The following is a 72089-nucleotide window of genomic DNA, read 5'->3' as shown; positions in this document are numbered from 1 at the left end:
CAGGTTCAATGTAGGGCCGGGGTGTGAAACTTATTTAAACCCAAGGGCCACATTCTCTTCTGGGCAACTGTCCAGGGGCACATGCCTGTGGTGGGTGGAGCCAGAAGCAAAAGTGGGTGGAGCAACAAATGTTGCTGTCTCTCTCTCTTCTCCGCACAGGCAAGCAAAAGGCATCACCAGAGTTCAATGACAAATTCCACCTGGGCAAAGGCACTCAAGGAGGGTGCAGAAGGGAACGTGCTGTGGCCTGGAAAGACTCCTGAAGGGCCAGAAAAAAGGAGCTGTTTGGGCCCTGAGGGTCCGAAGCTCCCCACCCCTGACATGGGAAGAGTAGAGGGCGCAGCTGCCTTCAGCTGATGGCTGGATGTGAGAACGGAGGCAGCCTCCAACTTGATCTGATGGGCTTGAGCAATCCTGGCTGAACTGGTTGCCTCTCCCCCACCCCCAAATCGCTTATCAGCTAGAGAGAGTGCCTGTTCCAACAAGAAGACTCTCCTGTCACCAGTCTGTTCTTTGTGCATTGCTGTTCGATTTCCTAAGCTCTCCGCTGTTTACTTCCCAAAGATTCCAATCTAGCTCTTGGATCTTAGCTGGGCTACTGGTTCACCCCTTTTTGATCTCTGTGTTGCTCTCAATGACTGCCTGACTTCGGCCCTTTGCAAAGCAGCTGGCCTTGGTTTCTGTGCTACCAGTCTGGCCATGACATTCTTCCTGGCTTTCATCCTATCAAGCCTGCTCATGCTAGGTTTCTGCTACTCTCATTCTGCAAACAGGAGAAGTTTGGGCAGATTGTCCCACTGAAGCAATCCCACAAGTACTTCAGCATATGCTTCAGCACAATGTAAAGGTAAAGGGACCCCTGACCATTAGGTCCAGTTGTGGATGACTCTGGGGTTGCGGCACTCATCTCGCTTTATTGGCTGAGGGAGCCGGCGTACAGCTTCCGGGTCATGTGGCCAGCATGACTAAGCCATTTCTGGTGAACCAGAGCAGCGCATGGAAACGCCATTTACCTTCCCGCTGCAGTGGCACCTATTTATCTACTTGCACTTTGACGTGCTTTCAAACTGCTAGGCTGGCAGGAGCAGGGACCGAGCAACGGGAGCTCACCCTGTCACGGGGATTTGAACCGCCGACCTTCTGATCGGCAAGTCCTAGGCTCTGTGGTAGGCCCATTCAAACCACATTTTCTGTGTTAGTCCGATCGTGTGAACTGGAGCCCAGAGGGAAGAACTTCTGGTACTGTACCCGCCAGCCACTTCTCAAATCTCAAAATGGCCCCCGGAATGTCATGGTGGATAAAAAAACAGTCCAAGAAGAAAGGGAGGCAAGGAGAAGTTCTGGTTGCTGCTGAATGTCTCCAAGGTGGGAGTCCAGCATGCCCACCCTGCCTGCCTCTTTGTCCCCATATGACTCCAACACAGCAGGATTAAAGAGACCAAACCATGACCATAAGAGGCACATGAAATGTTTCAGTCCCAGGCCGTGACAGAACCGTGAAGTTCAGGCCAATTTACTGTGAAAACAAAAATATGCTCTAGTTTGAGCAGGCAACAGAGTTTGTCTTCTCTCTGTGGGATGCTCAAGTAATCTGATGTTACAGAACTTCGGGTCCCTTCCCCAGCCTAGAGGCTGGACTGCAGGGAGAGCTTCCTGGTTTCCTCATTTCTGTGGGAGACACTCCCTCTCAACCCACGAACTTTCCATCGGGCCATCTCCCAACCATCTATAGCTGCCAGAAGAGCTACATTATGCCTCAGATTGATTATCACCAGCTCTGTGAAGGGTTGAAGAAGAGCCGGACTGTGGGCTTATCCACACAAACCTTTCTTCCGCTTACTCCAGGCATAGGTCTGCACTCTAAAGCTCCACGTCCAAGCATTCCCACCCCTCCCGGAGCTTTCCCCATGAAAACCTGCTCTTTGGCGCTCAAATGGAACAAAAGGGTTTTCTCTGGATTGCCATTTGCTCCGATTCAACTTTAAAGAGCAGGTTTTTATGGGGGAAACTCCAGAGCCAAAAAAAAAAGGGGGGGAGTTACTTGGACACATAGCTTTAAAGAGCAGACCATGCCTGGAAAAAGCAGAGGAAACGTGTGGAGAAGCCCCGTGTCTCACAATTCCTTTCGCCTTCTAAAGCCAGCCTGTAGTGTACTAGCGTAACATCTCTACGCAAGCAGAAATGCAAGTATGCAAAGCAGGTTCAACACGAAAGTCTTCAAAGGGGTTGTTTGCGGGGTGAGGGGAGACAAATGCGAAAGTGTTTGATCCGTTTCAATACAGGCACACAGAATACCATGCATTGCAGTTCAGTGAATTGCTTAGCGTTAATATATCTGTGCTAGATTATGTGTGCAAGAGCATTACTCTCTTTGCACAGCCACTGCAGGTACATGTCTTGTTGCAAGCAGTTGTACTGGGCGCGCTTCTGTGCAATGCTATGGGTCACTGGGTACAACCTGCATCTTTTTGGGTCTGCTTGCCATGTGTGCACATCAATGGCGCTGGGTGTATGTGGTGACCGTAGACTTGTTGTATGTCAGCAACCAGTTTGTTGTTATGTCAGCAATTAAATTGGCCACCAGCCCAATCTGGAGCAGAGGAAAATGGTTAGGGACCTTCCTCTTACCATGGACTTACTTTGAATCAGGAGCTCTGGCAGTTTGCAGGGCCTCAGCCACCCTGCTCAGCGCGAAGCATCATGTCTTAAAAAAAAAAAAGAACTCACCAACTTCAGCAAAATCTGGGCTACTGTTTTAAAAACAAAACAGCAAGCTTCTAGACCTCTTCAATCCACAGGAAAACCCTGGAAAATGTGCAAGCACCCAGTGGTGTAGCGTGGGTTGTCAGCACCCGGGGCAAGGCAAGTAATTTGTGCCCCCTAACCCGTGGATTTGCGCCCCCTAACCTGTGGATTTGTGCCCCCTAACCCTAACCCCCAGATGTTGCGCCCGGTGCACCCGGGGCCCCCCTGCACCCCCCACGCTACGCCACTGCAAGCACCATTTCTTCTTTGACATACATGCCACATTTATTTTATCCCAGCCTTTCAACAAGTTGCTCAGAGAAGCATCCAAATTTTGTCTCACAACTCCCCTTTGGGGGGGAGAATGGGCTGACTGATAGAGAGCTGCTTAAGGTCACCCGCAAAGTTTCACAGCCGAGCAGGGATATGAATCTGATCTCCCTTGTCCATGCCCAACACTCACACACTGAAATGGGACGCCCATGCAAAGTTGTCTTAGAACTGTGTTGCACCTATAGAAATGCATTGCACCTATAGAAAATAGCCTGCATAGGATTCCAAGGTCAAAATTTGTCACTGAAGAGGAGGCCACAGAGTCCATCTCCATGTTACTATTGCTTTAGTATAGAGATTAGGCTCCTAAAGTATGTCTCCTGATCCTGGGAAGGAAGGGGAGGAGAGATGGAGTGATGTCTCGCCCAGGAAAAAAGGAGGAAAGAATGAATTCAATGTACGTTCCATAGACTCACAGGACTACAAGGGACCAGGAGTTGACCATAGAATCATAGAATCATAGAGTTGGAAGAGACCACAAGGGCCATCGAGTCCAACCCCCTGCCAAGCAGGAAACACCATCAGAGCACTCCTGACATATGGTTGTCAAGCCTCTGCTTAAAGACCTCCAAAGAAGGAGACTCCACCACACTCCTTGGCAGCAAATTCCACTGTCAAACAGCTCTTACTGTCAGGAAGTTCTTCCTAATGTTTAGGTGGAATCTTCTTTCTTGTAGTTTGGAACCATTGCTCCGTGTCTGCTTCTCTGGAGCAGCAGAAAACAACCTTTCTCCCTCCTCTATGTGACATCCTTTTATATATTTGAACATGGCTATCATATCACCCCTTAACCTCCTCTTCTCCAGGCTAAACATGCCCAGCTCCCTTAGCCGTTCCTCATAAGGCATCGTTTCCAGGCCTTTGACCATTTTGGTTGCCCTCCTCTGGACAGGTCAAGTCGAATTGGACACACAAACACAGGGAGAATTATCTACATTGCAGCCACCCACATGATGATGAACAGCAGAATTAAAACTAGTGTGCAAAGTTTTGATGTCCACTGACTAGTACATGAGGAGAAAGCTGGGGAGGACTTGAATGTTCTGGGGTCCTCTCTGCCCCACACAACAGCTATCATGGGTTCTCCTTGCCCCTCTCCCTCTGCTCCACCCCTTAGGCGTCGTTTCAACTGGAAGTGAAACCTGGGGTCCAAGCCACGCATTGCAAAGAACCAGCCCACAACTCCCTCATAATACTTAAAGATGTGTGACGTGATGTCGATTTACCCCCTTCCCCTACCCCACTTCTCTGGCTGCCATTTGGAGAGGGGGGCAGGGAACTGGCAAGTGAAAATGACATCATGTCATGTGCCTTTGAGCATTGCCAGAGTTTGGGGAGGGGAGGAAGAAAAACATGTTCACTGTAACATGTAGATTGAGCTTACAACAGGTTGCCAGACTGTAAACCGGAGAAGGAGCGTTCTTGCCCCAGTCTGGGTCTGCTCCTGCTCATTTTTCTGCCTGAAATAATGAGCATTTTGGGAGCGCTTGACCATTGAACAATATGCTCAGCCTTTGCATTGCAGTTGAGTGACCCTTAACTAATCCCCCGCTGCTCCTGAGTCCCTCTTTTCCCTTTTGCTTCTTCTTCTTCTCTGTTTGCCAACATTTGAGCTGGCGGCTCCTCAGGACAGGGACCTATCATGTTTGTTACGCTGTCCTGCAAAGTGCCAACATCAAGGAGAATGTATTCTGACAAAGAGTAAAGCATTTCAATCATGTCTCCTTGCAAGAAGGGGGAAGGAAAGCATTTTGATTTTCCAGAAGAAGAAAGAAGAAAAAGTTCTCATGATTGGACTGCAACCGAGAGTTTTTAAGAGCGGAAAGGGGGAGGGCTGGGCCTTCTGATTTTTCATGGTGAGCCAACAACAGAGAGCACACAACACTTTCAGTGGCTGTTACCAGCATCTCATTTTACTTCTCTTTTTTTAAAAAAATAATATTTATTAAAGTTTTGAAAGTTACAGAAAAAAAAGAAAAAGAATTAAACATAACAAAACCATGCAATACAATACAAAGACAAAAATACTACATATACATAAAAAAAAAAACAATTTAAAAAAACACATCCAATACTTTCAATGTTATTAACTTTCTTTTACTTGTTTCAGCGACCTCCTCACACCTCCCTTTTTTTGTGTTCCACTTCGATTAATTGTTTCAGCAAATCCTTTCCATCTTCCTCAATTTTCTGTCCTATCATTTAACTTGACAAATTCTAACATTATTTTTTCCTTTAATCCATTTACAATCTATTGTACTTAATTCTTTATAACATTTCTGCTAAGGGCATGTAACTTCATTCCAACATCTTTCTAACATTCCTTAATTTTACAATATTTCTGTAGATAATCTTTAAATTTCTTCCAGTCTTCTTCCACCATCTCTTCTCCCTGGTCTCGGATTCTGTCAGTCATTCCCACCAATTCCATGTAGTCCATCAACTTCAACTGCCACTCTTCCCGGGTGGGTAAATCTTGAGTCCAGCATCTCATTTTACTTCTCATGGTCCAGGAACAGGAGCATCTTCCTGGCCCAGTGGCACCAGGCAGGGAGTTCAACGTCGGGTCTCCAGGGAATGACCCAGAAGGATCTACCCTGATACAGTCAATGGATAATCTGCAGGTTTTTAACACACACATAAGCACGTTTTTAATATACAGTAGTACCTCGGGTTAAGAACCTAATTGGTTCTGGAGGTCGGTTCTTAACCTGAAACTGTTCTTAACCTGAGGTACCACGGTATATTAAAAACGTGCTTGTGTGTGTGTTAAAAACCTGCAGATTATCCATTTACTGTATCCGAGTAGCTGCCGCCGCACGATTCCTGTTCTCATCCTGAAGCAAAGTTCTTAACCCAAGATACTATTTCTGGGTTAGCGGAGTTTGTAACCTGAAGCGTCTGTAACCTGAAGCGTCTGTAACCCGAGGCATCACTGTACAGTAAATGGATAATCTGCAGGTTTTTAACACACACACAAGCATGTTTTAAATGTGGTACCTCGGGTTAAGAACCTAATTGCTTCTGGAGGTCGGTTCTTAACCTGAAACTGTTCTTAACCTGAGGTGCCACGGTATATTAAAAACGTGCTTGTGTGTGTGTGTGTTAAAAACCTGCAGATTATCCATTTACTGTAACTGGGTAGCTGCCGCCGCACGATTCCTGTTCTCATCCTGAAGCAAAGTTCTTAACCCGAGGTACTATTTCTGGGTTAGCGGAGTCTGTAACCTGAAGCGTCTGTAACCTGAAGCATCTGTAACCCGAGGTACCACTGTATATACGTACAGAACACCCTGCTTAAAACCAGTTAAATTGGCAACTCCGAAGAATGCTGCCTTCCATCTGCACAAGCCTCTCTTGGGAGTGTGGCGGGGCGGGGGGGGGGGGGGAGGGAGAGAGGCTTGTGCCTTTTTGCTGGCTCTTAATTCCAGAATCTCAAAGAAGTGGAGAAACCACAGAGAGAAGCCAGGGAGAGGCGGCGCTGCTTCACTCAGCTCCAGGCCCTGCCTTTGCAGAACTGGGCACTGTTCTTTGGCAAAAAAAAAGGGATGGGTTGGTGTGGGACATGGAGGCGAGAGGCTGGAGCAGCTGATGTTTTTACAGTGGAAGGCTGCCAGCAAAATCTTCAGGCACTGCACCCCTGATTTCCACCTCCCCTCCTCCTTCCCTCTCCTCCCCCCCTCCCACTCCAGCCAGCCAAGGGAAGTGTGGGGCCGGGTTGGGCTCAGCTGGCGTCACTGATGCCTAATCCATTCAAGATGGGGAGGCACAGCGCACAAGCAGTACATGCCGTTTGCTCAGAGAGTCACACCCAACAACGCACATACACACGCACAAAGCACATGCGTGGTACACCATTACACACAGGAAGCCCAGGCGTATAAACACAACCCCGCAAGACAAGCCCAACACACACAAATAGCTCTCTTTATGGTTTTTTTCCGGACGGAGGCTTCCTCAACCCAAAGGAGACAGCCACACTGACCATCAGTGTGGTGTGGTGCTTAGAGTGCCTGGGAGACCCGGGTTCAAATCCCTGTTCAGTCAATGAAGCTCTCCCTTCTGTTTCCTAGCCTAACCTACGTCACAGGGTCGTGGGGATAAAATGAGGGAGAGAACTATTTTCTTCGCTGCTGTGCACACCTTGGAAAACAGGATATAAACATTGTAAGTACCGTATTTTTCGCTCTATAAGATGCACCAGACCATAAGATACACCTAGTTTTTGGAAGAGGAAAACAAGAAAAAAAAATATTCTGAATCCCAGAAGCCGGGACAGCAAATGGGATCGCTGCGCAGCGATCCCGCTTGCTGTCCTGGCTTATGGGATAGCTGCGTGCATCCTCTCCTGGGCAAGGGGAGAGGCTGCGCACGGCTAAGGCTCCCCCAAGAGCCGCACTCCCTTTAAAGAGCGTGCAGAGAGTGTGTGAGGCTCTTGGGGGCTTTTCCCCAAGGAGGGAGGTGGGCAGCCCCTCTCCCTCCTCGGGGAAAAGCCCCCAAGAGCCGCACACACGCTCCACACGGCTCTTTAAAGGGAGTGCTGAGCAGAGCCTCCCACCTGCATTCGCTCCATAAGATGCACACACATTTCCCCTTACTTTTTAGGAGGGGGAAAGTGCATCTTATAGAGCGAAAAATATGGTAAGTGCACATATATACAAAGGCACCAGTCCCTAAGGTTGCCTGGCCCAGCTCCCATGCATTTCACAACAGCCCTGGCACTAAAGTTTCCTATGCTAAACCTTTCCAGAAAGGAAGCTAAGAGGTGAGAGGTATTTCAGCAGCTTACACCCTGCGTAAACCGAATGCTCTTGATGACACCGGAGATAAGTGGGGTGATCTTCCTGATCTCACAAACCCTCCTTGTAAAAGAGAGTGACTGTACACAGAAGAGGCAGAACCTGAACTCAGGCTATCCAGACCCAAGGTCACCTTTTGGTCTAAAGAACCCACTTACACTTCCTGGATGTGACCAAAAACTCTGGGCGCAACCTTTGCTCCTCTAGCACCCTTTCCCTCAGTTGCCAGAAAGCCTCCTACCTCTTCAGACAACTCTCTGAGCGTCCCCTCTGTTTGCAGCTGCCTCCAAGAATGCCTGTGGGATGAAACTTCTTTCACCTCTATTAAGTTCCACCTCAAAAAACTACCTTTGCCACATAACCTTTGGAGCAACCACTTAGTCCACATAAACACACTTTGGTGTAGGCAACTCAGACACATACTATTTAGCTGTTTAGCCACTGTGTTCATCATTCGCCCTTTAACATCTGTAATCTCCCTTGGGGGGGGCATTTTTGATTGTAAGCTCCTTGGGGCAAGGAACTGTCCTTTTGACTTTTGTGATGTGTGCCATGCCCTTTGGGAGCACAATATAATAGAAGATGAAGATGAAGATGAAGATGAAGAAGAAGAAGAAGAAGAAGAAGAAGAAGAAGAAGAATCTGTAACACAGGAGTGGAGAATCACAGACTTGGGGAGCCAGATGTGGCCCTCCAGACCTTCAAATCTGGTCTGTGGTACTTTCTCCAGACCACACCTCCTTCCCAGGCCACACCCCTTTTTCTAGGCTACACTCATCTGAATTGTGAGAATGCCTCTTACTTGCTTAACTGAAAAGAGAAGGGAGAAACATGCATATAGGAAGATCTGATTTCTAGAGCAACTAGGGTGGGGTGGTAAGATCACTCGCCTTGAACGCAAAACAGTAATCATTTATCCTACAACAAGGCATGCCTACCCAGGTATTTCAAAAATTGATGTCTGTTTTAATCTGTTTATTGTTATTTTAACTTTTCAAAAGTCTTAAATTATTGTTTTCAAGTCTTCTAATTGATAATTTTATTGTTTTACCTTCTTTGAGGGTTTTATATATATAAAAAAAACAAAAACAACCGAGTGGTGTGTACATTTTACGAAATAAAAATTATAAAAATATCCCAGGCAACTATATAAAATAATGTTGAATTGCATTTTCTTGCCAAGAGGCTCACTGAGGGCAGAAAGCTAGCAGAAAGTTTCCCTATTTTCCAGGGACAGCCCCAGATTTACAGAAGCCGTCCCGGTTTCAGACTTGATCCTAGAATGTTCTGCATTTCCTTAAAGGTAAAGGGATCCCAGACCATTAGGTCCAGTCGTGGCCGACTCTGGGGTTGTGGCGCTCATCTCACTTTATTGGCCGAGGGATCCAGCGTACAGCTTCTGGGTCATGTGACCAGCATGACTAAGCCGCTTCTGGCGAGCCAGAGCAGTGCATGGAAACGGCGTTTACCTTCCCGCCGGAGTGGTACCTATTTATCTACTTGCACTTTTGACATGCTTTTGAACTGTTAGGTTGGCAGGAGCAGGGACTGAGCAACGGGAGCTCACCCCGTCGCAGGGATTCAAACCGCCAACCTTCTGATCGGCAAGTCCTAGGCTCTGTGGTTTAACCCACAGAGCCACCCGCGTCCCTCTGCATTTCCTTAGGACGTCTCTAGAAATGTCGGAGGTTATGCAAAGGTTCACAATCCTTCTCAACTTGCAGGTTTTAAGAGGAGCAGGGAGTGCTGAAACATAACCTGCCAAACACATACATGTGACTAGTTATGGCACTAAAGAAAACACAAACAACTTGGGCCTGGCTTCATATATCTCAGTTCAGCCATGATCTCACTGAGGAGCCACTGGTAAGCGTCGGACCCATCTGCCAACCTCCACACTCCCCATCTCCACAAGAGGGGATGATGATAGCGACCTGCTCCACAGGGGTGCCCACAACCACCAACATGCTGAAGGCGGGCAAAGTGTTTTGCACAGTGAGACCTGTTTAAATATGCCGATTTTACACACAGTTGTTCTCCTCCGCGTATGCACACAGGCCTTTGTGCCAGATTTGCGGCACACGCCTTCCGGCATGCTGTGTAACCAAACACTCTTTCCCCGAACGCACACAGAGCCCCCCGTTCCATGCGCTTACACACCCTGCTCCGCTTGGTAGAATAATAAACCCTAACTTGAGCCAAGGCTGAGTGACAGAATCTGTTTCTCGAGTCAGATCAAAGATGCAAATGGAACGTTATCTCTGAGAACATACAGAGTGCATTTCCCTCACCTACAAGCAACCACACAGCCCATGCAATTGGGGTTTGGCTTGCCTGAGCACACTGATATCTTCGAAATTATTGATCACCACCACCACCACACACACAAAAAGAAACCATTGTGGTTGAGGGATCACTTGTTGCAGGCAAACCGTAGCTTCAAGAAGGCCTGCTTTTGTTCTAAAGTATGTGTCATTGGAGAATTATTTCATTTCACTTCTCCTTCTAGGCCAGGGCTGGGGAACCTGTTGCTTTACGAGATACTACTGGCCTCCAACTCCCATTATCCCCAGCCAGCTGAAATATACTTGGAGTCGAGAGTGGATTTCATGCTTTTTATTCAGCTCATAGTGGTGAGGAAGAATGGAAGTTCCCCCAGAATGTCTGCTTTATATACATTATTTACACAATGGGCCCCACGTGATTGGCTAATTCCGGGATTCACCTGTAGGCCAATCAGGTTGCGGATTCACTTCCACCTGGAGCTGGATTGGGTGGCTCCTGTGGACCAATCAGACTGCTGCATTCTGGATCCTATTGTTCTAGGACCAATCAGACTGCTGCATTCTGGATCCTATTCCAGTCCGGCTTCCGCGCTGGTCATGGGACCGAGACGGCTCTGGTCGCCCTAACAGATGATCTCCGCAGGCAGCTGGATCGAGGCGGGTCGGGGCTGCTGATTCTTCTAGACCTGTCAGCAGCCTTCGACATGGTCGATCACGAACTCCTGGACCACCGCCTTGCCGATGTGGGGATCCAGGGCACAGTCCTTCAATGGCTGCGCTCGTTTCTCTCTGGTCGGGGACAGAGGGTGGCGTTTGGGGGGGAATTGTCATCCCGCCACTCCTTGGTGTGTGGTGTGCCTCAGGGTGCAATACTCTCCCCGATGCTTTTTAACATCTTTATGCGCCCCCTCGCCCAGCTTGTCCGGAGTTTTGGGCTGGGCTGCCATCAGTATGCTGATGACACCCAACTCTATTTGTTGATGGACGGCCACCCGGACTCGGCCCCAGACACACTGATCAGATGCTTGGAGGCTGTGGCTGGATGGTTACGTGGGAGCCGGCTGAAGTTAAATCCTTCGAAGACAGAGGTCCTCTGGGTGGGACGGGACGACATGGGACTGAGGGGGCAACTCCCATCTCTTGCGGGGGTGCAATTAGTGCCAGCACCGTCCGTTAAGAGTTTGGGTGTAATCTTCGATACCTCCCTCTCCATGGAGGCGCAGATTGCAGCTACAACAAAGGCGGCATTTTTTCATCTCCGCCAAGCTAAGCAGTTGGCTCCTTACCTCTCTCGCCCTGACCTAGCCACTGTGATCCACGCGACGGTCACCTCCAGACTGGATTATTGTAACTCGCTCTACGTGGGGCTGCCCTTGAGACTGACCCAGAAACTCCAGCGGGTGCAGAATGCCGCAGCGAGACTCCTTACGGGGTCTTCGCTTAGAGATCACATTCATCCGGTGCTATACCAGCTGCACTGGCTCCCGGTGGAGTACAGGATCAGGTTTAAGGTGCTGGTTTTAACCTTCAAAGCCCTATACGGCCTAGGGCCCTCGTACCTACGGGACCGCCTCTCCTGGTATGCCCCACAGAGGAACTTACGATCTTCAAATAAAAACACCTTGAGGGTCCCAGGCCTCAGAGAGGTTAGGCTGGCCTCAACTAGAGCCAGGGCTTTTTCGGCTGCGGCTCCAACCTGGTGGAACGCTCTGTCACAAGAGACAAGGGCCCTGCAGGACTTGACATCTTTCCGCAGGGCCTGCAAGACAGAGCTGTTCCACCTGGCATTTGGTCAGGGCGCAGCCTGACCCCCTCCTCTGGCAATCTTTACAAAGCTTTAGTTTATGGTTGCCATCAATTTTGATTTTAATTCATTTTTATAATGTTTTATAATGTCATACTGTTTTAATGTTGTTAGCCGCCCTGAGCCCGGCTTCGGCTGGGGAGGGCGGGATATAAATAAAATTTATTATTATTATTTATTATTATTATTATTGTTCTAGGACCAACCAGACTGCTGCATTCTGGATCCTATTGTCCTAAGACCAATCAGACTGCTGCATTCTGAATCCTATTGTTCTAGGACCAATCAGACTGCTGCCTTTTGGATCCTATTCAACTCAGTACATAACAGTGGCTCTCTGCCTTACGGGGCAGGATGCTTGGTAACACCACACAGAAGTTAAGTAAATAAACACCTGGAGGGTACCAGGATCTGTAGGATGGGAAACAAGGATTAACCTCAGTCAGGGACTGGGCCTAGAAAATGCGATATGGTTAGGAAGAGTCATCTGAGAATGTGCAGACTGCAACCCAACTCCTGGCCTGTATGTGAATGGCATGTTTGTGTACATATTATATAAGCATGTGTATAGAACAGGGGTTGTTAACATGTGGCCCATGTACAGGATGAGCTTCGGGGAGTACGTGAACAGGGTACATGCACCCCCCCCATACAATAAAATACATGCCATGCAAAAAGTTGTATGTATGTGCATTTTTCTGAGGCAGGGTCCATAATTTTCAACAGATTCTCCCAAAGGTCCATGAACTCCAAAAAGGATAAAAACCACTGGTATAGTAGAAGCAGATATAGATATATGATTAAAGAGGCCTAATTTGTGCAGGACAAAAAAAGCAGGACCCCCCCCCCCCAGGAAATAATCTGTTTCTTATGAAAGGACCACTAAAAATAAATCCCATTGATAAAGGACAAGAATCTCAAAATACATGGAGTAAACCTAATCATCATCATCTTGGCTCCCCGCTCCCCTGAACTCAGTTCCAGCACCTCTCAAGTAAGTGCCATTAGTCACAGTGTACGCAGTTGTTGCTTGGGAAAAAGTAGTTCAAGAGCCAGTAAGGGCCATAGACAGCTCATTAGCAGCGCAGAGCTCGCAAACAAGAAAACAAGGGAGGCGTTCATGATGAGTTCCAGCACCTCTTTTTCTAGAAAAAATAGCACTGATAACAACAACAGACCCTTCAAGTGTTCCTCTTTTCCAAGGACAGTCTCAGATTTACAAAAACCGTCCCGGTTTCTGATTTGGTCCCAGAATGTCCCGCTTTTCCTTAAGATGTCCCTATTTAAATCAGAAAAATGTTGGAGGGTCTGGAGTTATGTGACCCCCAAGCCAAGAAGGGAAGTAACTATACAACATTTAGAAGACATTTGTAGGTAGCTCTGCATAGGGAAGGTTTTTTTTTTAATGCTTAATATTTTGTCGTGTTTTTATATATGTTGGAAGCACTCAGTTAGTTGGCCGAGGTAGAAATAATAAAATTATTATTATTATTATTATTATTATTATTATTATTATTGAATAGGTAAAGGTAAAGGGACCCCTAACCATTAGGTCCCGTCGTGACTGACTCTGGGGTTGCGGCGCTCATCTCGCTTTATTGGTCGAGGGAGCCGGCGTACAGCTTCCGGGTCATGTGGCCAGCAGGACTAAGCTGCTTCTGGCGAACCAGAGCAGTGCACGGAAACGCCGTTTACCTTCCCGCCAGAGTGGTACCTATTTATCTACTTGCACTTTGACGTGCTTTCGAACAGCTAGGTTGGCAGGAGCAGGGACTGAGCAACGGGAGCTCACCCCGTCGCGGGGATTCGAACCGCCGACCTTCAGATCGGCAAGTCCTAGGCTCTGTGGTTTAACCCACAGCGCCACCCATTATTATTGAATAGGATGTCCCTATTTTCATCAGATAAATGTTGGAGGGTATGCAACAGATTTTCTGCAGCATATTTGGTGTTTCCCTCCTTTGGAATAACCAACTGCATTTGGTCACACAAGTTGTACAAGGCACCTTCCAGGTTGATCTGTGGTAATTCCTGTTCTAGCAAGATGAGGCTCAGTGTCGGGATCTATGACTGTGTGGCATGCAAACTGCGAATCCCCTTTGTTCTGTTCCCTTGCTGTGTTTTGGTTACAGGCCTGCTACGTACTATGAAAGACAAATCTGTGGGTGGCGGGGCATGCTTGTTCCTGACTTATACCCTGCACACAAAGCCTGCTTCCCTCCCTCCCCTCCCCTTTCTTAATTGGCCACTCTTTCTTCTGAGCAAAGGGTTAAGGGCAAGAGACAGCTATACAATGGGAGCCCACATGAGCCCCATCAAGACAAGCTATCGTCAACATGGGCTTCTTCTCCAGGACACAGCGCCGCACCCGAGGGGAAATGCCGCCGGAACAAAAAGGGCATTCATGATGTATATCATCCGACTGACAGCAGGAGGCCAGCCAGGCTCCTGGCCAAGTCTGATCCCACACGCTACTCACCCCAAGCTCTCCTGACCTGCAGAAGGTGATCCTTCCGATGCCCATGGCTATATAATTCTAATTCATGGACCCCAGAACAGATTTACGTAGGCAGGACATGAGCACCCTTGACCTCTGTAAATTGCATCTCTGCCTTAGTCTCTACCTATGTGTATCCGCATAGGGACAAGGGTGGCACTGTGGTCTAAACCACTGGGCCTCTTGGGCTTGCCGATCGGAAGGTCGGCGGTTCGAATCCCTGTGACGGGGCGAGCACCTGTTGCTCTCTCCCAGCTCCTGGCAACCTAGCAGTTCGAAAGCATGCCAACGCAAGTAGATAAATAGGTACTGCTGCAGCGGGAAGGTAAACGGCATTTCCGTGCGCTTTGGCTTCCATCATGGTGTTTTGTTGCACCAGAAGCAGTTTAGCCATGCTGGCCACATGACCCCGAAAGCTGTCTGTGGACAAACGCGAGCTCCCTTGGCCTGAAAGTGAGATGAGCGCCACAGCCCCATAGTTGCCTTGGACTGGACTTAAACATCCAGGGGTCTCTTACCTTTACTTTTACCTATGAACAATGCACGCACACAATCTCTGTAATATACAGGCCCTTTCTTCATGCATCATACCTCACCTGCCATTTATTTATTTATCATTATATGTAATAGTCCACCTTTCCTCAACGGGTCAGGGTACTGTACCTGGTTCTTCTCCTTCCCATTTTATCCTCACAACAATCTTGTGAGGTAGGTTAGGCAGAGAGACTGTGATTGGCCCACTTGGCTTTGTGTGGATTTGAGCCCTGGTCCACTAGACCCTGGGGACACGGGTGGCGCTGTGGTCTAAACCACAGAGCCTAGGGCTTGCCGATCAGAAGGTCGGCGGTTCGAATCCCCGCGACGGGGTGAGCTCCCGTTGCTCGGTCCCTGCTCCTGCCAACCTAGCAGTTCAAAAGCATGTCAAAGTGCAAGTAGAATAGGTACTGCTGCGACGGGAAGGTAAATAGCATTTCCATGTGCTCTGGTTTCCATCATGGTGTTCCTTTGCACCAGAAGCGGTTTGGTCATGACCCGGAAAGCTGTCTGCGGACAAACACCGGCTCCCTCGGCCTGAAAGCGAGGTGAGTGCCGCAACCCCATAGTCGCCTTTGGACTTAACCATCCAAGGGGCCTTTACCTTATTCAACTAAGAGTAGACACATTGAAATTATAGGACTTTTCTCATGTTCCTTAATTGCAATAGGTCTACTCTGAGGAAAATATTGTTGAATACTACCCTATCATTTTTCGGTGCAGCTGTTCTGTATTATAACCAAAACAGCTACCTTCATAAGTTTGTGGAATTAGGCATGGTCCCTGCTGGAAAACAGGTGATGAAGAAAAAATAGAAACAGGGTGTGTGGCAAGAATGTCCATGTCGTTGCACACTTCAACAATGTCCATCTACCCCGGGTGGAGTGTACAGTTCAATATAACCACAGTCAGAATCGGAGCCCTTTTATGTCATATTATTTCCCCTTATTGGTTTATCTGCTAATGTGGAAACTCCAAATTCACTGGGAGGGAATGTACAGACTTCCATTTGGATGTGGAGGAGGTCGTGTGGATACCAGCAAAAAACCTGAGGCACAAATAGCCCCTGATGCACACTAAAGTCCAGTGTGGAGGTACCCTTTGCTTTCTAATCATATGAGCATTTGGAATGCCAAATTCTGCAGCCGACACCACATTCCAAATTTGCGCTGCAGAATTGTATAATATTATCCTTTTTGTTGCTAACTCTTTAGCTTGTTTTTCATCTCCTTTGGTTCCCATCAGGGGCAAGAAAGTTCCTTTTTTTATCCGCACTAAAACGAATGCCGGGATTTTAACAAGCACTTTCAGGCCACAAAACAAAGCGTTCAAGGAGCAGAGGCAGCCCACAGGCTTCAAGGCAGCCCAGCCCAGCCCAGCCCTGCTACAGCAGGAGGTCTTTCCAAAAAGCTCAGTGTGTCCCATACAGCAATTTGCACCATATTTTCCTCACAACCATCCTATGACATAGCCTAGGCTAAGATGCAGCCGTCAGAAAATCATATGGTGAGATTAAGGATTGTGTGGAGATTGAACCCAGGTTGTCCCACTGAACTTTATTAACTACACCACTATGGGACGCAGGTGGCGCTGTGGGTTAAAGCCTCAGCGCCTAGGACTTGCCGATCGAAAGGTCGGCGGTTCGAATCCCTGCGGCAGGGTGCGCTCCCGCTGCTCGGTCCCAGCGCCTGCCAACCTAGCAGTTCGAAAGCACCTCCGGGTGCAAGTAGATAAATAGGGACCGCTTACCAGCGGGAAGGTAAACGGCGTTTCCGTGTGCGGCTCTGGCTCGCCAGAGCAGCGATGTCACGCTGGCCACGTGACCCGGAAGTGTCTCCGGACAGCGCTGGCCCCTGGCCTCTTAAGTGAGATGGGCGCACAACCCCAGAGTCTGTCAAGACTGGCCCGTACAGGCAGGGGTACCTTTACCTTTACCTATGGTGTAGGGAGGGACGCAGGTGGCGCTGTGGTCTAAACCACAGAGCCTAGGGCTTGCCGATCAAAAGGTCGGCGGTTTGAATCCCAGCGACAGGGTGAGCTCCCGTTGCTCGGTCCCTGCTCCTGCCAACCTAGCAGTTCAAAAGCATGTCAAAGTGCAAGTAGATAAATACCGTATTTTTTGCACCATAACACTCACTTTTTTCCTCCTAAAAAGTAAGGGGAAATGTCTGTGCGTGTTATGGAGGGAATGCCTACGGGTGGCATGCCTACGGATTTTCCTCCTCTAAAAACTATGTGCGTGTTATGGTCGGGTGCGTGTTATAGAGCGAAAAATACGGTAGGTACCGCTCCAGCGGGAAGGTAAACGGCGTTTCCATGCACTGCTCTGGTTCGCCAGAAGTGGTTTAGTCATGCTGTCCACATGACCCAGAAGCTGTACGCCGGCACCCTTGGCCAGCAAAGCGAGATGAGCGCTGCAACCCCAGAGTCATCTGTGACTGGACCTAATGGGTCAGGGGTCCCTTTACCTTTACCTATGGTGTAGGGATCAATCCCTTGTCCAGCCTGGGTCTGTATGCTGTTGTTCATTCGGAGGCATATTCTGCAACATGTTGTTTGTGTAATAAAAGTGGTGGCGGGGGGGCGGTTATACTGCAGCATTCCACATTATTTGTTGTCCTATAATGCTTACCCAATGTTACCGCATTATTGCCAAATGTGGGGCACTCTTGCACAAAAAAACCCCCCAAAACACTTGTGGTGTAAAAAACAACAGGATTCCAACAAGAAGTTACAGAACATGCACGGATTGGAAAGGAAGCGGTACGCTCACCCCAAAACTGCAGGTACAAACAACATTGAAAGCTTGATTGCCCCACAAATAACCCAGAGATGCATTTTAAATAAAAGCACACATTCCACTCATGTAAAAACACGCTGGTTCCCAGACCGTCCAATGGCCGGATTGAGAAGGGGATTGGGCCACATCCAGCCCCCCAGGCCTTAGGTTGCCTGCCCCTGGTTTCACCCCTGAGCTAGAATGCTTCCTTTACTAGGTGGCAAAGCTTGCATTTTTGCCAGGGCTTGCATGCATGCAGCCCCAAGAACTGCTTTGAATGCCAGGCCTTAGCACAGCTGCACGTTTTTTAATTTACTGACCTCATGTGTATGTGCACTAGACAGCAACATTATTTGGGCAGCTTAACAGTTTCAATAGACTAAAATTGAAGTCGCAGATTTAAATAGAATTTAAATCCTTAAATCCACCTTTCCCAACCTGGCACCTTCCAGATGTTTTTGACTACAACTCTCCGCAGCCAGTGTTCAGGGATTAAGGGAGCCGTAGTTCAAAACCAGGGACACAGGTGGCGCTGTGGGTTAAAGCCTCAGCGCCTAGGGCTTGCCGATCGAAAGGTCGGCGGTTCGAATCCCTGCGGCGGGGTGCGCTCCCGCTGCTCAGTCCCAGCGCCTGCCAACCTAGCAGTTCGAAAGCACCTCCGGGTGCAAGTAGATAAATAGGGACCGCTTACCAGCGGGAAGGTAAACGGCGTTTCCGTGTGCGGCTCTGGCTCGCCAGAGCAGCGATGTCACGCTGGCCACGTGACCCGGAAGTGTCTCCGGACAGCGCTGGCCCCTGGCCTCTTAAGTGAGATGGGCGCACAACCCCAGAGTCTGTCAAGACTGGCCCGTATGGGCAGGGGTACCTTTACCTTTACCTAGTTCAAAACCAGATTTAAACCAGATTTAAAATAACCCACAAGTAGGCACCAAGAGAGTCTCTCCAGGGAGGGAATAACAGGGCTGAGGTGCCACCACCAAAAAGGCTCTCCCCCAGTAGCCACCTGTAACATCTCACTGGCAGGGCCCTGCCCCTAGAAGGGTGAACTCGTGAGAATGCCCCTAAGCAGGTGCAAAGTGTGTTTCCTTCATCACTAACTACAGAGAGTCTCATACCTCAAGGTCCACAGGCCGGATTGAGAAGGCGATTGGGCCGCATAAAGCCCCCAGGCCTTAGGTTGCCTACCGCTGGTCTAAAACCCTGGAAAGCTACTGTCTGCCAACATGGAGACTATGCTGAGCAAGAGGAACCAAAGGTCTAAGAGAGCCAGTGTGGTGTAGTGGTTAAGAGCGGTAGACTCGTAATCTGGTGAACCGGGTTCGCGTCTCCGCAACTCCACATGCAGCTGCTGGGTGACCTTGGGCCAGTCACACTTCTCTGAAGTCTCTCAGCCCCACTCACCTCACAGAGTGTTTGTTGTGGAGGAGGAAGGGAAAGGAGAATGTTAGCCGCTTTGAGACTCCTTTGGGTAGTGATAAAGTGGGATATCAAATCCAAACTCTTCTTCTAACTTGGTATAAAGCAGTTTCTCACAATCCTATGCAGACTTGACAGACCGAGAGTGAAATGGCAGCAGATGGAAAGTCCGCCCTGTGCATCCTATCCCCACCCCAAACATCAGAGGGTCGGGCTCGAATGTGGGAATCCAAACTTCAGCGTGTATGGCCAGCAACTCTCCCTCTCCGCCTTGCCAGCCCCACAAGGGCTGCTGTTGCAAGATTAAACCATGGCTCTTACTTAGCTCCCGGGGAGGAAGGTTGGGATACAAATGCGAGAGGTGAAATGAGCCAGGCATTCCAGCTACTTTTCAAGAAAAATGAGGAAATACTGGAAGGAGTTCAGGGAAGGGCCACAAAAAAGACTGGGAGATTAAGGGCATAAGTGGCAAGGCCAAATGAGCCCCATCGATCCAGAACGTCAAGAGACTGATCTGTACTGTGCATGGCAGCTGGCTGATTCCGGTGGATGGAAACCGAAGGGGGGGGCACGGGGAGGGGGGGATCCACAAGGAGGGATGGGGGAGAAAAACTTGATTCAGTTTGCACTTAAAGGCAAACGTGACTAATCCACACTTTTCGAAACAATACGCGAACAAGCAGGCAGCCGTCTTTAGAAATTTGCACATATCTGAATTTTGCAATGCAGTTCTTCAGCTGCGTACTGTGTACCAACAAAAGCACATGGGTAAAGTAAAAATGTGCATCAAACTGCATATGTTAGTGAAATGAACATGCAAAAAGACATTAAACCTGGGAAGATTCCTCTGCTGAAATATGTATATTAGGCAAAATGGCCTGCAAAATGTGGACATTATTAGAAATTTGCACTAAAATGAATGTTCAGGTTTTAAAATCATCATCAGAAGCTGATGTGGAAATGTGGAGAACCAAATTTAAGGTTGGAAGGTGGAGAAGCCAAGAGAAATTTGCCCTTCTCTATCCACATGGACTTGCTGATCAGAAGGTCAGCGGTTCGAATCCCAGCGACGGGGTGAGCTCCCATTGCTCGGTCCCTGCTCCTGCCAACCTAGCAGTTCGAAAGCACGTCAAAGTGCAAGTAGATAAATAGGTACCACTCCGGCGGGAAGGTAAACGGCGTTTCCGTGCGCTGCTCTGGTTTGCCAGAAGCGGCTTAGTCATGCTGGCCACGTGACCCGGAAGCTGTACGCTGGCTCCCTCGGCCAATAAAGCGAGATGAGCGCCGCAACCCCAGAGTCGGCCACGACTGGACCTAATGGTCAGGGGTCGCTTTACCTTTTTACCCATATGGTAGCAGAAGATGGGGAGAACCCTTTATTGCTCTTGGCAACTAATCAACTGTGGGAGGGGGACTGGGTTCAGAGGAGTCTCCCTCTAGTCCCATTGCAAGATTACTTTGGCAGCAAAGAGATAGGGAAGAGTTGCACTCACCACTGAACATTTGAGCAGAGAAGGTAGGCATTAGACCCCGTTCAATACACCAGCAGGACCCTGGTCACTGCCCTCTGCTTCCTAGGATCCCTGGTTGCTCAAGAGATGGAAATGTATGCAATCCTGGTGGGCATGGGGGGCAGAGGAAGGGCTGAGGGAGGAAAGTGGCCATTCTGATCCCTTGCTATTTTTATGCGCTGGGGAAACCCTCTCCCGGGGCGGGTCGTCCATTAGGGCGAATGGGTCACTTCCCCTCTGAAATATACTCAGAGTCGAGAGTGGATTTCACTCTCTTTATTCAGCTCATAGCAGTGAGGAGGAAATGAAAGTACATTATTTACACAATGGGCCCCACGTGATTGGCTAATTCTGGGATTCACCTGTAGGCCAATCAGGTTGGGGATTCACTTCCACCTGGAGCTGGAATGGGTGGCTCCTGTGGACCAATCAGACTGCTGCATTCTGGATCCTATTGTTCTAGGACCAATCAGACTGCTGCAACTCAGTACATAACACCCTCCCAGAGCTACAATTCCCAGAGTTCCCTGCGAAGAGGGACTGATTGTTTCACCACTCTGAGAATTGTGACTCTGCCTCCTAACAACTCTCAGCAGCTTTAACAAACCATAGCTCCCAGGATTCTTTGCGGGACGCCATGACTGTTTGAAGTGGTATCATGGGGTTTTAAATGTATGGTGCAAATGTGCCATGAGTCTTATTAAAGGCTTACCACACGACTGCAAGGGCCACTGTGTCCTTCCCGCCCCCGTCACCGATCACGTAAAGTGTTTTGTCAGTCCTAAATAAAGCTTAGACTGTCCCATCCCATTACTTTGGTAAACAAGACACAAAAGAAGAGAGAGAAAACCCTTCCCCCAAAATTCAAATAACTGATGGCAAAAGGATGGTTATGCAGCAGCATATAAAGGGATATCTCGCATTAAATGATCTTGTGACAGGCCCCGCATGAAACTGTCAAGTTCTGGTTTACTGTTCTGCATTGATACACATTAAACATGGGCTCTGAATAAATTCAGACTGAAAATGAGAAGTGGGATTCTAACCAGGGGACGAAGTTCTGGAATAATTTCCAAATGAGAGTCATGGGACAATAAACTTAATTCCCTCTGAGCAGCTAGATACAGCGGTACCTCGGGTTAAGAACTTAATTCGTTCCAGAGGTCTGTTCTTAACCTGAAACTGTTCTTAACCTGAAGCACTACTTTAGCTAATGGGGCCTCCTGCTGCCGCCGCGCGATTTCTGTTCTCATCCTGAAGCAAAGTTCTTAACCTGAGGTAATATTTCTGGGTTAGCGGAGTCTGTAACCTGAAGCGTATGTAACCTGAAGTGTCTGTAAACCGAGGTACCACTGTAGTTTTACAAGTGGAGACCTTTGTGACGGATTTGCCTTTGGTAGGAGTGGTGTGTGGTTTAGGGGTTACCTCTGATATGGACTAACAAAAACACCAAACAATGCAACCCAGTAAGCCAAATTCTGCGACAAGAACAGCCACCATATTTTTTGCTCTATAAGACGCACCTGACCATAAGATGCACCTAGTTTTTAGAGGGGGAATGCAAGAAAAAAAATATTCTTTAAAGGGAGCGCCGAGCAGAGCCTGTATGCATCCCAGGCTCTGCTCAGCACTCCCGTTCACGAGCCGCGAGGAGTGTGTGTGCGACACTTGCGTGTGTGCAACCTCCTTGGGGAAAAGTGCCCAAGAGCCACATACACGCTCTGCGAGCGCGGCGCTTGCGGGCTTTTCTGGGAGGTGGGGGAATGGAGTGAGGGGCTGCCCTCTGTCCCTTCCCCCACCTCCCTCAAAAGCCAGCAAGAGCTGCGTGAAGCCTCCTCAGACCAGTGGAATGAAGGCTTCCCATGCCCTGAAGAGGCTTCACGTGGCTAAGCCAGAAGCCAGAACAGCAAGAGGGAGCACTGCTTCTGGGATAGCTGTTCTGGCTTCTGGGATAGCCACGAAGCCTGCATTCGCTCCATACGACGCAAACACATTTCCCCTTACTTTTTAGGAGGGAAAAAGTGTGTCTTATAGAGCGAAAAATACGGTACAGTGGTGCCTCGCAAGACGAAAAGAATCCGTTCCGCGATTCTCTTCGTCTAGCGGTTTTTTCGTCTTGCGAAGCAAGCCCATTGACGGCTTAGCGGATTAGCGCTATTAGCGGTTTAGCGGCTTTTAGCGATCAGCTGTTAAGCGGCTTATCAGCAGATCAGCTGATAAGCGGCTTAGCGGCTTAGGAAAAGGGGAAAAAGGGGGGGGGAACCCGCAGGAACTCGCAAGACATTTTTGTCTTGCGAAGCAAGCCCATAGGAAATTCGTTTTGCGAAGCACCTCCAAAACGGAAAACCCTTTCGTCTAGCGGGTTTTTCGTCTTGCAAGGCATTCGTCTTGCGGGGCACCACTGTACATTCTGCGGCCTGTATATATTGCAGATAAATCTGAACATAGCTGCTTTTTCGCATGATTTACATTGAAATCCTATGCACGTCTACTCAGAAGTAAGTCCCACTAACTTCAACGGGGCTTTTAGGATCGCCGCCTTATTCTTCTGCCAAGGAGCAAAAAGCTACAGATGACAGGCCACCGAAAGGCTAAAGTTTTGACAGTTGGAAACCTTCAGAGATTTGATCTAGATTCTGAGATGTTTCACCAGACATTGCCCACACATTTCTTCACAACCCAGGGGGGCTTCTATTTGCTCCAATGCACCCAAAAAAGGAGAAATTATTAGGAAGAAGAAACCTGAATTACAACACCCAGAGGTTTATCTGTAGTTCTGCAGAATTGGCCATACATACCATCTTCCTCATGGGTTTCTTCCTCATCCCAGCCATACAAGGGCACCCATCTGGTTTTCTTTCGTAAGAGGTTGAACCTATCACCTCCCCAGCATGCAGTGGTAAGAGCACCAGTGGCCATCCTACAGATTTACACCCCTCTAGGAATAAATGACACAAGGAGCTGATTCTTCAGGTTCGGCCAAGCTCTGTTTGTTAAAACCATTTTTAAAAATTCACCACACATATCACATTTTCTCTTTTGTGCTTAGCCGGAAGCTGTCTATTCCAGGGTGAATACTTCTTCAATATAGTAAGAACATGAGAAGAGTCCTGTTGGATCAAGTCAATGTCCAGAAAGTGGTGGGGGGGATGAGTGTTCAGACCCCTGGGCCCTTACTTATGGGATGCCTCAGGGTTCTGTTCTCTCCCTCATGCTTTTAAATGTCTACATGCAGCCGCTGGGAGAGATCATCAGGGGGTTGGGCTGGGTGTTCATCAATATGCAGATGATACCCAGCTCTACCTCTCTTTCAAATCAGAACCAGTGAAGGCGGTGAAGGTCCTGTGTGAGTGTCTGGAGGCAGTTGGAGGATGGATGGTGGCTAATGGATTGAGGTTGAATCCTGACAAGACAGAAGTACCATTTTTGGGGGACAGGAGGCGGGCAGATGTGGAGGACTCCCTGGTCCTGAATGGGGTAATTGTGCCCCTGAAGGACCAGGTGCACAGCCTGGGAGTCATTTTGGCCTCACAGCTGTCTATGGAGGCACAGGTCAATTCTGTGTCCAGGGCAGCTGTTTACCAACTCCATCTAGTATGCAGGCTGAGACTTTATCTGCCCACAGACTGTCTCATCAGAGTGGTACATGCTCTGGTTATCTCCCGCTTGGACTTCCCACTTGGACTACTGCAATGTGCTCTACATGGGGCTACCTTTGAAGGTGACCCAGAAACTACAACTAATCCAGAATGCGGCAGCTAGACTGGTGACTGGGAGCGGCCACCAAGACCATATAACACTGGTCTTGAAAGACCTACATTGGCTCCCAGTACGTTTCCGAGCACAATTCAAAGTGTTGGTGCTGACCTTTAAAGCCCTAAACGGCCGCGACCTAGTATACCTGAAGGAGTGTCTCAACCCCCATTGTTCTGCCCAGACACTGAGGTCCAGCACTGAGGGCCTTCTGATGGTTCCCTCACTGCAAGAAGCATAGCTACAGGGAACCAGGCAGAGGTTCCCAATGGCGCCTGCCCTGTGGGACGCCCTCCCATCAGATGTCAAAGAGATAAACAACTACCTGACATTTAGAAGACATCTGAAGGCAGCCCTGTTCAGGGAAGTTTTTAATGTTTGATGCATTACTGTATTTTAATATTTGGTTGGAAGCCGCCCAGAATGGCTGGGGAAGCCCAGTCAGATGGGCTGGGTATAAATAATAAGTTGTTGTTGTTGTTGTTGTTGTTGTTGTTGTTGTTGTTGTTATGGCGTTTCTATTCCAGCATCTTCTCACAATGGCAAACCAGTCGCCTGTGGGAAACCACAAACAGGACCCAAGCACAAGAGCACTCTCCTCCTCTTTCCCAGTGTGCCAGTGTGGTGTAGTGGTTAAGAGTGGTGGACTCGTAATCTGGTGAACTGGGTTCGATTCCCCACTCCTCCACATGCAGCTGCTGGGTGACTTTGGACTAGTCACACTTCTCTGAAGTCTCTCAGCCCCACTCACCTCACAGAGTGTTTGTTGTGGGGGAGGAAGGGAAAGGAGATTGTTAGCCGCTTTGAGACTCCTTCGGGTAGTGATAAAGTGGGATATCAAATCCAAACTCTTCTTCTTCTCTTCTTCTTCCCTTTTTTTTAATTTATATATATATATATTTATTAAAATTTTTAAACATAATTGCAGAAATAAAAAACAATGAAACATATATCATAACATATTTTCTTAGCTTGGGTAGATCTTGGGTTTTCCAGTGCTTAGCGATAAGTATCCTTGCTGCTGTTGTTGCATACATAAAAAATGTTCGGTCCTTCCTTAACACCTTCTGGCCGACAATACCCAAAAGGAAGGCCTCTGGTTTCTTAGTGAAGGTATACTTAAATACCTTTTTCAGCTCATTATATATCATTTCCCAGAAAGCCTTCACTCTAGGGCAAGTCCACCAGAGGTGAAAGAATGTTCCTTCATTTTCTTTACATTTCCAACATTTATTATCAGACAAATGGTATATTTTGGCAAGTTTAACTGGGGTCATGTACCATCTATATATCATTTTCATTACATTTTCCTTCAAAGCATTACATGCAGTGAAGTTCAACCCAATGGTCCACAACCTTTCCCAGTCCTCAAACATAATGTTATGCCCAATGTCCTGTGCCCACTTTATCATAGCCGATTTAACCAATTCATCTTGTGTATTCCATTTTAACAGCAAGTTATACATTCTTGAAAGTACCTTAGTCTTAGGCTCTAACAGTTCTGTTTCCAACTTCGATTTCTCCACCTGGAACCCTAACTTTTTGTCATTTTTAAAGACTTCTTTAATCTGAGCGTAGTGTAACCAGTCTCGCACTTTATCCTTCATTTTCTCCAAACTCTGCAATTTCCAATTGTCTCCATCTTTTTCTAGTATTTCCCAATATTTTGGCCATTTGGCCTCCATATTGGGTCTTTTTCGGGCCTTAGCTTCCAGCGGTGAAAGCCACCTTGGAGTTTTATTTTCCAATAAGTCTTTATATTTTGTCCAGACATTAAACACTGCTTTTCTGACAATATGATTCTTAAAGGCCTTATTGATCTTAACCTTGTCATACCATAAGTATGCATGCCAACCAAAAGCATTGTTAAAACCTTCCAGATCCAGAACGTCAGTGTCCTCGAAAGTAGTCAGTCTTTTAGCCAGCAGAAAGCTGCGGCCTCATAGTACAACTTTAGGTCTGGCAGGGCAAAGCCCCCTCTTTCTTTCGCATCAGTTAATATCTTAAACTTAATTCTGGGCTTTTTGCCCTGCCAGACAAACTTAGAGATGTCTCTCTGCCACTTCCAGAAGCACTCCGTCTTGTCCACAATCTGTAGTGTTTGAAACAAAAACAACATTTTTGGCAATACATTCATCTTAATAGCAGCAATTCGGCCTAACAAAGAAAGTTTCAATTTTGTCCAACTGTCTAAGTCTCTTTTAATTTCAGACCAACATTTTTCATAGTTATCCTTAAAAAGACTCAGATTTTTTGCTGTTATGTTTACCCCTAGGTACTTTACTTTTTTAACCACAGTTAGTTCTGTCTCTCTCTGAAACCGTTCTGACTCTGTATCTGTCAAATTTTTTCCCAGCACCTTAGTTTTCTGTTTGTTTAATTTAAATCCCGCCACCCGACCAAAGTCTTGAATCAATTGTAACACTCTTTTCGTACTAGATTCTGGCTCCTGCAGGGTCAAAACTAGGTCATCTGCAAAAGCTTTAAGTTTGTATTGTTTCGCTCCAACCTGGATTCCTTCCACCAACCGGTCCCCTCTGATCATATTCAAGAGCACCTCCAGAACCGAAATAAATAGCAGAGGGGAAATGGGGCAGCCTTGTCGTGTTCCTTTTTCAATTTTAAACTCTTCTGTAACCACATTGCTTTTTGTTCTGAATATATTGCATCAATCCCATTCTCAAAACCCCGTCCCACTCCCATTTCTTTTAAATTTCCCTTCATAAATTTCCAAGAGATATTGTCAAAGGCCTTCTCCGCATCTATAAAAATTAACACTGCTTTTGTATTTATGTCTGTTTGCAAAAGTTCCAAAATGTCAATGATATTCCTTGTGTTAGCAAACAGGTGTCTACCTGGGAGAAAGCCTGCCTGGTCTTTATGAATTACTTCATTTAATACTTTTTTGAGTCTACTTGCCAAAACGTCTGCAAATATTTTGTAATCCACATTTAAAAGGGAGATGGGACGATAGTTCTTAAGTTGTGTCTTTTCGGCTTCCGATTTTGGTATCAATGTGATAAAAGCTTCTTTCCACGATTCCGGCGCCTTCTTCCCCTCCATAATTTCATTGCTGACCTCCATCAGTGGTTGTATCAGATAGTCTTTTAATGTCTTGTAGTACTTGGAGGTCAGCCCATCTGGCCCTGGGGATTTGCCCAGTTGCATGTTCTGAATGGCTTGTTCAATCTCTTGTCGTGTTATTTTGCAATTCAGGATTGATCTATTTTCTTGTGACAATTTTGTTAGTCCATTTTTTTCCAAAAATTGTTTAATCTCAACCTCATCTTGCGGCCCTTGAGTATATAATCTTTTGAAATATCTCTGGAAGCACTTTCTGATCTCCACAGGGTTCTGAATATTTCTTCCTTCAATTTCTAAATTTGTGACTGTATTTAGTTTTTGTCTCCTCTTCAACTGCCAAGCTAGCAGTTTCCCACATTTATTTGCCGATTCAAAAGTTTTTTGTTTCATTAATTTAATCTTCCACTCTATTTCCTGGTTTATCAATTTAGAATATTGTGCTTGATGAAGTTTGATTTCTCTCAGGGTCGGCTGTGACTTCGGATTTGATCTTAACTTCTTCTCCAATTCTTTGATTTTCTCCAATATCTTGTCTTTCCTCTCATTTTGTATCCTTTTCTTTACAGCATTCTGTTGTATCAAGAACCCCCTCATTACAGCCTTACTTGCGTCCCAGATAGTTCTTTTTTCCACCGTAGTGTTCATGTTTATCTCAAAATAGTCCTTCAAGGCTTTTTGGGCCTTCTCAACAATCTCCTGATCTCTAAACAAATTGTCATTCATCTTCCATCTAAAGGAGCCGGTTGGTAGTAGTGTCATGTCCATCTTCGTTGCATTATGGTCGGAGCAGATCTTTGGGCAGATTTCCACCTTTCTGACCTTGGGTGCCAGACCTCTAGTTATCCATATTTGGTCGATTCTTGTCGAAGTCAGCTGGGCTTCAGAGAAAAATGTTCCCTCTCTTCCCAAGGGGTTCTTCGTTCTTCTTCCCACAGTGCTGCTCTGCGCTTTCAGAAAATTGTCTTCCTGATATGTATGTGTTTTTCACCAAAGGGCCACATCACATCCCGTCCTTCCAGTGTTGGGAGTGCAGATTCTTCAAAAATAAAATAAAAGGCAGCAAATAGGCTTTTTACTCAGCCTCGCTGACGCAGTAAGACTCCCTTTTCCATTACACATATGTGATGCGATCGCCGCAAGATCTGAGCTAACGTGAGGCTAGCTCTCAGAGGGAATCTGCCGCCACTGCTTCTGAAAAAGGGGGGGGGGCACGATCCTATGTGGAAGGCCTTGTTCCCAGCAGCAATCCCTTCTTCTCCACTGCTAAATGGCAAGTAGCTGGGTGGGCAGAGGCAGACGCATTTGTAAAAGGACATAGTTTCCTGATGAGGACAGATTATTTCATTGCCTGGCAGCAAGCGCCAAAATATTCTGCAACTCTCCTGTCCCCATAGAGGAGGGGGGGGGTGTGGCATGTTTCACTCTCATGCCTGATGTCTGACTCCACTTTGAGCTCCTCCGGACGATCTGTTTATGCAGCATTCATTCTGATTTGCTTGGACAAATCTTTCGATTGGACCCAGTCTTTATTGGACATTCATTCTGATTGGCTTGCACGGGGGTTATACGGCACTGACAATGAGCACTCACCCTAATTTGTTTGCAGGGTGTTTATACATCTTCCCATTAGCCATCTATTCGTCCACACCTTTCAATGCATTCCCCTGTCACATTCCTTCCTGCAAAAAGGGGATTTTATTATTATTATCTTGCACTAGGGCAACCCTGTGCAGGGACGCAGGTGGCGCTGTGGGTTAAAGCCTCAGCGCCTAGGGCTTGCCGATCGAAAGGTCGGCGGTTCGAATCCCTGCGGCGGGGTGCGCTCCCGCTGCTCGGTCCCAGCGCCTGCCAACCTAGCAGTTCGAAAGCACCTCCGGGTGCAAGTAGATAAATAGGGACCGCTTACCAGCGGGAAGGTAAACGGCGTTTCCGTGTGCGGCTCTGGCTCGCCAGAGCAGCGATGTCACGCTGGCCACGTGACCTGGAAGTGTCTCCGGACAGCGCTGGCCCCTGGCCTCTTAAGTGAGATGGGCGCACAACCCCAGAGTCTGTCAAGACTGGCCCGTACGGGCAGGGGTACCTTTACCTTTACCTAGGGCAACCCTGTACACCTCCACCCCATGCATCCATATCCATGCATTTAAAGCACACCCCACACACGCCTAAGAATACTGGGAACTGTAGTTTACCATTACAGGACTACAATTCCCAGAGGCCTCCACAAACAGTTCCCAGGATTCATTGGGGGAGAGGAATGTGCTTTCAGTGGCAGAGCACACTTTCAATCCACTTTAATTATGCAAACTAAAATCTCCCACTATGCACTCGAATCCTTCCTGTAAAATGTTGACAGTCAAGATGCTAGCGCTGTCTCTGAAATATTGCTATATTTTAGAACCGTTGGGGTGGGGGGGGGGTGAATTTCGAAAGGGGGAAGCAAGAGTGTGCAGGAGAAGTTGGGAAGAAAAGATGACGTACAACTTATCCTCTAGTCCCTCAGTTGTCTGTTGTAGTAAGTACTTCACCACACAGATGGCATGGAAGGGAAGAGACAAAATGAGGGAGGAGGGAGGTTACCAAGTCTCCCACTAAATAGAGGAGCTTCAATGTACAGTGGTACCTCGAGTTAAGAACTTAATTCGTTCTTAACCTGAAACTGTTCTTAACCTGAGGTACCACTTTAGCTAATGGGGCCTTCCGCCGCCGCCGCCACACAATTTCTGTTCTCATCCTGAAGCAAAGTTCTTAAACCAAGGTACTATTTCTGGATTAGCAGAGTCTGTAACCTGAAGTGTCTGTAACCTGAAGCGTCTGTAACCTGAGGTACCACTGTACTCGGGTTGAATGTGCTTCAGGTTGAGCGCTTTCAGGTTGTGCTCCGTGGCAACCTGGAAGTAACGGAGCGTGTTACTTCTTGTTTCGTCGCTCACAGCACGCACAGATGCTCAAAATGACATCACGCACATGTGCGGAAGCAGCAAAATGTGCCCCGCGCACGTGCAGACGCGCTGTTGTGTCTTACGTTCTATTCAGGATGTGAACGGGCTCCAGAACGGATCCCGTTCGCATGCCAAGGTACCGCTGTATAGTGTATGCCTCCCCACTTGAAACTTGGCGAACCCAATAAGATCATGTGGTACAAATAAAGAGCATGATTGCCAGGGTCAGCCTACCTATCAGAGGCACCGAGTTCCAAGTGACATTGGGGAGGGGCTTGTCGCATGCATGTGACATCACTCGTAACCCAGGTAAGGGAGGCTTGGGGGGGGGGCAGCTTCTTGTTTTGCCTCAGGCGGCGAAACAGGACAGGTTTTCCCTGATGGTTGCCCATACTTCTGTGCCTTTAAAGGTATAACAGTGGGAAAGAACTGTTGTCTCCTAGTCCCGCTTGCAAGCTTCCTTGAGGTTGGCCACTGTGGAAGCAGAATGATGCATTAGATGGGCCACTGGCAATGATCCCACAGGCTCTTCTTACACTCCGGAAACACCAGCTGCTGCAACATTAGTGAAGCTAAACAACGAAGAGTCTTGCAGCACCTTAAAAGCTGGCATAAGCCTTCATGGACCACTCTACACTTCAATAGATGCTTGAAGTGCAATCTGGAATTAGTTAATCGCATATGGTATATGCATGGGGGGAAAGTAGAAGAGTGAGCTCAGAGGCAAATAACGTGCTAAGATACAAGTGGCAATTAACAGAAATATTTACAGCACCAATTAACACGGCAGTGCAGATGACAACAGAAACAATAGGTAAAGGTAAAGGTACCCCTGCCCGTACGGGCCAGTCTTGACAGACTCTGGGGTTGTGCGCCCATCTCACTTAAGAGGCCAGGGGCCAGCGCTGTCCGGAGACACCTCCGGGTCACGTGGCCAGCGTGACATCGCTGCTCTGGCCAGAGCCAGAGCCGCACACGGAAACGCCGTTTACCTTCCCGCTGGTAAGCGGTCCCTATTTATCTACTTGCACCCGGAGGTGCTTTCGAACTGCTAGGTTGGCAGGCGCTGGGACCGATCAGCGGGAGCGCACCCCGCCGCAGGGATTCGAACCGCCGACCTTTCGATCGGCAAGTGCTAGGCGCTGAGGCTTTAACCCACAGCGCCACCTGCGTCCCAACAGAAACAATGGTCAGCTACAAATGTAGTGTAGTTTTTTTAAAAGAAAATAAAAAGATAACTGATTGGCCGTGTGGCATGATCATATTCCCAGCAATGTGATCCCTGATTGGATGGGGTCCCAGGAACAAGAAGAAAGGGGGGAGAGATGGTCCTGGCACGTTAGCCAAGAGGATTTGCGGATATCAACAAATCGGATTGGCTATGCAGCATTCTGGCATCCTCATGTTCACAACGTGATCCCTGATTGGATACGATCATAGTTCTAGGGACACAAAGAGAGAGATAAGAGGGGAAGAAGTGGCACTGTGGCAGCAGTCAAGGAGAGGTCTGGAAACATGTTTTGGGCTGGGGAAGACTCACATACAAATCTCACAATTCATACCAAACATGTGCACTGGAGATTATTTGTTACAGTATGATGTGGATTGCTATCGCTTTATAACATATGCAGCAATGAAGGAACATTAATTACCACACAGATCACTCTGGGTTAACAAATCTTTTATAACAAATGATACTTTCGTCCTGGACTTTGATTGGACTTTGAGTGTTATTTCTTGTAGTAGTATTCGTTTCACATGAAAACAATAAAACACGTATTATACAGAGAATATTTGTTACAGTACTAAACGGCGCGTTCTGCCTTCCAGCCTGTTTAAACATGCGCCTGCCTGCATGAGCAATTTAACATGTCTGGATTGCTGCATGCTAAAATAATCTCTCCCCATCGCATGGTCCCCGCCATTCAGGTTGGAGGCCTCTGAATCCGCCAGTCACGAGGGGAATGCTGCCTTGCTGCATCCGCACACACATCTGCTGTGCAGACAAGCAAAGGGGTTTGTGCATCTTGAACACAGGTGCTGCAGCCCATGCAGCTTGCAGGAGTAATCATGTCCCTGTGACCCGAAGAAAGCCACCATGCACAACCGCCCTGGTAAAACTAATGAGATTAATCCATGCACACCGGGGCTTGATGTCCTTATTACTCAATGTCGAACCCGTTTGCAAAAGCCTGCTCTTAACATCTAAATCAGTCCCTTTTCTGGCTTGGCGGGGGTGGCGGTGGAAAGAGTGCGGACCGGGGGGGGGGGAGCTTTTCATTCACTCTCTCCAGTTTTCAGAAGGCAGTTTTGCTCTGGCTGGTAAACTGTTGGGAGAGGCTCCTAATTATAAACAGGTTTAACTGGCAAGAGCTAACTCAGCACAGCCCAGGGTGTGGCTGGGAGGAACAACACTGTACAATAAAACATTTACCCAAAAAGAGAGAGAGAGAGAAAAAGAGGATGAAATTGCAAGTGAGCATAGAAGCAAGAAAAGGGGGGGTGATAGGGGGGCTGGGAAGGGAAGGGAATGCATCATAGTCTTGGAAGTTGAGTATCAAAGTCTCTCTTGTCTTGACTTTTTGTAACTTCAGTTCTAAGGGGAAATGTATATATACACACACACACAAACATACATACTTATTAAAAACTTGGCACTGGCTTTCCCAGGGGGAGAATTTCCACAAGTAAATTGTACGGGAATGTGGTTTTTCAAAAAATAAATCTGCGCCAAAGCTTGGATTTTGGCAGGACAAGGGTAGCAGTAGCAGGAGAAGGGAGGGGGGGGTTGGAGGAGAGAGGAGGTTGGCTTCAAAGCCCCATCTGAATCCAGGCTGAATGGTTTATTGTGAAACCGCTATATTAAGAGTGTGTGACTGGCAATGCATTTTGCAGATCAGAGCTCCAGACATGGCACAGCAGACTGGAAAAGCTTGCAGGGATGGAGGAGCGCCAACAATATTGCAAGGGGCGGGGGCAGCCGGGGGCAGCTGGGCAAACCTACGTATCACCTACTCGAGGCCCAGAACTGCCAAGGTGTCTGCAGGCAACCCAATACGTAGGCTGGGGCCTTGCACCTTCCGCTAGAACTTAACAGCAGTTGTATTGTGAAGCAAGATGATTGCATTCACATGAATGATGGAGGCAAATAGCATTAGGCGGCAATTTCAGAGACGCGTCCATTCGTCTCGTACAGCTGAAACACACTTTGTACCCAAGGATATATTCTCTGTGCTCTCTGCGCAGGGGGGAATCAAATTCAAGGAAGACGCGTGAAAGTCATCAAGGAGTTCTCTGCTGAGCTTTCTAGAGCAGTGGCCCTAGGGCTGGCACCAGAAGCAGGAATCATGTGCAGAGGGCTCACGGTCAAATCCCTGAACCAGCTGATGCCAATGGCACTCCTAGATGCCACTGTGAGTTCATGTGGCCTCTCCAGTTGGTGGCAGAAGAAAGGAAGTAAAACGCCTTCTGCAAACCTTGTCCTAATCCAGGCATGTACAAAGTCCATCTTGGGGGCCTAATCCAGCCCGCTGGTCAATTTAATCCGGCCCCCATGGCAGTACAGTTGTACCTCGGGTTACATACGCTTCAAGTTACATACGCTTCAGGTTACAGACTCCGCTAACCCAGAAATATTACCTAGGGTTAAGAACTTTGCTTCAGGATGAGAACAGAAATCGTGCAGCGGTGGCGCAGTGGTGGCAGGAGGCCCCATTAGCTAAAGTGGTGCTTCAGGTTAAGAACAGTTTCAGGTTAAGAACAGACCTCCAGAACGAATTAAGTTCTTAACCCGAGGTACCACTGTGTATGTCCTGGGGTAAAATCCTTCAAAAAGCTCAGCAACTTCTTTTTTTAAAAAAAATAATTTTTATTGATTTTCTTTTCTCCTAACAATTATTCAATATCATCATTTAACATCCATTTTCTACTCCCCCCCCCTGTTGACTTCCCCCAACTTCCATTTCTGGTTTGTTACATCAAATGTCACATTCTTCTGTTTATACTAAAGCCCAACAACTTCAATCCTATAAAAAAAAACTCAACAACTTTGGTCGGCCCTCATGCATGTTCACTTCATCAAATCTGGCCCTCTTTGAAATCTGGCACCCCGTCATCATCTCTTGGTGGTGATGCAGAGTCAACCCAGAAGGACAAGGCAAGCAAATGAGCAGTAGGAATGTGGACGAGGATGCAGGGCTACGCAAAGCCTAGCGCCATCTTGCCTTCCCTACCACCATCAGTAATGCTCTAGGGAAGAGGAACCCCAAGAACAGATAAAGTGAGGCCTAAGAGGGGGCAAAAACAGTATGCCACAATGTCTTGACTTTTACTCCTCTGTAAAACACAAACTTTTGTAAAGCAGAAGCTGCAAGGTGTTAAGCACTTGTTACACTGAAGTAACGGTTTTGTGTGAACATGACATACCCTCCAACATTTCTCTGATGAAAATAGGGACATCCCATTCCATAATGATAATTTTACTATCTTTACCCCACACATCTGACTGGGTTGCCCCAGCCACTCTGGGCAGCTTCCAACATATATAAAAACATAATAAAACAACAAACATTTTTTAAAAAACCTTCCCTATACAGGATTGACTTCAGATGGTTCGGGGGTCAGATAACTGGCCCATAGTAGCTCTTCGCCCCCTAAACCAGTAATTCCCAAAATGTGTTTGAAAACACTTGAATGTCTTTCTACTCGTGTAAAAACATGCTTGTCAGGGACTCAGCGGGAGCGCAGGGAGGAGAGGAGATGGAGAGCGAGCGGGAGCAATCCGAGGGCAGCGTAGGAGAAGATGACAGCAGCCCGATAGATTCCATGAGCCTCTCCAGCGAATCGGAAGATTCACAGAAGGGGGCGCCGATGGGCAGGGCAAGGGGGGACCCAAGGGGGACACCCCAGAAGCAAGGGGCCAGCGGGGACTCCCAAAGCAGCAGTTGGAAATCAGGACCAGCTTCCCCACCAGAGCGTAGTGGGGGGGAGGAGTCCCAGGTATCAGAGCCCACATATGCACCACCAGCGAGAGAGGATGAGTCAGGGTTGGCCACGCCTCCATCGGAGAGCGAGGGAACGGTCAAGAGGAAAGTTGCAGGCTGGGCGCGCGCGCCAAGTTCAAATGTACAGGCGAGCGGCACAGAAGGTAGCCCGGATAGGGAACCAGGTCCTAAAGCCCGCCGGAAGGAGGGGGAAGAATCATCAGGGTCAGCGTCAGAGGAGTCCAGAAAGGATGAAACCCTAGCGGGCAGGAGGGCCCAGAGGAGAAAGGAACTTAGGAAGAGGTGGAGCAAAGCGAGAGTGTTAAACTGGTGTGGAAGGGGCGGAGACTCAGACGGGACTTCGCCAGTCTAAGGTCGAGACGTAGAGCTGCGCGCTGCGGCTTTAAAATGGAAACTGAACCTCAATAAAGACTTTTGTACATAACTACAGCCTAGCGTTGGTCCTCTGTGAGCTGGGACCTGGAGGCAGCTCTGACAATGCTGATTCCCGGACTGCCCCTGGGCCGGGTTTAGAAGACAATTGGGCCGGATCCGGTCCCCCGGGCCTTAATTTGCCTACTCATGTCCTATGCTTTCCTTCTGCTGCAGAACAGAGCATAGGATCAGGTTGTCAGCTGCCTGCTTAGCACTATCTTTCATAACATGCCGTGCAACACTGATCATTTGACACGAGAACACTGTCCAACCATCTCGTCCTCTGTCGTCCCCTTCTTCTTGTGCCCTCCATCTTTCCCAACATCAGGGTTTTTCCAGGGAGTCTTCTCTTCTCATGAGGTGGCCAAAGTACTGGAGCCTCAGCTTCACGATTGGTCCTTCCAGTGAGCACTCAGGGCTGATTTCCTTAAGAATGGATAGGTTTGATCTTCTTGCAGTCCATGGGACTCTCAAGAGTCTCCTCCAGCACCATAATTCAAAAGCATTAATTCTTCAGCGATCAGCCTTCTTTATGGTCCAGCTCTCACTTCCATACATCACTACTGGGAAAACCATGGTTTTAACTATCCCCTTCATGGATCACTGCCTTGCTGTAGCGAAGGGGCTTGAATAACTCAGAGAAGCTATGAGCTATGCCATGCAGGGCCACCCAAGATGGACAGGTCATAGTGGAGAGTTTTGACCAAAGATGATCCACCTGGAGCAGGAACCGGCAAGCCACTCCAGTATCCCTGCCAAGAAAACTCCATGGAAATAATAATAATAATAATAATAATAATAATAATAATAATAATTTATTTTTTATACCCTGGCCATCTGGCTGGGTTTCCCCAGCCACTCTGGGCAGCTTCCAACAGAACACTAAAATACAATAACCTATTAAACATTAAAAGCTTCCCTAAACAGGGCTGCCTTCAGATGTCTTCTAAAAGTTTGGTAGTTATTTTTCTCTTTGACATCTGGTGGAGGGCATTCCACAGGATGGGTGCCACTACTGAGAAGGCCCTCTGACTGGTTCCCTGTAACCTGGCTTCTCGCAGCGAGGGAACCGCCCCCACGCTACGCCACTGAGCGGCTCACAGGGGTCGTTTAACCGGCTCCCGAGCCACGCCGCCCACCCAGCACCGGAAATCACATCCGCGCAGGCACCAAAAATCGCGGGGGGGGGCAGGTCACACGATCTGGCCCACGGAGGGATCTCCACTGGAGTGAACCGGCACAGGCAAGGTAAACCCTGCCGCCCCCTGGTTTACACTGACTGGAAGCAGCTTGCCAGAAGGGTTGTAAGTTATTTTTATATGCAGTGACGGCAGCAAGAATATTATTGGCACAAAATTGGAAGCAAGAAGAATTACCGACGAAAGAAGAGTGGAGAATGAAATTGATGGACTATGCAGAATTGGACAAACTAACAGAAAGGATTCGAAACCTGCGGGACCAACCAGAGATTCTCAGAAGACTGGAGTAAACTTACGGACTATTTGAAAAGTAATTGTGATGGACAGATTACGCTAGTAGGTTTGCAAGAAGTTTTGTAAGGTGAATTATTTGAAATATTGCAAAAAAGACATTTTTAGTTAAAGGTAAATTATTAGTTAAAGGTAATTAAAGGTAATATGAAATTAAGAAATGCGTAATAAGTGATAAGAATGGAAAATCATCAGAGGTGTTGATGGAAGTCCAAAAAATATTGTATAAGATGTGAAGTTCTGGTGCATGAATGTTAATTAATATGTTAAAAACTAATAAAAATGTATATATATATAAAAAGAAGCAGCCTTGCCAGTTTTCATAAATGAATCTTTCCCAGTCCTCCCTGGAAATGCCAGGGATCCTAGAATTATAGAATTGTAAAGTCCAGCCCCCTGCAATCTTACCACATGCCCCCCATTCAATTGTTATAAGGGAGCTTCCCAAGTTTCTTTATTGAATCAAAAGAATGTCCCTATCATCTTTGCAATGGAACTGTTATGTACTGAGTAGAATAGGATCCAAAATGCAGCAGTCTGATTGGTCCTAGAACAATAGGATCCAGAATGCAGCAGTCTGATTGGTCCTAAAACAATAGGATCCAGAATGCAGCAGTCTGATTGGTCCACAGGAGCCACCCAATCCAGCTCCAGGTAGAAGTGAATCCACAACCTGATTGGCCTACAGGAGAATCCTGGAATTAGCCAATCCCGTGGGGCCCATTGTGTAAATAATGTATATAAAGCAGACATTCTGGGGGAACTTCCATTCCTCCTCACCACTATGAGCTGAATAAAGAGCATGAAATCCACTCTCGACTCCGAGTATATTTCAGGAACACTACAAGAATGGCAGTTTTCTGGGCTGAGCATGGGCACACGTACTCAGAAGAAGCACATCCTGTTCGGTTTATTGGGGCTTAACCCCCAATTAAGCATGCATAGGCTCGCGCAGCATTCGGTCCAAATTCAGATCAGCTGGGTGGAGATTCATACACAGCCCCAGAATAGCTCCTCTTCTCAGCTTTATCCCCTCAAGATAGCAACACATGATGAAGCTTTGAAAAATGCGGACACTGTCTACTGAAAGCCTCAGAAATCAAAAGGGGAAAGGGGTGGGGGTGGGAACAAGCTATGGCTTCTATCGCAACATGGGATGTTTTGCATGCTTCTCAGCTTGTTCCTTGCTGTGATCACAAACCTTCCCCCCCCCCCCGTGCCGGTCAAATGCACTGCCCCACCCGAATGACCCACGAACATGCCTACTCCACCCCCACGCTGGGCCCTGCCAAAAAATGCCAATTCCTGCAAAAACAAAGCCACACCCTCCAGCATGTGTCAGATGAAAATAGGTGCCCTTGTGTTTAGAATTGACTGAGAGAATAGCTCCTCACAGTGGGGCGAGGAGGTGCAAGCGGCGTGAGCAAGCCGTTTCCACGGGGCTTGGGGTTCCATTGGGCTTGACTCGTGGAAACTTTCAAATGTGATGAAGGAATTCCTTACCCATTAGGGTGGGTGTATCTTTGCATGCAGATTCCCCCCCCACTCCCAATACACACTTTTTGTGATTCGTTACAGATTTTGCCTCCCTGAAATCCCCATCCTTTCGATAAATGTACAACTCTATAAAGATTATTGAATAATTGTTGTTGTTGTTGTTTAGTCGTTTAGTCGTGTCCGACTCTTCGTGACCCCATGGATCAGAGCACGCCAGGCACTCCTGTCTTCCACTGCCTCCCGCAGTTTGGTCAAACTCATGCTGGTAGCTTCGAGAACACTGTCCAACCATCTCGTCCTCTGTTGTCCCCTTCTCCTTGTGCCCTCCAACTTTCCAAACATCAGGGTCTTTTCCAGGGAGTTTTCTCTTCTCATGAGGTGCCCAAAGTATTGGAGCCTCAGCTTCAGGATCTGTCCTTCCGGTGAGCACTCAGGGCTGATTTCCTTCAGAATGGAGAGGTTTGATCTTCTTGCAGTCCATGGGTCTCCTCCAGCACCATAAGTCTCCTCCAGCACCATGAGTCTCCTCCAGCACCATAATTCAAAAGCATCAATTCTTCGGCCTTCTATAATAATAATAATAATAATAATAATAATAATAATAAAAATAAATTTTTATTTATATCCCGCCCTTCCCGGTTCAAAAACCGGGCTCAGGGCGGCTAACAACAAATTTAAAACACTTTAAAACACTTAATTATAAAAGCAGCATAAAATATGGTATAAAAACATGAATAACAATAAAAATTAAAAATCAATTAGATAATCCCCAGAGCTAGCTGGCTGAATTGGTCCTACTTGGGCCAGCGAGGAGGCCAGGGGAGAATTAGCTGTGGGGTCTCAGAGTGGGAGATCTTCATAAAAAGGGAGGGGGAGGGAAGAGAAGGGAAATAAAAGATCAGGCTGAATTCAGGTTAAAGGCCAGGCGGAATAGCTCTGTCTTACAGGCCCGACGGAAGGGGGTTAAATTCTGAAGGGCCCTTATTTATACCAAGAACTTGCTCAAGGCTCAACCAAAGTAAATGAATGCGTGATATGGCATCCCAGCTAGTTTTAGTTCAGACCCTATTTTCTAGGGACAGTCCCAGATTTACAGAAGCTGTCCTGCTTTTCCTTAGGACGTCCCTATTTTAATCGGAGAAATGTTGGGAGGGTATGGCGTTATGCGACCTCCGAACCAAGGGGCCAAACCTTTAGAAGACATCTGAAGGCAGTCCTGCAAAGGGAAGTTTTTAAATGTTTAATGTTTTATTATGGTTTATTTATGTTGAAAGCTATCCAGAGTGGCTGGGGCAACCCGGACAGGTGGGTGGGGTAGAAATATTATTATTATTATTATTATTATTATTATTATTATTATTAAATAGGTAAAGGTAAAGGGACCCCTGACCATTAGGTACAGTTGTGACCGACTCTGGGGTTGTGGCACTCATCTCGCTTTATTGGCCAAGGGAGCCGGCGTACAGCTTCCGGGTCATGTGGCAGCATGACTAAGCCGCTTCTGGCGAACCAGAGCAGCACACGGAAAAGCCGTTTACCTTCCTGCTGGAGCGGTACCTATTTATCTACCTGCACTTTGACGTGCTTTCGAACTGCTAGGTTGGCAGGAACAGGGACCGAGCAACGGGAGCGCACTCTGTCGCGGGGATTCGAACAGCCGACCTTCTGATCAGCAAGTCCTAGGCTCTGTGGTTTAACTCACAGCGCTATAGGGCATCCCTATTTTTATCAGGAAAATGCTGAGTGGTATGTATTATTTATCAATATTTACTACTACTACTATTACCCTGCCTTTCCTCCAGTCAGGGAATGAAGGTGGCTTACAAAGATAAAACAAAACAAACTAAACATATAGAAAAGGCAATCATTAAAATGGAGTTAAGCACTGGTTCCACTGTGTTATCCAACACAGCCCTGCAAAGCAGTTTCCAAATGGATTATTCATTTATTATTTTAATGTGCAATCTTTTCGCGAGTCAAATGACATATCCAAAAGTCCCGCTACACCTAGTCCTGCCGCCCTTAACTGCCAACAGCAGCCACAAGTCCAGCACACCTCACAGGGCTGCCTGCGCATGCTACATGGCAGTCCTAAACATGCCATCCATAATGCTGTGTATCAGGAGTGGGGGGAAATGTGCGGCGACAGTAGTCAGAGGAGAACAGCACATGGATGAGGGGGAATTAAAGGAGGGGCAACGGGTTCACAATTAAGGCTGGGCAATATCTGGTTTTCAACATCGTGATATATCACCAGCTAAACATTGGGATAAACAGTACCGATATATCACAATATCTGAAATAAGGATGGATCTTTGTAGAGGCGTTGGCTGGCTTCATGGTTTTTTCCACATTCTGATTTTTGGCTAGCACACACACACACCATGATTTTCGATATATTTAAAGGTCAAAAATTATGAAACCAATTTCATGATATGGAGTTGAAATGGGTTTTGGACAATACATCGTCCAGTCCTAAAACACCTCATGATTTGCGATATATTGTCAGGTCAAAAACCATAAAACCGATTATCACAATATGGACTTCAAACCAGTTTTGGATGACATATTGATATATTGGCCAGTCTTATTCACAATCCACATGAAACCAAGGTACATTCAGGCTCCTAGAGGAACGTTTTTTTGGATTTCCGTCAAAAACTGTCAAGATCTGTCTTTTTATGTGTAACGCTAAAAACCATCTGCTGGAAAGTCCCTAAGGCTGGTGTCACAAAGGCCCTGGGACACATTTGTGTAGGCAACATGATAACAGGGTGGGTCTACCTCCACTGGCCTTTCAGGGAATGTTTTCTTAGCTGCTGCACAAACAGAATTAGGCAGACAGAAGGCAGACGTCATGCCTATGAAGGAGACTGTCATCTAGTATGTATGGGAATGTCAAACAAAATTCCCAAATCAGAGTTTGCATGTGGACTGGATTAGCAGGATCTCGTAATTGTGTACAAACATGTGTAACCTTCTTTAACAGGAATTGGGCCCCTGTGGACATTCATCAGCCCCAGAAAACATGGACAATGTCACCTCTTTTTCTAGAAGAATAGCACTGATATTTCCCTATGTCACTGTAATATATACAGTCGTACCTTGGGTTACAAGGGACGCGGGTGGCGCTGTGGGTTAAACCACAGAGCCTAGGACTTGCCCATCAGAAGGCTGGCGGTTTGAATCCCCGTGATGGGGTGAGCTCCCGTTGCTCGGTCCCTGCTCCTGCCAACCTAGCAGTTCGAAAGCACGTCAAAATACAAGTAGATAAATAGGTACAGCTCCGGCGGGAAGGTAAACAGCGTTTCTGTGCACTGCTCTGGTTTGGCAGAAGCGGCTTAGTCATGCTGGCCACATGACCCAGAAGCTGTACGCCGGCTCCCTCGGCCAATAAAGCAAGATGAGCACCGCAACCCCAGAGTCGGCCATGACTGGACCTAATGGTCAGGGGTCCCTTTACCTTTACATATACCTCGGGTTACAGACACTTCAGGTTACATACGCTTCAGGTTACAGACTCCGCTAACCCAGAAATAGTACCTCGGGTTAAGAACTTTGCTTCAGGATGAGAACAGAAATCGCGCGACGGCAGCGGGAGGCCCCATTAGCTAAAGTGGTGCTTCAGGTTAAGAACCGTTTCAGGTTATGAACAGACCTCCAGAACGAATTAAGTTCTTAACCCGAGGTACCACTGTACTTCACTCAGTGATGGGCTCACAAAGAAGGCCTCCTCACAGTGGCGGAGCTTCATGCTCCGGCACCGGGGGTGTGTGGAGAGCAGGCGGGGGCGGGGCTGGCCCATGCCCTGGGGGTGTGGCACGCCGCCTGCGGGGGCGTGGCAGCAACAATGGCACCCCACTGGGATTGTGCTGCCAGGGGTGGTGCGTTCCCTCCCTCCTCTTCCTCCGCCAGTGCCTCCTCAGATCTTAAGTCCAGGGTTAGCCCCCAGACGTGCTGCCTGAAACTAAGGATGATTCTGCTCCTCCCCCACCTCCCATAGCAGGTTGGCCAGACTGGAAGCTGAATCTTAGAATCACAGAATTGTAGGGCTGGAAGGGACATCAAGGATCATCTAGGCCAATCATCTAAGCCAATCCCCTGCAATGCAAGAAACTCAGCTGAAGCATCCATGACAGATGGCCATTCTTGCTTTAAATACTCCACCACCTTTCGAGGGAGTCCGTTCCGCTGTCAAACAGCTCTTACTGTCAGAAAGTTCTTCCTGATGTTTAGTCAGAATCTCCTTTCTTGTAACTTGAAGCCATTAGTCCTCCGAAGCAGGAGAAAACAAGTTTGCTCCACCTTCCATCTGACAGCCCTTTAGATATTTGGCTATCATAACTCCTCTTTCCCAGACTAAACATACCCAGCTCTCTTAACCGTTCCTCATAAGGCTTGGCTGAACAATCTTCCACTGCACCTGAGGGCAGCAGACTAGCTTAAGGGATGCAGGTGAGGCGGAATGCCTGTGTGTGACACACACACTGCTCTGTTTGCTCATTGCCCTGCTCATCATCTAGTTGAAGCAGCTGCCTCCTGCTACCTAATAGTAGAGCTGGCCATACTGAAGGCAAGGGCTGGCACAAAATAAGAGAGGCACACCTTCAAGTATTTACATCTTTCCATAACGCAGGTGTCCCCAAACTAAGGCATGCGGGCCGGATAAGGCCTGCGGGACTCATTTATCCGGCCCGCAATGACTCCCGCTGCCCACTACCTCTACCTGCTCTTACTGGTACTGCGCTGCGCGGCTGCCCACTTCTGGGTCAGAGGAGCACCGGAAATAGCTTGTGCACATGCACAAGCGTTATTTGCTCATGTGCAAGCATTGTTTCCGGTGCACATCCGGGTAGGAGGAGACCTGGAAGTGCACCGGAAATAGCGTGTGCGCATGCATATGGGCACACACTCCCCCACCCTCCGGCCCGCTGCACAATCGGCGCTGGAGACACCGGCCCGAGGCACGGTAGGTTTGCTGACCCCTGCCATAACGGTTAGTTGACAGTCTCTGAGTTTTAGTTTTATGTGTTTCTTATTGTGTTTATATATTCTATATTTTTATTATTGTAAACTGCTGTGCATTTTTTGTAAAAGCTATAGGAGTATATCAACATTTTCATAAATAAATAAATGTGGGACCTAATTTTAGGGCTTTATAAATTAGCGGCAAAATCTTTAATTGGGCTCAGTAGCATGTTGATGTCAAAGCTATGGTTTTCCCAGTAGTGATGTAAGGAAGTGAGAGCTGGACCATAAACAAGGCTGAATCGATGCTTTTGAATTATGGTGCTGGAAGAGACTCTTGAGAGTCCCACGGACTGCAAGAAGATCAAACTGATCCATTCTGAAGGAAATCAGCCCCGAGTGCTCACTGGAAGGACAGATCCTGAAGCTGAGGCTCCAATACTTTGGCCACCTCATGAGAAGAGAAGACTCCCTGGAAAAGACCCTGATGTTGGGAAAGATGGAGGGCACAAGGAGAAGGGGACGACAGAGGATGAGATGGTTGGACAGTGTTCTAGAAGCTACTAACATGAGTTTGACCAAACTGCAGGAGGCAGTGGAAGACAGGAGTGCCTGGCGTGCTCCAGTCCACGGGGTCACGAAGAGTCGGACATGACTAAACAATTAAACAACAACAACAGCATGTTGATAGCTAGGGCAGCTTGTGCAGGGTTGGTGTTAATTATGGCCCCAAAATGATGCACCAGAGTAAATACCCACTGTGGAAACAGCACAACCACTCATTCCTCCTATGAACCGCACAGGATAAAATCATGGTTTTCCCCTGCTTTAAGGAGACCTTATCCGGTGCCTTTGTGACATCAGCAGCTATTATTACACCAGTCTCCCACCTTTCTCTCAAAGCTAGCAACCAACCAACCAACCAACCAACCTCACATTAAGGAAAAAGCCAATGACTGAAAGACTCAACAGGAAGCAAAGCAAATACTACAGGCTCCTGACCACAGCTACAGCATACATGTTTCTGCTATTTGCCAGACATTTCACTAATTTATTCGTATTGCGGAACACACGGCTTTGGAAGTGCGGAACTGTGCGCTGGCTAAAGACTGAAAGGCAGCAGCAGAGGTAATAAGCAAGCCGTCTCCGATTTCAGGAAAATCTGCTGATTGCAACACTAGCAGAATTGGGGTGGGGAATCAGCACACCATCACATTGTTTTGTTTCTAGGAATCATGGAGGGTTTTATTTCCAATCTCCAGGAAGAAATCAGAGGCCTCTTGCCCAGCCGTGGATTTGCTGGGCATAGAAAGATAAACAGGAAGCATCTCAAACGAAAGGAGAAGCTATGGTTACACAGCTTTCTCTGCAGAATAGACATGCCATGTTCTGTTTACAGGGGAGTTGCGACTGATCTGTAGGCAGAGTTTCACTTTCAGAAGAGAATATTCCAGTTTTGGGGCTCGGAGCTAGATGCTCAAGTAAATCCGTCTTTACTGCTGGAAACATCTGCCGCCCATATAATTCTCCTTTCTCTTGCTGTAACAACTGGTTGGTCAAAGAAATGATAATGACAGCACTCTGTAGCAAGTTTCCCTGACCCCCTCCAATACCGTATTTTTCGCTCCATAAGACGCACCTGACCATAAGATGCACCTAGTTTTTAGAGGAGGAAAAGGGGAAAGCCCCGATTTTTTTAGGATCAGCTCACAGTTGTGCAGCTTCTTTTGCAAAGGGGAAAAGCCCCAGTTTTTTGAGGATCAGCTGAAAGTTGTTGAGCTTACTTTGCAAAGGGAAAAAATCCTGTTTTTATGGGGTTCAACCCACAGTTCTGCAGCTTCTTTAGGAAAGGAAAGGAAGCCATTTCTACAGTTTCCAGACAGATACAGTGTTACCTCCAGATGCGAACGGGATCCGTTCCAGAGCCCCAACGCAACCCATGTCTGCGCACGTGCAGGTCGCGATTCAGCGCTGCTGCGCATGCGCGTGACATCATTTTGAGCGTCAGCGCATGCGTGAGCGGCAAAACCCGGAAGTAACGTGTTCCGTTACTTCTAGGTCACCGCGGAGCACAACCCGAAAATGCTTAACCTGAAGCTACTTCAACCCGAGGTATGACTGTAATCTAATCAGCCAGTCACATGTCGCTGGGGAAACAAACAGCCTCCCTCCGTCTGCAGAACATTCAACAATGGAGGCCTGGGCAAGGGGGCGGGGCCAGAAAGGGAGCCAGTGATCGACCACACATTCGCTCCATAAGACGCACAGACATTTCCCCTTGCTTTTTAGGAGGAAAAAAGTGTGTCTTATGGAGCAAAAAATACAGTAATTGGCTCAGGCTTGGTGATGTGGGGAGGGCAGATGGAACGGATGATGTGCAGAAGTAGCAGGGGCAAGGGGGGCTTTACCCTTCGTCCACCACCACCTTCCCCCCTGCTCAACACAGCAGCTCTCCACTAGCTGTTTCCCCTCCTGAAGTGTTCCAGATACACACTTCCCTTGCGAACACTTCGGGAGGGCAAAGGAAAGCAGCTGGGGAAAAGCAGTGGGTGGAGTAAGGGCTAAGCATCTCCTCCCCACTGCTGCATCTCCTCTTCTAAATGCGCCCTCCCAAAGCTGTTTTACCTGGGCCTGGTCTTTCCCAACTTGGTGCCCTCCTGATGTTCATCTCTTGACCGCTGGCCGTGCTGAGTGGAGCTGATGGGAGTTGGAATCCAACACCTGGAAGGCACCAGGATAATAATAATAATAATAATAATAATAATAATAATAATAATAATTTATTATTATTTGTACCCTGCCCACCTGGCTGGGTTTCCCCAGCCACTCTGGGCGGCTTTCAACAAAGCTTAAAATGTCACACATTAAAAACTTCCCTGAACAGGGCTACCTTCAGATGTCTTCTAAATGTCAGGTAGTTGTTTATCTCTTTGACATCTGATGAGAGGGCGTTCCACAGGGCGGGTGCCACTACCGAGAAGGCCCTCTGCCTGGTTCCCTGTAGCTTCACGTCTCGCAGTGAGGGAACTTCCAGAAGGCCCTTGGCACCAGACCTCAGCATCCGGGCAGAATGATGGGGGTGGAGATTCTCCTTCAGGTATACTGGGCCAAGGCTGTTTAGGGCTTTAAAGGTCAACACCAACACTTTGAATTGTGCTCAGAAACATACTGGGAGCCAATGTAGTTCTTTCAAGACCGGTGTTATGTGGTCTCAGTGGCCGCCCCCAGTCACCAGTCTAGCTGCCGCATTCTGGATTAGTTGTAGTTTCCAGGTCACCTTCAAAGGTAGCCCCATGTAGAGCGCATTGCAGTAGTCCAAGCGGGAGATAACTAAAGGATGCACTACTCTGGCGAGACAGTCCATGGGCAGATAGAATCTCAGCCTGCATACCAGATGGAGCTGGTAGACAGCCGCCCTGGACACAGAACTGACCTGCGCCTCCATGGACAGCTGCAAGTCCAAAATGAGTCCCAGGCTATGCACCTGGTCCTTCAGGGGCACAATTACCCCATTCAGGACCAGGGAGTCCTCCACACCTGCCTGCCCCCTGTCTCCCAAGAACAGTACTTCTGTCTTGTCAGGATTCAACCTCAATCTGTTAGCCGCCATCCATCCTCCAACTGCCTCCAGACACTCACACAGGAACTTCACGCCTCCACTGGTTCTGATTTGAAAGAGAGGTAGAGCTGGGTATTATCCATGCCTTTCTCCCCCTGCGCATGCCCCAGTCAATGAAGTGGTGATTGCGATCTTGGAGATCTTGTTAAGGGTGCTGGGAATTGTAGCTCTGTGAGAGGTAAACTACAGTTCCTGGGATTCTTTGGAAGAAAGCCATGCACTTTAAATTTGCTTTAAATGAACAGGCTGGTTGTGACCTGGTACAGGAACTGCAAACCAAACCTTGCCTCACTTGAAAACCAGCAAAGGATTGGTTCTTTTCAGATGTTTTTAATACATGTGCAATGAATAAAAGTTGGGGAGGCGGCAGGCCCCACCCTGACCAACATATGTGTTAATTGTGCACACATTGGAATGTCTGAAAAAGGATCTAGTCAGAATGTAAAGAAAATGCTGAATGCTTTGATTTAAGGGACTCTAAAGGGTAGACTGCCTCACTCACCCTTGCTTGAATCTTTGCATAGGCATGACTGTCTGAGCAAAAAAAATCATTACTTGTCAGCTCTAGTTCCTCATCTGTAAAATGGGGAGATGAATAACCAAGTTGTCACAAAACAAATAGAATAAAACTGTAAATAATTTTGCCGAATCTAGAGTACCACAGAAAGAGGCATGGGCCTCTGAGTCACAGAGGTTAAGCAGATGTCATCTGTCAGAATGGTAATAGTGCAACCCTATGCATGGTTAAAGGTAAAGGGACCCCTGACTGTTAGGTCCAGTCGCGAATGACTCTGGAGTTGCAGTGCTCATCTCGCTTTATTGGGCCAAGGCAGCCGGCGTAGCTTCCGGGTCATGTAGCCAGCATGACAAAGCTGCTTCTGGCGAACCAGAGCAGCGCACGGAAATGCCGTTTACCTTCCTGCTGGAGTGGTACCTATTTATCTACTTGCACTTGATGTGCTTTCAAACTGCTAGGTGGGCAGGAGCTGGGACCGAGCAACGGGAGCTCACTGTGTCACGGGGATTCGAACCGCTGACCTTCTGCTTGGCAAGCCCTAGGCTCAGTTGTTTAGACCACAGCGCCACCCACGTCCTTGGTTACTCAGAGATAAATCCCACTGAAGCCAATGAGACATACTGCCTAGTAAGTGTTGATGGGATTGTAGCATCAGTTAGGCCTATTAACAGGCTATGTGCCTTGTTGGTGCACTTCAAGCACCATCTCTATATGGTACCAAAACATATAGGTAAGCCATTTAACAGGGTTGCGGGTGGCGCTGTGGGTTAAACCACAGAGCCAGATCAGAAGGTTGGCAGTTCGAATCTCCACAACAGGGTGAGCTCCCATTGCTCGGTCCCTGCTCCTGCCAATGTAGCAGTTTGAAAACACAAAGTGCAAGTAGATAAATAAGTACCACTCTGGCGGGAAGGTAAACGGCGTATGTGAAACAGCCTCTCCTTGCTGGCAACTTGCTAAATTGCATTCTTTTAAAAAATAATAATAATAATATTTATTAAAGTTTCAAAAAAGTTACAAGAATAAAAAAAGAGAAAAAGAAGCAAAAAATACAAAATACAAAAAAGTAAAAACAATTAAAAACAAATCAACCTTTCCATGTCTTGACTTTCATTTACTTGTTTCCCTGACCTCCTCACACCTCCCTTTTTTGTATTCTAGTTCAATTAGTTATTTCAGCAAATCCTTTCCATTTTTGCTTTTATCTTAATAATTTATCTTAATATATTATAACTTTACATTCTCACCTATTAACAATCCATTTTTAAATACTCCTTTATAACATTACTGCTAAAACCACATAGCTAGATTGCATTCTTAGGCTTTGTGGCATCATGGTTAGAGTGCTGGACGGTGACCTAGTAGACCCGGGTTCGAATCCCCAACTCAGCCATGAAGCTCACTAGGTGATCCTAATCTATTTCACAGGGTTGTTGTGAGGGTGAAATGGGGATGAGGAGGAGAAGGAGGAGCAAGCTTGTTTTCTCCTGCTCTGAAGGGTAGGGCTCGAAACAATGGCTTCAAGTTACAAGAAAGGAGATTCTGATTAAACATCAGGGAAAACTGACTGACAGTGAGAGTTGTTTGACAGTGGTACGGTCTCCCTCTGGAGGTTGTGGGCTCTCCATCCTTGGGGGTTTTTAAGCAGAGGTTGGATGGCCATCTATCATGGATACTTTAGCTGAGATTTCTGCATTGCAGGGGGTTGGGCTAGATGACCCTTGATGTCCCTTCCAATTCTTTGATTCTATGATTCTATGTATAGTACTTTGAGCTCCTCGGAAGACAAAAAACTAACAAAAATAACAGTAAAGCCTTTGTCCTCAGATGTTCACCACCACCAATACCACTCAGGTCTTTCTAATACAGTGGTACCTCAGATTACATACGCTTCAGGTTACAGACTCCGCTAACCCAGAAATAGTGTTTCAGGTTAAGAATTTTGCTTCAGGACGAGAACAGAAATCGGGCTCCGGTGGCGCGGCAGCAGCAGGAGGCCCCCATTAGCTAAAGTGGTGCTTCAGGTTAGGAACAGTTTCAGGTTAAGAACGGACCTCCTGAACGAATTAAGTTCTTAACCTGAGGTAAGAAGAAAAAGAAGAAGAAGAGTTTGGATTTGATATCCCGCCTTTCACTCCCTTTCAGGAGTCTCAAAGCGGCTAACATTCTCCTTTCCCTTCCTCCCCCACAACAAACACTCTGTGAGGTGAGTGGGGCTGAGAGACTTCAGAGAAGTGTGACTGGCCCAAGGTCACCCAGCAGCTGCATGCGGAGGAGCGGAGACTCGAACCCGGTTCTCCAGATTACGAGACTACTGCTCTTAACCACTACACCACACTGTACACCTTTTGCTGCTACTCCTTCTTACACACACACACACACACACACACACACACACGACAAGCAGCAGACTCTCCCTCTTCCCCCCCGGCCCACCCCACTTCATCCCCCTCTGTTCCACTTTCCCTCTATAGGGATCTTTGCAGTCTCACCTGGAACTTGCCTTGCGGGGGGCGTTAAAAAATGTTATAAAACAAGCCCCAACTCCCCTGACTGCCAAGAACAAACGCATTCCCTGCCGGCCACGCCCCATGCAGCTGCTCACACAGCCGCAGCCAGATGCAGTTTCAAAGGGTGAGCTCAGACCTCCCAAGGAGTAGCTGTCAGGGCTTGCATGCGGCTTCACTGATTGATTGGGACGGCAGGGCGGGGGGGGGGGGGGAGAGAAGACAGAATAACTGTTCCACCCCTTTGCTGAGAGTCAGCAACCCACACGCTTGATGCCATTGCCAGCATCGTCGACACAGGCCAGCCTTGTCCACAGATCCTTGCAAAACATTCCCCCCCCCCCCCGGATGGCTTTCTGTGCATTTAAAGCACCCAGCCACCAGAACTGTTGTTCACAGAGGTGCCCCTTCCAGCACTCTTCACAAACTGCACATCCCAGGATTCTGGGAATAATAATAATAATAATAATAATAATAATAATAATAATAATAATTATTATTATTATTATTATTATTATTATTAAATTATTTATACCCCGCCCATCTGGCTGGGCTTCCCCAGCCACTCTGGGCGGATTCCAACAAAATATTAAAATACAGTAACGCATCAAACATTAAAAGCTTCCCTAAACAGGACTGCAAAGCAATGACAAACCTAGACAGCATCTTAAAAAGCAGAGACATCATGTTGCCAACAAAGGTCTGTATAGTTAAAACTATGGTTTTCCTAGTAGTGATGTATGGAAGTGAGAGCAGGACCATAAGGAAGGCTGATCGCCGAAGAATTGATGCTTTTGAATTATGGTGTTGGAGGAGATTCTTGAGAGTCCCATGGACTGCAAGAAGATCAAACCTATCCATTCTGACCATTTTGACCATTTTCATATTTATTAAAAATTTTAAGGGTTACAAAAAGCAAAAGTAAAAACACCATATTAAACAAAAACAAAACAACACATCACAATAAGGGGGGAAAAACACAACTAATCTTCCCATAACTTATCTTTCATTTGCTTGTTTCCTTGACCTCCTCACACCTCCCTTTTTTGTATTCTAATTCGGTTAATTATTTCAGCAAATCCTTTCCATCTTTTCCAATTTTTGTTCTGCAATTTATCTCAATATGATGTAACTTTACTTTCCCTCCTTTCACCAATTAACAGTCTATTTTTTCCTAAACCCTTATAACATTTCTGCTAAAACCACATAACTTCATTCCAACATCCTTCTAACATTCATTAATTTTACAGTGTTTCTGTAAATAGTCTTTAAATTTCTTCCAATCTTCCTCCACCGACTCTTCTCCCTGGTCTCGGATTCTGCCAGTCATTTCCGCCAGTTCCATATAGTCCATCACCTTCATCTGCCATTCTTCCCAGGTGGGTAGATCTTGTGTCTTCCAGTACTTTGCAATAAGTATTCTTGCTGCTGTTGTAGCATACATAAAAAAAGTTCTATCCTTCTTTGACACCAATTGGCCGACCATGCCCAGGAGAAAGGCCTCTGGTTTCTTCAGAAAGGTATATTTGAATGGACTGCAAGAAGATCAAACCTCTCCATTCTGAAGGAAATCAGCCCTGAGTGCTCACTGGAAGGACAGATTGTGAAGCTGAGGCTCCAATACTTTGACCACCTCATGAGAAGAGAAGACTCCCTGGAAAAGACCCTGATGTTGGGAAAGATGGAGGGCACAAGGAGAAGTGAACGACAGAGGACGAGATGGTTGGACAGTGTTCTCTAAGATGCCAGCATGAGTTCGACCAAACTGTGAGAGACAGTGGAAGACAGTGGAAGTGCCTGCCTTCAAATGTCTTCTAAAAGTCTGGTAGCTGTTGTTCTCTTTGACATCTGGTGGGAGGGCGTTCCACAGGGCAGGTGCCACTACCGAGAAGGCCCTCTGCCTGGTTCCCTGTAACCTGGCTTCTCGCAGCGAGGGAACCGCCAGAAGGCCCTCGGCGCTGAACCTCAGTGTCCAGGTAGAACAATGAGGGTGGAGAATATATGGTATATAGCTTATGGGCTGGAGAATAAAGTACCCAGAAGCCTCTGCAGTGCACCTCTATGACCTCAGTTCCTCAGTGGATAGAAAGTTTGAAAACCTCTCTCGACCGAGTCTTTATAAGGGAGATGGATCTCACTGGCTTGCATGTGAAGAAAAGTGCTGATAAGAGCCAGGATTTATGCTCAACTTATAAGAAATGAGTACAGTAAACTAGAGGAAAGGTACACACATATGGCCCAACAGCGACTCAAGATTCCTAATCCTCTGCTGCCACTCATCAGTTTTCTAGCAGTGAGCTAAACAGCTGAAGATCAAAGGATAGGCTAACTTTTCCCAAACAACTATGTTTTTGTCGCTTTCCCTCCCACTCAGAATGCAAACTGTTTATTTAATTATGTAAAACTGACTTTTTAACAACCCGGCAGGCATAAATTAAGCAAACGAGGCTTTCCTAGCTGCTCTAGCTCAGGGCCAGAAAATGCTTCTCTTACTTAAACGTTTACACCACAGGGTGCTGTTAAAGGTGCAGGAGCAGGAGCGATAAAATAAGGTGGCAACCCTGTTCCCCCTGCCCTCAGCAACACCGCTTGTTCCTTCAAACACTCCAAGGAAAGCTGCAGCCAACCATCATTATCATAATTAGGGCTGGGTGATATCTGGTTTTCAGCACTGTGATATATTTATATATCACTATGTCTGAAATAAGGATGGAATTATGTAGAGGCGAACACCATCACATTTATTTGTATGTAAACTTTCCATGTCATCCTGGCCTAAATAGCTTACAGTAAAGTACAATAGTAAGATATAGTAAGGTAAAGGGACCCCTGACCATTAGGTCCAGTTGTGGCCGACTCTGGGGTTGCGGCGCTCATCTCACTTTACTGGCCGAGGGAGCCGGCATACAGCTTCCAGGCATACAGCAAACCAGAGCAGCGCGTGGAAATGCCGTTTACCTTCCCGCCAGAGCGGTACCTATTTATCTATTTGCACTTTGAAGTGCTTTCGAATTGCTAGGTTGGCAGGAGCAGGGACCGAACAATGGGAGCTCACCCCGTCACGGGGATTCGAACCGCCGATCTTCCGATCGGCAAGTCCTAGGCTCTGTGGTCTAACCCACAGCGCTACCCATGTCCCTTGTAATAGTAAGATATAAAAGCATGCAAATATATAAACGCCGCGTTTCCAAGGTAATAATTAATTAATTCAATTCAGAACAAACAACAGCATTTCAGTAGACCTCACCAAGCCTTCTCATTTTGAAAAATTGTGGAGGGCAATCCACAAACAACCCATAGGAAACCCTAGCAATAAAAATACTATGGAAGAATCCAGATTAACTGTACATATATAAGAAAAACTAAGAGTGCAAGCCTAATGTCCTGATCTTTGCTGCTGCAGAGACTTGGGATCTGTTGAGAAGATAGCTGTCAGGGCGTGGCTAGAAGTACCGTACCTCAGCAGAACCAAATGCATATTGAAATGGTGAAGTCCAGCAAAAGTTCACCTCTCAGTTCTGCTGTTCTGCAGAAGCCTGGACCATAGAGGATGAAAGACTGGCGTAACAAGACAAACACACCAGGGATTAAAGGTGAACAAAAGGACAGGTAAATCAAATCGCCATTAGGACAATAAGCAGGATGGCAACAAGTATACGTAGCAGTGATGATGGGCATTCTTCACTTCAAAAGGCACACTATGTGTCAGATTTAATGGTGGTGTATGTTTGTGCGTAGAGGGACACAGGTGGCGCTGTGGGTTAAACCACAGAGCCTAGGACTTGCTGATCAGAAGGTCGGCGGTTCGAATCCCTGTGACGGGGTGAGCTCCTGTTGCTCGGTCCCTGCTCCTGCCCACCTAGCAGTTCGAAAGCACGTCAAAGTGCAAGTAGATAAATAGGTACTGCCCCAGCGGGAAGGTAAACGGTGCTTCCGTGCGCTGCTCTGGTTCGCCAGAAGCGGCTTAGTCATGCTGGCCACATGACCCGGAGGCTGTACGCCGGCTCCCTTGGCCAATAAAGCGAGATGAGCGCCGCAACCCCAGAGTCGGTCACGACTGGACCTAATGGTCAGGGGTCCCTTTTCCTCTTTATGTTTGTGCATGGACTTGCACTATGTTCACATGAGCGGTATCAGCAGTTTAGTAACCACTCAACATGACTGATTTCCTTCTCACAAGCAGAAAATTCACATGACAAACTGAGATTTCAGCATGCAACTGCAAACAACCTCAGAGTGGGTGGGGCAGTGGTCTGCTGAATCACACAAGCTGTGTTGTCAAACCTCTTCACCGCAACCACACTTGAATTTAGGTCGATGAGAAACATCAACCCGGAGGAAAACTAAGCAGCTGGCCCCATTTCTACCTCGTCTGATTCTTAAGAACAAAGAACATGAGGTGCCCTCCATGCTGGGTACCGTCTGCTGCACATGCCCCTTTGAAATGTGCAACTGCCCCTCTTGCATGCTCAATGCATTTCAATAGTCTTTGCGCCGGAAAACTGGCCAGAACTGCTCTCCATCATCAAAAACAGCGTACCAGGCCAGATGCCAGCTGACACGAGTGCTTGTGCATGTTCAAACTTTCATACGAAACCATGAGATCTAGAAACTTGCTTTCCTCTGTTGAAGCAAAATTCACTATAGCCAAAGAATAATGCATAATATGACTTAGGGAGATGCACGCAGGTTCCTTGCACTGCGGAGGCAATGCTCTCCCCCCGTTTCGTATTTTCCACATGTCTCTCAACACTATGCTGCATTTCAAACAAACAGCACATAATTCTGAGTCACATGGCAACGTCGCTGGCACATAGCAACGTGGAAAGTGTAAGTGATGATGTCACAAGGGCTTTCTCTCAGAGACACCCTTGACATTTTGCTTGACACATGTGCATCTCCTTTGTTTGCTTCCTGTACAGTACATTATTTTGCAGTGGGAGGAATGGAGCAGTTTGGTATATAATGGAATCAGTGGTGACATATGGAGCCGTTTGCGGGTATTGGGCTTGCCGATCAGAAGGTCAGTGGTTCAAATCCCGACGATGGGGTGAGCTCCTGTTGTTCTGTCCCAGCTCCTGCCAACCTAGCAGTTTGAAAGCACACCAGTGCAAGTAGATAAATAGGTACTGCTGCGGCGGGAAGGTAAACGGCATTTCCGCGCGCTCTGGCTTCCATCACAGTGTTCTGTTGTGCCAGAAGCGGTTTAGCCATGCTGGCCACATGACCTGGAAAGCTGTCTGCGGACAAATGCCAGCTCCCTCGGCCTGAAAACGAGATGAGCATCACAACCCCATAGTCGTCTTTGACTGGACTAAACCATCCAGGGGTCCTTTACCTTTACCTACCTATTGGGCGGTATACAAATTTAATAAGTAATAATTTCCCCGTTCCACCTTCTGAAGGTGGTGCCATGTCATACCTTGCCATGTGGCAGTGATTCCATGGTTAATTGCACTAGATATTGAAATTTTAAAAATGGAATTAGAAAAGTGACTACAAGCCAGTATGTGCTGTTGTAGTGTACAGCTGTTGTAGTGTAGTATACAGCTGTGTAGATTTGCACTCACAAGATCTCCGAGGGTGGGGATGGAATTCAAAGAATAAGTGACCCTAAGAAATAAAAAGTCAAAAGGAAAACCAGCTTGTCAAAAAAATAATAATGGTGGAGAGGTCACCGGAGGTAACGCAGCTGAGGCTGTGAAAGGAAGGAAATGGTGGAAATTGATGCCAAAGGTGGGTGGTGAAGACATTTAATAATTTAATTAAAATTATTATTTTAAAAAGTATTAAATAACTTGGATAAAATGCAGCTCTTCATTTGGATTGCCAGTTTTGATTTAAACCAAAGCCATGCCTATCTTCATCACTTTGGCATTCCCCCTCTCTTTCAGACTGATCTCCTAACAGGCTCTGCCAGGCGGCTTGCTGGAAGCCGCCACCTGCGTCAAACTGAGACTTTCGCTATGACCCACCCTGAAGAGTCCACCCACCTCTTTGAGCTTGCCACCGTCATTCCTAGAGTGCTCTCAGCCTCTGACTTACGGCAGGCTGGCATAAGGCAAGAGGAAGTGGCAAGTGTAGGAGGTTTATTCAGGCCTGGGAACGCAATGAATTTGGTTACTCTCACTGCCACTAAATGACACACATATAAACACCGGAGGTGGAAATTTAACACCAGCGGCAGCAGCTTCTGCCACCTTGGCTTGCATGCTCCATGCCCAATGGACATGCTTGACAATCCTCATGCTTTTGGCAGTCCCAGGCAGGAAGCAAAAACACAAGCAATTTAGCAAGGGTCGTGTCATGTACTGAGTTGAATAGGATCCAAAATGCAGCAGTCTGATTGGTCCTATAACAAAAGGATTCAGAATGCAGCAGTCTGATTGGTTCTAGAACAATAGGATTCAGAATACAGCAGTCTGATTGGTCCTAGAACAATAGGGTCCAGAATGCAGCAGTCAGATTGGTCCACAGGAGCCACCCAATCCAGCTCCAGGTGGAAGTGAATCCGCAACCTGATTGGCCTACAGGAGAATCCCGGAATTAGCCAATCACGTGGGACCCATTGTGTAAATAATGTATATAAAGCAGACATTCTGGGGGAACTTCCATTGCTCCTCACCACTATGAGCTGAATAAAGAGCATGAAATCCACTCTTGACTCTGAATATATTTCAGGTGGGTACAGTCAGATGCCAAAATGAGCAGGGCAATGGCATACCCTCCAACATTTCTCCGATGAAAACAGGGACATCCTATTCCATCGTCTTCATCAAAATTTTATTATTTATACCCCCACCCATTTAACTCTGGGCAGCTTCCAACATATATAAACACATAACAAATCATTAAACATTAAACTTCCCTATACAGGGCTACCTTCAGATGTCTTCTAAAGGTTGCATAGTTACGTATCTCTTTGGCTTGGGGTCACATAACTCCATACCCTCCAACATTTCTCCGATGAAAATAGGAGAAAAGCAGGACATTCCAGGATCGGGGATGGCTTCCGCAAATCTGGGACTGTCCCTGGAAAATAGGGACACTTTGAGGGTTTACAATGAACCATGTGATAGAACAGCATTCCGTTCCATCCATGCAGAAGTCAACAGTTTCTAGGGACACCTCTCTCTCTCTCTCTCTCTCTCTCTCTCTCTCTCTCTCTCTCCAGTATTATTTCACTTTAAGGGCACATTCTGGCTAGGCAAAGGCACTGCGGTCAGGGCTGGGGGTTGGGGCAAAGAGTCATGAGGGCCAAACAGAGAGTTCTGGATAGCCACATTTGGTCCCTGGGCCTGAGATTCCCCACCCAGCTCCAGTTTAGCAAGGCCTGGGTGGGATGCCATAAATAGCTAGTGCAACACGTTGGCGACTAATATACACACAATAATTGCCAAAATGATAATGCATTCTTTATCAATCTTCTGAGAAAAAATACACAAACTTATGCAAAGCCACAGAGACTTGCGAACTACCCAACCTAAGATGAACTTAAAATGTCTGATTTCAATGGATTTTGCAAGTGCTTAAATCAGTCTTTTGTTTTCTTTATCTTTTTAGGTAAGTTAATGAAGATACCAACAAAAGGTATCTTAGTGATATATTAGTGGCCATGTGATGATTTTAGCTTATGGATTTTATTGTTTAATGTCTTGATTTGTATATTGGGGTACTTTTATAGCTCTGTTTAAAGTACGTAATGTTTTGATAATATAAATGTTTTAAGTCTTTTGTATCAATCCAATATATTTTCTTTTAATTGTTGAATGATTCTGTGTACATTGCGGCAGCCTTTGGCTATGTGCAATAAAACTGACTGACTGACTGACAGTTCGATGTTGTTCACAATACCGAGAGATGCTAGTGACGTTGTAGTTGGATGTTAATGAAGTTGTAGACAGGGTGCCAGCATTTTGCACCTGTTTTCGCCCTGGCAGTCCAATAAATCAAGAGGCCGCTGTTCGCCCCCAATGGGGCCCTTTTACTGGGGCTTGCAGGTAGCACACTCCCAAGGTAGTTTTCCGGGCTTCTTCAGTGGTCTAATCTCAAAACCTTGATGCGTACATTGATATTCAATTTCATAGAGAATACTATTTCTTGGCTTAAGCTTAGGAGACTGATTTGCTTACATTCCGCTTGGTGGGTTCACAGTTTGCACAAGTCTGCTCCAAAAGCACAACAGGATTCACTTAGGGCAGAACCACAACATACATTTAGAGCACGTTCAATGCACATGACTTCCCCCAAGAATCCCGAGAAGTGAAGCCATGCTGTGGTTTAAAAGTGTGTTGGATTTGTATGGTGCAGAAACTAGATGTGGCATTTAAACATGTGACTGACCTCTTGCATACTTGGTTTTAGTTCCCTAAATAGGAACCCTATAGGCGAGGTCTGGATCTGGACCATGGAGTGGATGAAGGGAAGCTGTCATCCTTCACCCTAGACAGTCCTGATCTAGATTTCACCACCCCACCCTGCTTACTGCTGCTGCTTCCTCCCTGATGGGTTAAAGGGGCCATAAGAGGAAGCCCAACTGAGAAAGATCAGCATCTGTGGGTGGACACAGACATCCTGGCTGCATTCAAAATCGTAAATATTAACACAGGAAAGCCAAGGCTATTTGCAACATTTCTCTTATGACTATTCGTAAATTGCATGTATTGAAGTTTGGTGAGAAAATCATATAGATGTAATACAAAGGGTAAATGTAAAGGTAAAGGGACCCCTGACTGTTAGGCATAGCTGTCAACCGTCTCTTATTTGGGGGGAAACTCCCTTATCCCAGCGCCGTGTCCCGCTGCTGTCCCTTATTGATGATGTCCCTTAAATTTCCCGGGTTTCAAAGGAAGCAGCTCCTCTCCCTCACTCCCTGCTGGCCAGGGAGGAGGGAGGCTCCAACTGTGTTGCTTGGCTGCGTTGCTCACCCAATAATAAGTCTAAGAACGACTGGGGGGGGATGGAGCTTGCATGCCTTGTGCCGATCAAATCGGCCGCGTTGCCTGGGGACTCGCCTTTGCTCAGCGCTTCCCAGCGGAGAGGTGACGGTGGTTTTCCTTGCTGCATCCCCTTTGCCGGGTTGCTGCGCTGTGGGAACCACCGCTTGAGACTTCGTTTGGCTGCTGGCTGGGCTTTCTGCCTTTGGCTCGGAGTGGCTCAGAAGTTGAACATACCTGCGCCTGGAAAATCCCTTATTTTGGCTGCTGATCCCTTATTTTCGAGGCTGCTGGTCCCTTATTTTCAAATCTGTAAGTTGACAACTATGCTGTTAGGTCCAGTTGCGGATGACTCTGGGGTTGTGGCGCTCATCTCGCTTTACTAGCCGAGGGAGCCGGCGTACAGCTTCTGGGTCATGTGGCCAGCATGACTAAGCCGCTTCTGGCGAACCAGAGCAGCGCATGGGAACTCCATTTACCTTCCCACTGGAGCGGTACCTATTTATCTACTTGCACTTTGAGGTGTTTTCGAACTGCTAGGTTGGCAGGAGCAGGGACCAAGCAACGGGAGCTCACCACGTCACAGGGATTCGAAACGCCGAACTTCTGATCAGCAAGTCCTAGGCTCTGTGGTTTAACCCACATCGCCACCCGCGTCCCCAAAGTGGCTTACAACATGGGAAAAAACCACAGCTACAACATAGCAAAAGTAGTCATAAATAATAAATAAAACGTTAAAAATGTACAACCAAACTGAACAATTTCCAAATAAATCACAACAAGATCTAAAATAAAGATACAAAAAAAAAACAACACACCAAGATACAAACAAACAAACCCAGCAACAACCTCCCCCAACAAAACACCGCAGCCCAAGCATCTGTTCAGCAGCCTCAACTTTTGTAGTCGTATGTTATATGAGGGGTGGGAAATCTGTAGTCCTCCAGTCGCCTGGCTGGACTACAACTCCCATCATCCTTGGCTGAGGCTAGATAACACTAGACTTCCTTGGTGGGGCTAGACAACTAGAAAACATTTTGAACACTTTATAAGCCTATAGAAAAGTTAAGCAAATATTATTATTGCCAACAATGAATTTGGAGATATCAGCATCCCAGTGGCAGAAATGATACCTTCTCTCCACCCCACCCAAATATGTATGGTTTCTGATAGTATTGTTGAAAAAATTAAGGTTTGTGGCACAAAACGCATGATATATGCCAACTATAATTTGTAATCTTTTCTGTGGGAGTTCGATTTCGTCAGGGAGAAAACTTGGCAAGGGAATGAGACTCTGTTACAAGACAAAACTCCAACGCAGTTATGAACAAAAACTACAACTCCTTTTCAGAAATGGTAATACTCAGGAAATATATATGGCAAAACTGTGGGAAGCCAGCAAAGTATACTTAAGAGTGCAAATCATATCTTTTGGGGTTTTCCAGGAAGGAAGGAAGGAAGGAAGGAAGGAAGGAAGGAAAGACAGCAAAGGAATTAAAACAGAAACGAAACACTCATTGAGTAGAATTAAATAACAATAAGCAGAAATAATTAAATACAAATGTATTATTCAAAATCAAAAGAGATTTATAAGAACATAAATATCATGAAGTTAAAACACTTGAAAACAGTTAAGCATGATGATAAAATACTGGCATGCCAAATACGAGAAACAATAATAGCTTTAAAATCCCTTTGAAAATAAGTGAAGATGGCACTTGCACAGTCGATAACTCTGAAACCTTGGCAGAAGTCAAAACATATTTTCCTCTTTTATGGAAAACTGAGTGACCAAACCAAGAACAAACAAAACATGATTTTACTACAGCTCAACTTTCTTTTTTCTGACCAAGATGACTAGTGGAATTTCAATTAAGGAACTGGCAGAAATGAATCATGCAATTTATTCCGAACAAAAACAAAAATCTAGTATTTTAAAAAGTTGAAAAGTAGGGTGAAACAAAAGGGAAGAGGAAAACACACAAGTACAGTTGGTACCTCGGGTTAAGTACTTAATTCGTTCCGGAGGTCCGTTCTTAACCTGAAATTGTTCTTAACCTGAAGTACCACTCTAGCTAATGGGGCCTCCCGCTACTGCCGGTGCGTGATTTCTGTTCTCATCCTGAAGCAAAGTTCTTAACCTGGAGCGCTATTTCTAGGTTAGCGGAGTCTGTAACCTGAAGTGTATGTAACCTGAAGCGTATGTAACCTGAGGTACCACTGTACTCACTCCCCCCACCCAATACAGTGATACTAATAGTAACTGTTGTGGGGAAAGGAAGGGGATTATATCAGGAAAATAACGTGAGAAAGCGTCAATTGCTGCTCCCTCCCCAGTGCTGCCGCTCCAGTAAAATCTAGAAAACTATGAACCAGCTTTTAAGTAAAAAACTGAAATGTCAAGAGAACTTATCATGGATCTCGTGTGTCTCGCCTTGCTTTGGCCCTCAGAGATTTGACAGTAGTTGAAACAATGATAACATCTTTTTGATAAGGAGCGCTCACGTTGCAATCCTACACACACCTACTTGGGAGAAATTCCCATTGAACTCAAGAGGACTTGCTTCTGGTTAAGCATGTATGGACTTGGACTGTTAGTGTCAAAGAACTGCTGGAAAGTATTGCGACACACAGCAAATACCAAAACAAAACTTCACATGCGTCATCTAATACACATTGACATTTGGAGGGGCTGGGGGGGGGGGAATTACAGACGTTTGTTTTGGTTTTAGTTTGGGCCAGGCACCAAAATATAATGCTTGTGGGGACATCGATGGGAATTCTCCCATTTCAGGACCATTAAACAATATAAATGCATTTATACACACACCTTTCCCTGGTACAGGGTTCCCCAAATTTGGTTCTCCAGTCTGTTGTTGGACTACAACTCCCATCATCCCTAGCTAGCAGGACCAGTGGTTGTCCCAGATGAAGGGAGTTGTAGTCCAGCAACATCTGGAGACCCAGGTTTGGAAGAAACCCTGCCCTAGAATCATAGCTGTCAACTTTTCCCTTTTCTTGCAAGGAATCCTATTCGGAATAAGGGAATTTCCCTTTTAAAAAAGGGAAACGTTGACAGCTATGCCTAGAATATGTGTTTTCATACACCAATATTTGGTTGGAGAACTTGATTGCATAATTCAGAAAAGTATCAGTTTTTGAACAGTGGCCGTATTTTGCATGTTGCATTGTTACAGGAAGTGCAGATTGAGTAGGCTTGCCTTTAAATGCAAACTGAATCAAATCTCTCTCCCCATCCTTAGATTTCTTGCTCAGCCAGTCCAGGAGCTGCTAACTGCTGATGGGTAACATCAAGGTCTCCTCCTTGCATCTCCCTCCTCAGGGGTCTTTACCTCTAAACTGGGCTTGGACCAGCCAGCCCTTCCAAGAGACGACACCTTCCATTAGAGGACGACATGTCCCCTGACAGCGGCCCCCTCAAAGAGAGGACTGGTAATGTAGGACACCACGTAACCAACCTAATGACAGGGAATCCTGACACACTGGTCTGTATCGCTCCTCTGCCTGTTCATTGTGCCTGGGGCTCTTCTGCTGTAGAAAGTGTTATAGGAATTTTGAGGTCTTAGATATATGCTAAATGTTCATAAGTGTACCAACCAAGCACATACATAGATCAGCACAGGAAGACCGACCTGGAACCATTTTTGATTCCCAAACTGTCCCAAACTGACCAAATGTTTTCTCTGCAAGGTCAAGGAAAATGGAAAAGCCTCCCCATTGTCTTTTCCTTCACAAACCTGTCTTAAGGGTATACCTGTGTTTGAACAGGGTGAGCCTGTGACCTGACTCAGGAACTAAGTATTTATCATTACAAAAGACTGGCCAGACTCCCCAGGGTATCCAATCAAGTAAGCAAGGTATCCAATCAAGTGAACTTGCCTGACAGGAGATAAACAACAACAGGAGAAAAACAACATTCAAATTTCTGTTTTAGACCGCCTTTTCTGTGATGTAGGCATGATGTATCTGGGGTGGTGGTCTTGAGCTACACCCCTTCTGTGATGTATGTATGTACAGTGGTGCCTCGCAAGACGAAAAGAATCCGTTCCGCGATTCTCTTCGTCTAGCGGTTTTTTCGTCTTGCGAAGCAAGCCCATTGACGGCTTAGCGGATTAGCGCTATTAGCGGCTTAGCGGCTTTTAGCGGCTTTTAGCGGCTTTTAGCGGCTTTTAGTGGCTTAGCGGATCAGCTGATAAGCGGCTTAGCGGCTTAGAAAAAGGGGGGGAGGGGGGGAAAACCGCAGGAACTCACAAGACATTTTCGTCTTCCGAAGCAAGCCCATAGGAAATTCGTTTTGCGAAGCACCTCTAAAACGGAAAACTCTTTCGTCTAGCGAGTTTTCCGTCTTGCGAGGCATTCGTCTTGCGGGGCACCACTGTATGATGTTTCTGGGGGTGATCTTGATCTACAGGGTGGCAATTTCAACATGTCTATATAAGGCCTTGCGCACCATTGTTCTGGGTTCCTCCTCCTTTCCTGCGGGTGAAGGGAGCACCTTGTTACAACAGATCAGCAAAGATCAGGCTTACTAGCTGCTTTGCTTCTCAATATTCTCTGGTTGGCCTCTCAATAAGGAACCTACGAAAGGACTTTATATGGGTTCTTGGATACCCCATAAGGGAAAAGGGCAGATTTTGTTTACAACAAAAGAGAGCGCAGATTTGGAGGCCCGCCTCCGCCTGTGGTCTAGCAGGATTTCCCCTGCCTCTCTCAGCTGACAGTTTATCGACACCCGGGAGAAAATGCTAAAGGGGGCAGACTCTGAATGTTTACTCCCTCTCTCACTTTACTTCCTCCACCCTCACACAAGCGATGGGGGAAGCCCCCAAAAGTTATTCATCAAAGCAGAGCAGCAGCAAAAGTGCTGAGGTTGGGGTGGCAAGTGAGAAGGAAAGAAGACTTGCTTCAGTTGCACAGGCAGTCTCTGGCAGAGGAGGCCCCTGAAACCGCAACTTCGGCATCCTACTGCCTAAACCACAGAATTATTTCCCCACCCCGCTCCCTAAGCAGAGAAAACAAGAGCTGTGGCTACTGCATGGGGTAGGGGGCAGGCGGCCAAGGCATGGTGCTATCTGGGATGTGCCACAGCCCTTAAAAAGGTGCCCTTATAGTTAGAGTTATAGACAGGAGTGCCTGGCGTGCTCTGGTCCATGGGGTCACGAAGAGTCGGACACGACTAAATGACTATACAACAAATAGTTAGAGATCAAACTGTTTTCAATCAGCTTGCTTAACGAAATTTAATTTGCTATATTATTGTTTAAAATGTTATTAAATTCAAAGTCCATTTTACCCATATTATCCCATAGACATCACCTTGCTGACAAAGGTCCCGTATTGTTAAAACTATGGTTTTCCCAGTAGTGATGTATGGAAGTGAGAGCTGGACCATAAAGAAGGCTGATCGCCAAAGAATGGATGCTTTTGAATTATGGTGCTGGAGGAGACTCTTGAGAGTCCCATGGACTGTATGAAGATCAAACCTATCCATTCTGAAGGAAATCAGCCCTGAGTGCTCACTGGAAGGACAGATCGTGAAGCTGAGACTCCAGTACTTTGGCCACCTCATGAGAAGAGAAGACTCCCAGGAAAAGACTCTGATGTTGGGAAAGATGGAGGGCACAAGGAGAAGGGGACAACAGAGGATGAGATGGTTGGACAGTGTTCTCGAAGCTACCAACATGAGTTTGATCGCTTTATTATTATTATTATTATTATTATTATTATTAGGTGCACTCTTCCCACCTTAGATCAAATCTATGCTGCCAGGTGCCATAAGAAAGCAGCAGAGATAGCACATGATAGTACGCACCCCAGAAATGATCTCTTTCAGCTTCTGCCTTCTGGAAGAAGGTATAGGGTTATAAAGGCCAGGACTCGCCGCCTGAAAAACAGTTTCTACGCTAATGCAATTCTGGTTCTAAACGCAGCATAAGGGGTCTCTGTAGTATAGTGTATTTTAAAATGGGGTTTTAGAGTTTTTTAGGGGGTTTTGAATGTTTTATGTAGTTTTATGTAGTTTTTATGTAGTTTTGTGTAGTTTTTCAATTTCATTGTTCTGCAAGGGACAATGACAATAAATATATCGTATCGTATTATTATTATTTTGTTGGGAGCCACCCAGAGTGGCTGGGGAAACCCAGCCAGATGGGCAGGGTATATGTTGTTGTTGTTGAACCTGAGACCTTCTACATGCAGAAGTGATGCTTGACCAGTAAGCTTCAGTCCTTTCCCATGTAGAGGTATAGGAATGCTTGTATTTAGTTTCTTTGCTGTTCTGCATTATTTAAAAATCCTTCTTATGCACATCAATGTGGTCTTAAGCCCCACCAGCTCCATAAAGTTTCCGGCTTCTGTACTCACGGAAGACAAGTCTATATAAACAGGACGATGTGGTGTTAGAAGATGGCGTCCTAATTACTGCACTTGCCTGGTCATATCTGAGCAGCCCTGTCTATAGTGAGCAGCCCTGTCTATGGTGTTTGTCCACATCTTCTGCAAAGGCAAAATGTGTACCTTGGACAAACTCCAATCCTTGCTGCCTTCAGTTTCAAAAATAAGTGTTTGGGTTTGAGGCAGGAGTGCTTTCTGGAGGAAGTTGCTTGCTGAGGGGGCTCATTGTCCAAGAAAATGTAAAATAAACTTATTTGTTTTAAACAAATAATTAGAAGAGAATGCTACTTTCTGGAAATATATTCTGCGGCGTAAGTGCAATTCTATACCGGGGGGCCCACTGAGGAGCTATACTCTGCCAAAAGTGGGTGGGGCAACCACCACTGTGAGTCTTTTATACAGTCATAGAATCATAGAATCATAGAGTTGGAAGAGACCACAAGGGCCATCGAGTCCAACCCCCTACCAAGCAGGAAACACCATCAGAGCACTCCTGACATATGGTTGTCAAGCCTCTGCTTAAACACCTCCAAAGAAGGAGACTCCACCACACTCCTTGGCAGCAAATTCCACTGTCAAACAGCTCTTACTGTCAGGAAGTTCTTCCTAATGTTTAGGTGGAATCTTCTTTCTTGTAGTTTGGAGCCATTGCTCCGTGTCCGCTTCTCTGGAGCAGCAGAAAACAACCTTTCTCCCTCCTCTATGTGACATCCTTTTATATATTTGAACATGGCTATCATGTCACCCCTTAACCTCCTCTTCTCCAGGCTAAACATGCCCAGCTCCCTTAGCCGTTCCTCATAAGACATCCTTTCCAGGCCTTTGACCATTTTGGTTGCCCTCCTCTGGACACGTTCCAGTTTGTCAGTGTCCTTCTTGAACTGTGGTGCCCAGAACTGGACACAGTACTCCAGGTGAGGTCTGACCAGAGCAGAATATAGTGGCACTATTACTTCCCTTGATCTAGATGCTATACTCCTATTGATGCAGCCCAGAATTGCATTGGCTTTTTTAGCTGCCGCGTCACACTGTTGGCTCATGTCAAGTTTGTGGTCAACCAAGACTCCTGGATCCTTTTCACATGTACTGCTCTCAAGCCAGGTGTCACCCATCTTGTATTTGTGCCTCAATAAGTCAACTTATTGCAGCCACACATAAGTTGAAGGTTTCTATGTGCACACACACAAATCACTCAAACCAGGCAAGCAGGAGGCATTCTCAGAGTTCAAGGACATATTCCAGTCAGGCAAAAACACTTGAGGTGGGTTTGGAGCAAAACCAGTGAAGGTATGGCCTGGCGAGAAGAGGTGTGGCCTGAAGAAGAACATGGCCCAGGAAGGCTCCGAAAGGCTGGATAGAGCGGACTAGAGGGCTGCATTTGGCCCCTGGGCCAGTGTTAGAAACTGACATAGGAAACATAGGAGCTAAATGGCACCTTAATCCTAGGTTATGGGTGCAACAGAAGAATGTCCAGGCACACTTTTTTAATAACAAGAATACAAAACTGAAAATGAATGAACTGCAGCTAAAGTACTATGTTCATTTTTCACAGGGTCTAGTTCTTCCCCTGTCCACTCCCCTTTAATATTCTTAATAGGGTCTTTTCTCCAGCAAAGTCTCTGGTTGGTTGTACTTCCAGGGTTTCTGGACACCTCCAGACTGCCAACAGCTTGCGGGAAATTTAGGTTTGAGCTATCAAAGTGAATTAAAGCCACAACAAATTCACTTTACAAAAAAAAAAAAAAATGCCACTTTTTGCAGCTAGGAAAGTGACCGGGAAATGCAATAAAAAGCAGGGGATAAACGACTGATTAACCAGCACTAAGGCAGATCAGGACGGAAGTTGTATAACTTCCCCACAAACAAATCAGAACAAATGCTCAGTAAAGACTGGATATCATATATCCTTCACGTAAGCTTTGGGAAAATCAGGATTAATTGATACAAATCAGGATGAGTGCACAATAAATGAGTGCACAATAAAGAGCCCACTGTGGATATGTCTGTTGTTTTCCCATCATGTTTATGCTCTCATAGGGAGCATGCATTGGATATGGCAGCTGTTCCACCTGCACAGCCGTGGCCTATCTGTGGTCCGAGCATAATGTGCATATAGGATTGCTCTACCTGTTTTATTTTGCCATCGCTGCTCTGAAAATTGTTATCACTACATTGGATAAGAAGGGGTGATGATTATTATCAGTCTGAACTCTACATTGGTGCTTCCCCCCTACCATGAGATACTCATAGGGCCACAAATGTTGCCCTATGGGCACAATGAATGGCCATAATATATCAGGTAAAAGGTTGGCTATTATTAATAATAAAGGTAACTGCCAACCTAGCAGTTCCAAAGCATACCAGTGCAAGTAGATAAATAGGTACCACTGAGGCAGAAAGGTAAACAGTGTTTCCGTGCTCTCTGGCTTCCATCACGGTGTTCCGTTGTGCCAGAAGCGGTTTAGTCCTGCTGGCCACATGACCCGGAAAGCTTTCTGTGGACAAACGCCAGCTCCCTCGGCCTGAAAGCGAGATCAATGCTGCAACCCCATAGTCACCTTTGACTGGACTTAACGGTCAGGGGTCCCTTTACCTAATCTGTGGTACAGATTATGTTAAACTCTGTTCATTTGATGTACAAACAGAGGTGAAGTTGAGGTGAAATGCAACAGAGTGCAGCTCTGGGACCTTTTTCAGAAGAGAGGAATGGTGTCAACTATTGGAATGCCAATGATCAAAGGATTCTCCTTGCTCTAGCCAGTGAAAGAGGTGATCGTGTTTGTTTGTGGCAGGTTCACTTAAAATCAGATTTGTTTGTGCCAGATTATGAAGTCAGAAAATAAGCAGCCTCTAGTTCCTCCTTTCCTTTTATTCTTGCTTCATGGTAGCCTTTTAAATGATAGCACTTCCTTGCCAGATTGTTTGCATTTCTAAATAAAAGCCGAAGGTTGCCATTTCAGCTGGCTGAAGATCTTTTGTGAAAGTCCACTGTGTTTTACAAGTTCAGCCTTTGCAGTTGAAAGTAAGAACCACTGTGTTGCACCGTGCGTAAGACTGAAGTCATGCTCATCCTAATAAATTAGATATTATGCTATATACTGAAGCTCTTGAATGTGTGTGTATATGTTGTATATACAGTGGTACCTCGGGTTACAGATGCTTCAGGTTAAAGATGCTTCAGGTTTCAGACTCTGCTCACCCAGAAATAGTACCTCAGGTTAAGAACTTTGTTTCAGGATGAGAACAGAAATTGCGTGCCAGTGGCAGCAGGAGGCCCCATTAGCTAAAGTGGTACCTCAGGATAAGAACAATTTCAGGTTAAGAACAGACCTCCAGAACGAAGTAAGTTCTTAACCCGAGGTACCACTGTACAAAAGAATAATCAACCAGCATTTTTGGAGGCTCTCCTTGGGGGTCATAGCTCCCATACTTCACAGTTCACCACTAAACCACTACCACCTTGTACAAATTATCCACATTATTCATAGCACAAATAGGTGTGTTCTGCTCCTGAGAAAAAGCCGGCCAATTAATACAAGCACTGAACACGCTGCTTAAATATAAGCACATAATCATTATTCTATTTGAATTTATTCCCCATCCTTCATCCTGAGGTCCCAGGGCAGGTTGCAACAATTTAAAAATACAGCCTTAAAATGATTTTAAAACTTTCAACTACAAAGAACACAACAGTCACCTCAAAGACACCAGGCCCCTGAAGTCCATCGCACGTAGATTCAAGGCTCTGCTGTTGTAGTTGTTTAGTCGTGTCAGACTCTTTGTGATCCCACTGCCTCCCGCAGTTTGGTCAAACTCATGCTGGTAGCTTTGAGAACACAGTCCAACCATCTCGTCCCCTGTCGTTCCCTTCTCCTTGTGCCCTCCATCTTTCCCAACATCAGGGTCTTTTCCAGGGAGTCTTCTCATGAGGTGGCCAGAGTACTGGAGTCTCAACTTCAGGATCTGTCCTTCCAGTGAGCACTCAGGGCTGATTTCCTTCAGAATGGAGAGGTTTGATCTTCTTACAGTCCACGGGACTCTCAAGAGTCTCCTCCAGCACCATAATTCAAAGGCATCAATTCTTCAGCGATCAGCCTTCTTTATGGTCCAGCTCTCACTTCCATACATCACTACTGGGAAAACCATAGCTTTAACTAAATGGACCTTTGTTGGCAAGGTGATGTCTCTGCTTTTTAAGATGCTGTCTAGGTTTGTCCTTGCAAGGCTCTGCTGGCTGATAGATATTGTGGTCCAAAACATCTGGGAGGATTCCGGGTTGGCAAAGGCTGCTGTAGACAGACGGACACTGGTGCTCTGTTTTGGGTTTCTAATCCTAAGAAACCGCAGCCAAGACAGGTTTCCATCATCACATATGAAATGACCTCCCAAAGTCTTGAATTGGATTTAGCAATCTGGTTCACAGTAGCATTCTGGCAGATTTCCTTTTGGAAGCTATCAAGGTTTGAGAGCTATAAAGAAGCAATGGTTGCACTCATCGTTCTAACCTGACCTCGCAATGCCTCCCCCTCCCTCAGCGCTCTAAATGCAAGGGAAGAGTGAAACGATGCGATGTCTGCAGGCAGCCGATGGCTCAGAGCCAGGCAGACATGTAGCCCACCCTTTTCCTATAGAGAAAAGCATGAGACCTTTCCTTGCCAGATGAAAGCAAGAGATTTAAGTTTACGCTGTATGTGGAATTGCTGGAAGAGGTAGCACAAAGAAGATTCTGCTTCCAGTTTATACTGTACCCTCCCTTAGCCACAGTCCTCACTCTTTTGGGGGGGGGTTCCCCTCAACCCCCCAGAAAGGGTTTTTTTTTTTTTCGTTTTTTTTGCCTAATGCTGCCGTGGCACAAAAGCTGGGCACTCAGACTGAGCAAAGTGCTCAATTTCTGCTACCACCACAGCTCCGTAGCAGAATACAAACTTTGAACATGTTGTTGTTTAGTTGTTTAGTCGTGTCCGACTCTTCGTGACCCCATGGACCAGAGAACGCCAGGCACTCATGTCCTCCACTGCCCCCCGCAGCTTGGTCAGACTCATGCTGGTAACCTCGAAAACACTATCCAACCATCTCGTCCTCTGTCGCCCCCTTCTCCTTGTGCCCTCCATCTTTCCCAACATCAGGGTCTTCTCCAGGGAGTCTTCTCTTCTCATGAGGTGGCCAAAGTACTGGAGCCTCAGCTTCACAATCTGTCCTTCCAGTGAGCACTCAGGGCTGATTTCCTTCAGAATGGAGAGGTTTGATCTTCTTGCAGTTCATGGGACTCTCAAGAGTCTCCTCCAGCACCATAATTCAAAAGCATCAATTCTTCGGCGATCAGCCTTCTTTATGGTCCAGCTCTCACTTCCATACATCACTACTGGGAAAACCATAGCTTTAACAATACGGACCTTTGTTGGCAAGGTGATGTCTCTACTTCTCAAGATGCTGTCTAGGCCTGTCATTGCCCTTCTCCCAAGAAGCAGGCGTCTTTTAATTTCGTGGATGCTGTCACCATCTGCAGTGATCATGGAGCCCAAGAAAGTAAAATCTCTCACTGCCTCCATTTCTTCCCCTTCTATTTGCCAGGAGGTGATGGGACCAGTAGCCATGATCTTCGTTTTTTTGATGTTGAGCTTCAGACCATATTTTGCACTCTCCTCTTTCACCCTCAATAAAAGGTTCTTTAATTCCTAAATTCAGTTCCTGATAGTCTCCAGTTTAAAAGGGTCAGGTGGCAAGTGGCAGCAAAGACACTGGCTTCGTCTAAGACCTTGGACAGCGGCAGCAGGTCAAAGAGACAGCAGCCTGGAAAAAAGGGGCTCATCCATATCGTTGTCTAATGTGGCTAGTAAGCTTACTTAATGTACTTAAAGCTTAAATGTTTTTAGAATGTTGCACTATTTTATTGTTGTTAGCCGTACTGAGCCGGGCTACGGCTGGGGAGGGAGGGATATAAATAAAAGTTGTTGTTATTATTATTATTATTATTATTATTATTATTACTGTACTGCCATCAATTCTGCGTTGTCCATATGACATTGTCCTCTAAATCGCTGTCTGGTTCCAACCGGTCTAGACCAGTTCCAACTAGCTTGGACAAGTTCAAACCAGTCTTGAACCCGCCCAGCCCAGTTAAAACAGGTCCAAGAAGGTTGGAACCGGTCGAAGCCGGTTGGATCGATATCGTTATTGTTATTGTTATGGATATCGTTATCATTATCAATATTGATATACATATCATTTTCGTTTTAATTTTCGAT

At 46.7% G+C, this 72089-nt stretch overlaps 2 long non-coding RNA genes across 2 annotated transcripts; both read left to right on the top strand.

Moving 5' to 3' along the window:
• Positions 1-44616: 44616 nt before the first annotated feature.
• LOC307209558 lies at positions 44617-45357 on the top strand. Its single transcript, XR_013835638.1, has 2 exons — positions 44617-44979; positions 45114-45357. It is a non-coding gene; the product is annotated as an uncharacterized lncRNA (long non-coding RNA).
• A 9990-nt stretch (positions 45358-55347) lies between these two features.
• On the top strand, positions 55348-59326 carry LOC307209313. Its single transcript, XR_013835538.1, has 3 exons — positions 55348-55517; positions 56389-56555; positions 58859-59326. It is a non-coding gene; the product is annotated as an uncharacterized lncRNA (long non-coding RNA).
• Positions 59327-72089: the final 12763 nt, after the last annotated feature.

The sequence above is a fragment of the Podarcis cretensis genome (genome assembly GCF_951804945.1).
Source record: "Podarcis cretensis genome assembly, chromosome: 2".
Lineage (NCBI taxonomy): Eukaryota > Metazoa > Chordata > Lepidosauria > Squamata > Lacertidae > Podarcis > Podarcis cretensis.
This window is presented reverse-complemented; position numbering and strand designations above follow the sequence as displayed.